The sequence below is a fragment of the Triticum aestivum genome, chromosome 7B, assembly GCF_018294505.1.
Source record: "Triticum aestivum cultivar Chinese Spring chromosome 7B, IWGSC CS RefSeq v2.1, whole genome shotgun sequence".
Taxonomy (NCBI): Eukaryota; Viridiplantae; Streptophyta; class Magnoliopsida; order Poales; family Poaceae; genus Triticum; species Triticum aestivum.
In genome coordinates this window covers 76,982,344-77,054,432 of record NC_057813.1, presented here as the reverse complement: position 1 = coordinate 77,054,432, position 72,089 = coordinate 76,982,344, and the positions used below count along the sequence as shown (strand labels likewise).

Here is a 72,089-nt window from a genome sequence, read left to right as displayed (position 1 = left end):
GCCATACAGAGCCTTATGAAGTTTGTAGACATAGTCTTTGTGATTGGGATCAACAAACCCAGGTGGTTGTGATACATATACTTCTTCTTGTAGAGGACCGTTAAGGAAAGCACTCTTCACATCCATTTGATGTAATGTAAAACCATTGAAAGCAGTATAAGCAAGTAAGATGCGAATAGATTCGAGACGGGCAACAGGAGCAAAGGTCTCACCAAAGTCCAAACCTTCAACTTGTGAGTACCCTTGTGCCACTAACCTTGCCTTGTTGCGGATGATTATACCATTCTCATCTTGCTTGTTATTGAAAACCCATTTTGTTCCAATGACATTGTGTTCCGTAGTTGGCCTCTCGACTAACGACCACACTTGGTTATGTTCAAAACTGTTCAACTCTTCTTGCGTAGCAATGAGCCAATCGTTGTCCATCAATGCTTCTTGTACCGTGAGAGGCTCAACACTAGACACAAACGAGAAGTGAGCACAAAAGTTTGTCAATTGTTTATGAGTGACTCTACCTTCCGATATGCCGGTGAGAATTTTATCAACATCAACATGACCGGCAACTCGAGGCATGATGGAGGTTAGGGTTTCACGAGGTTCAACTTCATGTCCATCATCCACGTCCTCAACATATGGATCATTAATGTGTGGTGGAAGATCTTCTTCTTCATATTGCATTTGTTGAGGTTCATTATCAATGATTGCACCTTCTTGTTCTTGCCCTTGATGATGAACTTGTTCTTAAATATTATCATGAAGAGGGACTTGAACATCTTCTTGTACTTGGACTACGGGCATTGGTTGAGTAGTAGGAGCTTGAGGAGGTATGGGTGTTGGAGTGGTTTGATGATGTGTGAAGCTTACATCTTCTTCCTCATCATCATGAGGTTCTTGTTCCATTGGAAGAAGTGCACCAACACCCATGGTCAAAATATCTTGAGAAGAATCTTCTTCACCTACATCACTTAGATCAACTTGCTCCCCATGGGAGCCATTAAATTCATCAAACACCACGTCACAAGTTTCTACAACACATCCAGTGGATTTGTTGTAGACTCTATATAGGCATGAGAGTTTGATCCATAGCCAACAAATATGCCCTCAATTGTTTTGGATTGAAATTTTCCTAACTGTTCTCTTTTGTTGAGGATAAAACATTTGCACCCAAATACACGAAAGTACTTGACATTCGGCTTGTTCCCAGTTAGGAGCTCATATGGAGTCTTCTTCAATATAGTGCGGAGGAAGAGCCAGTTTGATGCATGACATCCAGTGTTGATAGCCTCGGCCCAAAAACTATGTGGCGACTTGTATTCATCCAACATGGACCTTGCCATCTCCACAAGTGTACGGTCCTTCCTTTCGGCTACACCATTGTGTTGAGGAGTGTATGGACGAGAATATTGATGCTCAATCCCTTCATCACTAAGAAATTCTTCCAACGTGTAGTTCTTGAACTCAGAGCCATTATCACTCCTTGTTTCCAAGATGTCTTTATCAAACTTGTGTTGTGCTTGCTTGGCAAAATCAATGAAGGTGATCTTCGTCTCATCCTTGGATTTGAGGGAAAACACCCATGTATATCTTGAGTAATCATCAAGAATGACAAGCCCATACTTTTTCCCACCAAGACTATCCCATGAAGGAGGCCCAAAAAGATCCACATGAAGGAGCTCCAAAGGCCTTGAAGTAGACACGATATTCTTGGGTGGGTGCTTTGATTGATGTTGCTTCCCAGCTATGCATGCACTACACACACGATCTTTCTCAAAAGAGACATTGGTTATTCCAAGGATGTGATTACCCTTTAAGAGATCTTGAAGATTTCTCATGCCGACATGGGATAGCCGGTGATGCCATAGCCACCCCTTGTCGGCCTTGGCCATTAGACAAGTTGCATGGAATGTGCTCTCTTCGAGAAATCAACCTGTGTAAAGGTTGGCATCCAACTCTCCAACAAAGGCCACTTCGAGAGTATCTCTCTTAAAGACTTTCACATCCGTTAGTCCAAAGAGTGTACCATAACCAACAGAAGTCAATTGGCGAACAGAAAGCAAATGATATTTAAGAGATTTAACAAGCATGACATTTGCTAGAGACATGTCATTTGTGATAGCCACCTTGCCCAACCCAAGTACATGTCCTTTTGAACCTCCACCAAACATAATGCTCACAAATGGTTGAATAGCTTCCATGAAATCGTAGAGCAATTTGCTATCTCCGATCATATGATCGGTACATCCACTATCAATCACCCATTTTACTCCACCGGAGAAGGCAACCTACACAAAATTATGACTTGGTTAGAGGCACCCATTTTGCAATGGGACCTCTCAAGTTAGTCACAAGGGTCTTAGGGACCCAAATAGCATAGAATCGGAATGCATTTCAAGGACCAACAAATTTTGCATAAACTTCTCCATCCTTAGTCTTACGAAGTACATAGGATGGAGGCATGAACTCTTTTGGCTTGTTGAGAGTGGGCATGCCCCTTGTGGCCTTCCCACTAACAACCTTACCTTTCTCCTTGTGCCCTTCTCGTACAAATGTTTCTTTTAGAGGGGTGGTGCACTTTTGAGAGGACGACTTCTTCTTGCTTGTGCTTGGGTCAAACCCGAGCCCCTCTTTGGCAAACACCTCATTGTGTTGGCTCAACACCTCATTAAGGTTCTTTTGTCCTTGAGCACATGTCATGAGACCTTTCTCGATTTGAGCTTTGATAAAGCGATTCTCCTCAAGAATAGATGCTAGATCACTACTAGAGTTAGTAGTACAAGCATCAACATTGATAATAGGAGAAGAGTAGGCCTTGGCTAGAGTTTCAAGATAAGTAAGCTTGAGCGTCTCAAAACTCTTTGTAAGAAGGGTGAGCTCTTCTTCCTTAGTCTTGAGGGACACGGATAGGAGCTCACAATCCTTAGAGAGAGAAGCATGAGACTTCACAAGCTTACTTTTATCATTCATCAACTCTTCACAAGAGTCCTTAGCCTTTTTCAAGGAGGCAAGATCTTTAGCATGAACATCAATGTTTGCACCAATTTTCAAGCATAGTTCATCATTTCGTGCTTCCTCATATTGTACTTTTCGCTCAAGGATTTCATACTTTTCCCTTTCCTTGGTGAAGAGGGTTTAGAGTTCCTTAATGGTGATGGTGTGCTTACTCACCATCTCCATAAGCATACGAAACATAGTGAGCTTCTTTCCTTTGAGGGAGCACATGAACTTATTAAGTTTAGCAAGCATAGGATCATCTATATCATCATCCTCATAACTATCCTCCGCATCAAGATACTCATCACTAGGAGTAGAAGGAGTGAAAAGAGGAGGATTTGATCGTGGGGTTACCTTGACCTTGTCAGGAGAGCTTTGGTCCTCTCCATTCTACCACGACCTTTGCCATTAGGCACTTGTGAGCATTGCCCTCGTAGTCTTTCATGTAGTTGTAGGTGACCACATCACCACTCTTGTTCATTAGCCTCAAAGTGTTTTGAGAATCTTGAGCAACTCCGGCAACACCACTAACATCATCCGGATCGGATTCTTCATGAGCAACCATTGCTTTCCCATCTCTCTTCTTGAGCTTGGAGTTCAAAGGATTTGGCAACTTCTTCTTGGGAAAGGTCTTGGGAAACCTTGGTTTATCTTCTCTCTTCTCATAAGGGCACTCGTTGGAGAAGTGGTTGGTTTCTTCACAGTTGTAGCATTTCCTCACTTTCTTCTTCTGGAACCTTCCCTTGAATTTTCCCGCGCTAAACTTCTTGACAAAGAGAGCAATGTCTTCATATGACGGGCTCTCATCTGAGTCAATCTCATCACCATCCTCATCATCATCTTCTTCTTCTTCTTCACTTTGCTCTTCTTCACATACATGCTTGGCCTTCAATGCAAGATTGATCTTTGATGTTGAGGTACCATGCATGGCAAGATGTTTTGTGGCATTTGCCTTTGACTCTTCAAATAGTTGGAAAGTGGATATGATGTCATATGGAGTCATTTCCTTGAATCCATGGTGTTGTCTTATGTCCCACACCATTTGGTGATGATATGGAGCAAGAGCATGAAGCAACTTATCCACGAGAAATCGCTTAGTCAAGTTGAATCCATCTTGAGTCTTGTCACATTCACATGACTCAATGTCGGCAGTGAGAGTCATGAGACGCTCAAGTAGTTGCTTGGGAGATTCACCTTTCTCCATACAAAAGTTTTGCAATTGACCCTTGGCAATTTCATATTGAGCAAGCCGGAGAGTGGAAGTACCGGTCTTGGTCCTCACAATGCTATCCCATAATTCCTTGGCACTTGTGATATGTATGTATGGCCTCCTTTGCTTGTCAGTCATACCTCTTCTTATGCACATGGTTGTTGTGTCATTGAGATTCTTGTCATAAACCTCTCTTGGAGTAAGATTCTTTGGGTCAACAGCTTGGTAGCCATACTCCAAGATCTCCAACATCTCATCATTTCCATATCAAAGATGATCCTGCATAGCAACTCTCCACAAAGCAAAATTGGTAGTGTCATCAAGTAAAGGAGGTTTGCCTTAAGGGTTATACTTAGGTTTATCTATTTGAGGTCTTGCATAAAGCCAAGGAACACTAGAGTGTTCATTACTAGGAGGTTGTTGGCCAAGTGGGGGAGTAGGCACAGCTGGCCTTGAGGCCGCACTACCAGAAAGTGGTGCAAGCATCGTGGTTAGTGTGGCTATCCTCATTTGGACCAAGGCCTCAAGAGAGGCATCATGCTCCTCCTTTTGCTTAGCAAGAGCTTGTTCCAGATCCTCTGAAGTGAAGGACTTGGCTTCCGTGGAAGCCGCGCCCGTACTCTTCGGATCTGCAACAAGGGGAGTCCCATCGAAGTTCATCTTGCTCTAGGGCGGTTAAGCCACAAGAATAGAGCACGAGGCTCTGATACCAATTGAAAGGATCGAGATGGACCTAGAGGGGGGTGAATAGGTACAATTAGAAATTTTAATTGTTACTTAGCAATTTTAGGCAATAATGCGGAATATGAAGTTGAGCCTAACAATTGCAAGTGTGAAGCTATGAGCTAAGCAAGGTAAACAAGTAACTCAAGTAGGAGAGTAAGCAAGCACAATATGATATAAGTAAATACTAAGAGACAAGTAACCAAAAGTAGGGAGTTAGGGTTATGGATAACAGCAACTCTGAGAGATGAGGATGTATGCCGATGTTCACTTCCTTGGAGGGAAGCTACTTCACCGTTAGAGAGGTGGGTGTTACCACTAAGGCACACCAACACCACGAAGGCTCGCCCTATTCTCCCTTTGAGACAACACCACGAAAGCGTTTCTCAACCACTAGTGGTAGACCTTGGGGTGGTCTCCAGACCCTCACAAATTTTCCGGGGGTAATCACAAAGAATGATTCCTCTCCGAATGACTCCTACCGCCTAGGGGTCTCCAACCTCCAAGAGTAACAAGAACGATGGGGAAAAGCTCAAGACTTGCTCAAATCATGAATTCCTTTTGTGCAAAGAAGGGGAAAGAGTGGATCTATCACTTGGGTGGACAACTTCTCTCAAATGCTCTCAAATCCCTTAGGGAATTTGGTGTTGGAGTGTGAGAGAGAGGGTGAAGATGTGTTCTTGAGGATGCTTGAAGTGAATGGTCAACCCTCTCATGGGATAGGAAAGAGATATTTATAGTATGCCTCAATAAGTGGACGTTGGAGCCCAAAACAGCACAGCAGCATCAGACGTCCAATGCACAACAGATGACCGAAGGCTTGACAGACACCGGACGTCCGACAGGGACTGGATGTTCGATGTTTTGGCACGGTATAGTGGGTACCAGACGACCGGAGGATCCGGACGACCGATGTTTAGGCTCTATGGAGAAAGTACTGGATAACCGAAAGAATATCGGACGACCGAGGGCTCTGCAGACAATGGACGTCCGACAAGGACCAGACGAATGATGTATTAGCTTTGGATAGGATTTGCCAGACATCCGGTGCACACCGGACGACTAATGTTTTGGCTTTGTATAGAAGCGGTCGGACGTCCGGTGAGTACCGGTCGTCCGACAGAGATGAATATCAGACACTGACTTTGAAGTAGTTGTTTGAGAAAGTCTTTAGCAATAACCCAAGTTCCCCTCTTAATAGTGCGGGATCCTATACTCAAGAATAAACATAAAGATAGTCTTGTTCCTTCGTTCTTGATGAGGTTAAACATTTCCGAAGTCATAATCCACACACACAATTGATTCTGAGGGGACTTAAACCTGAGATATACTTGACAAACTTTGTTAGTCCCCTATGAGTGTATTGTCATCAACATCAAAAATAATATTTAGGGCATGATTGCACTTTCAAGAGGCCTGCTAGACAAACGGAGGGTACGAGTGCAATATCAGTAAGAGAGGGGATGTCTGTCTATCTATGCACATGCGTGTGAGAGACGGGTCGGGAGGTATGAAAGGATGACGAGGGGGGACGATATGGTTGTGGTAAGCAGACGTAACTACATAGGAAGATCAATCGTCGTGTGTCCGAGAAAGGGAGAGACATAACTAGTGAGGTAAGTCGATTGGTGCATGGAGAAAAAGAACTATAGTGGGCCTAGATATATGTAGGGAGATCGGTACGTATACATGCATGCATTTGTTAGAAGCAAATAAGGTCTGGAGAGACATACATGTGGAGAGGGGTGCAGCTAGGAGGTGGTGCGAGAGGCCTACTATGTCGAGGGGGAAGGAGTGTGCGAGTATGAAACCGATGAGAAGAGGGGTGGGAGTGTGCACCTGCGTAGAACCGTATTGGACAAAGGGGCATGGACGGTGAGAAGAGAAGAGGGGAAGTGTGTGTTTGTGGTAGGAACACTTGGCTACAAAGGTATATCAGCTGGTGTGTGCCAGAAAGAAGGAGCCGGGGGGCCTAACACACCGTTGGTGAACAACGTAAAGAGAAAATGTGCATGATGGAGGGGACGCTGTGGGAGGGCGAGAGGGGGGGGGGAGGGCGTGTGCATGCACGATAGAAAGTTAGCAATAGCTAGCTACAAAGAGAAGAGGATCGTGAAGGTGTAAAAGATGAACATAGATCATAATTCATTATAAAAAAGTGGATTCATATATTTGAAGAAGATATCATAGTGTTTTAAACTGACACATGCATGAATGAATATATATAATGTTGATACGCATGGTGTGGTTATTAACATGTTATACTACATATAATATATAGAACATTCATTATAATTTGGGATAATGTGTGGCTTTTGCAGCTCGGGGCTAAATACTTGTCATAATGTAGGGGGCATGACACTATACTTTGTGTGATAAACATGGTGTACGTATGGAACATGGTTTAGATTACGAATATCTAGTTAGTAGTACTATTATTTTGAATCAACATCAAGTGTATTCAAAAATTAGAATTCGAGTTCATATAGTACACTGATACATCTCTGTCGTATCTATAATTTTTGATAGTTCCATGCCAATATTCTTCAACTTTCATATACTTTTGGCAACTTTTAATACTATTTTTGGGACTAACATATTGATCCAGTGCCCAGTGCCAGTTCCTGTCTATTGCATGTTTTATGTTTTGCAGGAAACCCATATCAAAAGGAATCCAAATGGGATAAAAACGGACGGAGAATTACTTTGGAATATTTGGGATTTTCCAGAGGAAGAATCAACGCGAAACGGTGTCCGGGGTGGCCATGAGACAGGGGGGCGTGCCCTCCCCTTGGGCGCGCCTGGACTCTCGTGGGACACCCGTAAGGTAGTTGATACCCTTCTTTTTCCGCAAGAAAGCTAATTTTACGAGAAAAATCTGGGCGAAAGATTCACCCCAATCGGAGTTACGGATCTCCAGATATAAAGGAAACAGTGAAGGGGCAGAAAGAGAGAATGCAGAAACAGAGAGATAGATCCAATCTCGGAGGGGCTCTTGCCCCTCCCAAGCCATGGAAGCCAAGTACCAGAGGGGAAACCCTTCTCCCATCTAGGGAGGAGGTCAAGGAAGAAGAAGAAGAAGGGGGCCTCTCTCCCCCTTGCTTCCGGTGGCGCCGGAGCGCTGCCGGGGGCCATCATCATCACCGTGATCTTCACCAACACTGCCGTCATCTTCACCAACATCTCCATCAACTTCCCCCTTCTATATTCAGAGGTCCACTCTCCCGCAACCCGTTGTACCCTCTACTTGAACATGGTGCTTTATGCTTCATATTATTATCCAATGATGTGTTGCCATCCTATGATGTCTGAGTAGATTTTCATTGTCCTATTGGTGGTTGATGAATTGCTACGATTGATTTAATTTTCTTGTGGTTATGTTGCTGTCCTATTGTGCCCTCCGTGTCGCGCAAGCGTGAGGGATTCCCGATGTAGGGTGTTGCAATACGTTCATGATTCTTTTATGGTGGGTTGCTTGAGTGACAGAAGCATAAACCCGAGTAAGGGGATTGTTGCGTATGGGATAAAAGGGGACTTGATACTTTAATGCTATGGGTGGGTTTTACCTTAATGAATCTTTAGTAGTTGCGGACGCTTGCTAGAGTTCCAATCATAAGTGCATACGATCCAAGTAGAGAAAGTATGTTAGCTTATGCCTCTCCCACATAAAACTTGCTATCGGTTTAGTAACGTAGTCAATTGCTTAGGGACAATTTCACAACTCCTACCACCACTTTTCCACACTTGCTGTATTTACTTTATTGCATCTTTATTTAAACAGCCCCTACTTTTTATTTATGTGTTCTTTATTATCTTGCAAACCTATCCTATCATACCTACAAAGTACTTTTAGTTTCATACTTGTTCTAGGTAAAGCGAACGTCAAGCGTGCGTAGAGTTGTATCGGTGGTCGATAGAACTTGAAGGAATATTTATTCTACCTTTAGCTCCTCGTTGGGTTCGACACTCTTACTTATCGAAAACTGTTGCGATCCCCTACACTTATGGGTTATCAAGACCTTTTTCTGGCGCCGTTGCCGGGGAGTCATAGCGTGGGGTGAATATTCTCGTGTGTGCTTGTTTGCTTTATAACTAAGTAATTTTTATTTGCTGTTCTTAGTTGTTCTCTATCTTTAGTTATGGATATGGAACGCAAAATACCAAAAAAATTAGAGGTACTTGCTACTCATGTAGATGGGGTAACTCCTAAAACCCCCGATTCTCATTATGTGAAAGATATTATGTACTACTTTGATAATCCTGAGAAAACCCCATTCAACTTTATAATGGGAGACACGTTGGATCAACGTGAATACTTTAGGGATTATCGCTCGACACAAAAAGGGAAACTATTATGGGATCAATTTATTATGTTGCCTTGGTATGCCCGGGATCTATGCTTGAGATATGATATTACTTCTTGCTCTAGGATTAAGGCTCCACACCTTCCCTTTTCATGCAAATTTAATGATAATGAAACCTTAGCTTCTTATGCTAAGGGTATATATGATTACTATGATGTGGAACAAATAGAAGAATTTGTTGCTTTTAAGGCTGCTTATGAAATTGAATCTTTGTTTGAAAAGTATGGAGCTTTAGATGATGATGTTTAGAGGCCTGAAAATCTTGCTATACTTAGATATTGCTATGAAAATTATGAATACAATTACTTTATTAATGCTTTTATGAAGAAAGTCTCCGCTGTCCAAGAAGAGATTAATATTTTGCAGGAAGCTATGGAAGAAGAAATTGATGAAACTGTGAGCTCATTGGATGAAAAAGATGATGAGGAGAGCGAAGAACAAAAAGAGGAAGAGCGGATTAGCTACCCGTGCCCACCTTCTAATGAGAGTAACTCTTCAACTCATATATTATTTAATTCCCCTTCGTGCTTACCGAAGGATTATTGCTATGATGATTGTTATGATCCTTTGATTCTCTTGAATTACCCCTTTTTGATGATGCTTGCTATGCTTGTGGCCAAGATGCCAATATGAATTATGATTATGGAGATGAACTTGCTATGGTTCCTTATGTTAAACATGAAATTGTTGCTATTGCACCCACGCATGATAGTCCTATTATCTTTTTGAATTCTCCCTACTACACTATATCGGAGAAGTTTGTGCTTATTAAGGATTATATTGATAGGTTGCCTTTTACCATTGCACATGATGATTTTGATAGATATAATATGCATGTGATTGCTGCTCCTACTTGCAATTATTATGAGAGAGGAACTACATCTCCGCCTCTTTATGTTTCCAATATGATAAAATTGCAAGAAACTGTTTATACTATGCATTGGCCTTTACTTTGTGTGCATGAATTGTTCTTTTATGACATGTCGATGCATAGGAAGAGAGTTAGACTTTGTTGTTGCATGATATATGTTACTTTGTGCTCACTACTAAATTACAAATCATTGTTAATTAAAATTGGCTTTGATATACCTTGGGATCCGGGTGGATTCACTACTTGAGCACTAAATGCCTAGCTTAATGGCTTTAAAGAAAGCGCTGCCAGGGAGACAACCCGGAAGTTTTAGAGAGTCATTTATTTCTGTTGTGCGCTTTCATATAGTTTAAAAACAAAAAAAATAAAGAGGGGAACCTAAAAACTTTTCAAAAAGGAAAGTGAAAGTGAGAAAGACAAGCATTGTTGAAGTGGGAGAGCTCCTTGAACTTTGTTCATGCTCACGGAAAATTTGTGAATCTTGATTACAGAAACTTTTCATCAAAAATAATTATCCCCTTGTACAATTCCATTGTATTATAAAAATAATGTGCCAAGGTTTTCCTTTAGGATGTTTACAATGCTTGTTGGTTTGGACGGTGCAGGACTGAAACTTTGGCTGTAGTGCGCGATTTTACATTTTTATCTGGAATGTCAATTGGTTATGATTCCTTTTGAAATGTCTTTCTATACAACTTTTTTATTTTTCCTAATTTTTGTAGAATTGTTGGGGTACCATAAGTATGGTGGATGTTCAGATTGCTACAGACTGTTCTGTTTTTGACAGATTCTGTTTTTGATGCATAGTTTGCTTATTTTGATGAATCTATCAATTTGTATCACTGGATTAAGCCATGTAAAATCTATATTACAGTAGACACAATGCAAAAACAAAATATGAATTGGTTTGCAACAGTACTTAGAGTGGTGATTTGCTTTATTATACTAACGGATCTTACCGAGTTTTCTGTTGAAGTTTTGTGTGGATGTAGTGTCTAATCGAGGATGTCTCGATATGAGGAAAAGAAAGAGAGGCAAGAGCTCAAGCTTGGGGATGCCCGAGGCACCCAAGTAAATATTCACGGAGACTCAAGCATCTAAGCTTGGGGATGCCCCGGAAGGCATCCCCTCTTTCTTCAACAAGTATCGGTATGTTTTCGAATTCGTTTCGTTCATGCATTATGTGCAAGTCTTGGAGCGTCTTTTGCATTTAGTTCTCATTTTTCTTTTATGCACCATGCTGGTATGAGATAGTATTTGGTTGATTTATAGAATGCTCATTGCACTTCACTTAAATCTTTTGAGTATGGCTTTATAGAATGCTTCATGTGCTTCACTTATATCATTTGAAGTTTGGATTGCATGTTTCTCTTTACATAGGAAACCGCCATTTGTAGAATGCTCTTTTGCTTCACTTATATTTGTTAGAGAGTGGGCATATCTTTTGTAGAAATAATTAAACTCTCTTGCTTCACTTATATCTTTTAGAGAGATGACAGGAATTGGTTATTCACATGGTTAGTCATAAAATCCTACATAAACTTGTAGATCGATGAATATGATATGTTTGATTCTTTGCAATAGTTTTGTGATATAAAGGTGGTGATATTAGAGTCATGCTAGTTGAGTAATTGTGAAATTGAGAAATACTTGTGTTGAGGTTTGCAAGTCCCGTAGCATGCACGTATGGTGAACCGTTATGTAACGAAGTTGGAGGATGAGGTGCTCTTTGATTGCTTTCCTTATGAGTGGCAGTCGGGGACGAGCGATGGTCTTTTCCTACCAATCTATCCCCCTAGGGGCATGCGTAGTAGTACTTTGCTTCGAGGGCTAAGTAGACTTTTGCAATAAGTGTATGAGTTCTTTATGACTAATGTGAGTCCATGGATATACGCACACTCACCCTTCCACTTTGCTAGCCTCTATTGTGTCGCGCAACTTTCGCCGGTATCATGAACCCATTATTTACCTTCCTCAAAACAGCCACCATACCTACCTATTATGGCATTTACATATCTATTCCGAGATATATTGCCATGCAACTTCCATCATCATCATATACATGACTTGAGCATTCATTGTCATATTGCTTTGCATGATCGTAAGATAGCTAGCATGATGTTTTCATGGCTTGTCCATTTTTTTGATGTCATTGCTATGCTAGATCATTGGACATCCCGGTACACCGCCGGAAGCATTCATATAGAGTCATATCTTTGTTCGAGATATCGAGTTGTAATATTGAGTTGTAAGTAAATAAAAGTGTGATGATCATCATTATTAGAGCATTGCCCCAGTGAGGAAAGGATGATGGAGACTACGATTCCCCCAGATCGGGATGAGACTCTGGACTTTATGAAAAATAAAAGAGGCCAAAGAAGCCCAAATAAAAAAGATGCCAAAGAAGCCCACCAAAAAAAGAGAGAGAAAAAAGAAAAAGAAGAAAGAAGAAAAGGAAAATAAAAAATGAGAGAAAAGGAGAGAAGGGGCAATGTTACTATCCTTTTACCACACTTGTGCTTCAGAGTAGCACCATGTTCTTCATAGAGAGAGCCTCCTATGCTTTCACTTTCATATACTAGTGGGAATTTTCATTATAGAACTTGGCCTATATATTCCAATGATGGGCTTCCTCAAACGCCCGAGGTCTTCATGAGCAAGCAAGTTGGATGCACACCCACTTAGTTTCTAGTTTGAGCTTTCATACACTTATAGATCTTAGTGCATCCGTTGCATGGCAATCCCTACTCACTCACATTGATATCTATTGATGGGCATCTCCATAGCCCGTTGATACGCCTAGTTGATGTGAGACTATCTTCTCCTTTTTAGTCCTCACAACCACCACCATATACCACCATAGTGCTATGTCCATGGCTTGCGCTCATGTATTGCGTAAGAGTTGAAAAAGCTGAAGCGCGTGAAAAAGTATGAACCAATTGCTCGGCTCGTCATCGGGGTTGTGCATGATGGGAGCATTTTGTGTGACGAAGATGGAGCATAGCCAGACTATATGATTTTGTAGGTATGAGCTTTCTTTGGCTATGTTATTTGTTAAGACATAATTGCTTGGTTGGTATGCTTGAAGTATTATTGTTTTTATGTCAAATGATAGACTATTGCTTTGAATCACTCATATCTTAATATTCATGCCATGATTAGACACATGATCAAGATTATGCTTGGTAGCATTCCACATCAAAAATTATCTTTTTTTATCATTTACCTACTCGAGGACGAGGAGGAATTAAGCTTGGAGATGCTGATACGTCTTCGTCGTATCTATAATTTTGGATTGTTCCATGCCAATATTCTTCAACTTTCATATACTTTTGGCAACTTTTTATATTATTTTTGGGACTAACATATTGATCCAGTGCCCAGTGCCAGTTCTTGTATGTTGCATGTTTTATGTTTCGCAGGAAACCCATATCAAACGGAATCCAAATGGGATAAAAACGTACGGAGAATTATTTTGGAATATTTGGGATTTTCTGAAGGAAGAATCAACGCGAAACGGTGTCCGGGGTGGCCACGAGACAGGGAGGCGCGCCCTCCCCCCTGGGCACGCCCTGGACTCTCGTGGGCCACCCGTAAGGCGGTTGATGCCCTTATTTTGCCACAAGAAAGCTAATTTTATGAGAAAAATCTGGGCAAAAGATTCACCCCAATCGGAGTTACGGATCTCCAGATATAAAGGAAATGGTGAAGGGGCAGAAAGAGAGAACGCAGAAACAGAGAGATAGATCCAATCCCGGAGGGGCTCTCGCCCCTCCCAAGCCATGGGAGCCAAGGACCAGAGGGGAAACCCTTCTCCCATCTAGGGAGGAGGTCAAGGAAGAAGAAGAAGAAGAAGAAGGGGGCCTCTCTCCCCCTTGCTTCCGGTGGCGCCGGAGCGCTGCCGGGGGCCATCATCATCACCACGATCTTCACCAACACCGCCATCATCTTCACCAACATCTCCATCACCTTCCCCCTTCTATATTCAGTGGTCCACTCTCCCTCAACCCGCTGTACCCTCTACTTGAACATGGTGCTTTATGCTTCATATTATTATCCAATGATGTGTTGCCATCCTATGATGTCTGAGTAGATTTTCGTTGTCCTATTGGTGGTTGATGAATTGCTACGATTGATTTAATTTTCTTGTGGTTATGTTGCTGTCCTATTTTGCCCTCCGTGTCGCGCAAGCGTGAGGGATTCCCGCTATAGGGTGTTGCAATACGTTCATGATTCTTTTATGGTGGGTTGCTTGAGTGACAAAAGCATAAACCCGAGTAAGGGGATTGTTGTGTATGGGATAAAAGGGGATTTGATACTTTAATGCTATGGTTGGGTTTTACCTTAATGAATCTTTAGTAGTTGCGGACGCTTGCGAGAGTTCCAATCATAAGTGCATATGATCCAAGTAGAGAAAGTATGTTAGCTTATGCCTCTCCCACATAAAACTTGCTATCGGTTTATTGCATCTTTATTTAAACAACCCCTACTTTTATTTACGCGTTCTTTAGTATCTTGCAAACCTATCCTATCACACCTACAAAGTACTTTTAGTTTCATACTTGTTCTAGGTAAAGCAAACGTCAAGCGTGCGTAGAGTTGTATCAGTGGTCGATAGAACTTGAGGGAATATTTATTCTACCTTTAGCTCCTCGTTGGGTTCGACACTCTTACTTATCGAAAACTGTTGCAATCCCCTACACTTGTGGGTTATCATACACATAGTTCATATCTATCTCTATAGTAATCATGTGGTGTGTTGTTACGGTAATACACGAATGATGGTTTAAGTTGGCAATAATCATGATTGTAGATTCTTATTCAAATAGAGAAACGAATTCAAATTTAGTTCGAATTGCAGCGGTAGTATAGAGATTTGGAATGCACTAAAATGTTGGTATGAGTAGGTTACATGCATTATACATCTAGCGAAAAAATGCAATTGGACATAACATGGATTCATAGCTTTGAATAGCATATGTACAGTAAAACGGGACAAAACTCTCTCTTGTGTGGTGTGAATAGCTTTATTTTTTCGTTTTTCCCGTTGAGGGAAGTGCGAATTGATTTGGTACGTATATTACACGTTAGGCTTGTCACTAAAATTCAACCCGCGTCTAGTTATATCCCGAAAATCCAGATATCGTGCTCCCAAAACTCGCGCCTTCACAACCCGTGCCTTGCTATCCCGAAATTACAACGCGCACGAAAACTCCCTCTAGCTGCCAAATACCGACACGCGAAATCCTCCTTCTAACCTTGAGCCGAAAGGGCCGCTAGTTCAAATCGGTGGGGGTACTTTTGTAACACATCCTACATTTTGGACAAGCGCGTCCCTAAGTCATGGTCCCCCCTCCCATCGCCTCCTTTTCGCCATTTGAAATCCCAGGCCGCCATAACCTCTCTGCTCCAGCCGCGAAACCCCACCCTCCTCCGTCCGCCACCTCACCGCTTCCCAGCCGGAGCCTCTTCCCCGACGATGTCGTCCACAGCAACAGCTCAACGTCCCTCATCCACCTCCTCGGATGAGGATCCATCGTCGATCTTGTCATCCCACCAGTTCGGCCGCCCCGTCCTCCACGTCAAGGAGCTGCTCCGGTGATTGCTTCATCTATCGTGGCTGCTCCATCCCCACAGTGTTGCCTTAACCTGCTCCACTAGAATCGCAACATCCTCACCGACTTCTCGGACGAAGTCGAGGCCTACTCGGCGCCACCAAAGAGGTTGTACATTCATCGCATTACACCTTCTCCTAACTCGACCTCCCGGCGCCGACGGTGCTCCATCCCGCACCACCATGGCACGGCTACCTCAAAGCCGGCGGCGTGGGCGACATCTCCATGGCGGTTCTTCCCCAGTGCGAGGACCCTTCGGCGGCGGCGGCCATACCATCCGGATCTGCTACTGCTGCTTCGACTCTTGCTCGCTCGCTCGCCTCTCTGCTACCAGTGCGTTCAGTTCCGACAGTAACATTCAAATTCCATAGTAAATTTTAGTTTTGACAGTTAAGTCCAGAGTCAACAGTTTTTACCTCATCTATTGTAGTAAGGTGTTTTTTGGTGATGTAAATTTTACATCTATCACTTTTTGGTAATGTATTTTACATAATCTATTGGAGATGCTATTAGAATACCACTTGAGACTAATGATATATGTCTTGTACTGCTTCAACCTCGACGTCTTACGGCTCGCCGTAGCTGCTCCAACGATGGAACCATCCATCACAATAGAGCAGTGCCTTGGACGCCGCCTATAGACTCCTCAGATCTTCCTCCACACCTCTAACAGCCACCTCTGTCTCAACTTCTTCGGCAGCCAACCCAATGATGCCAAGGTCGACACGGCTACGGCAAAGAGGTTGTGGACTTGTCGCATCACTTATTACTCTACATTCATGTCCATCCATTAGAGCTATTTTGTATCAAAGGAAAAACTGAAGGAAAAATATAGCAATAGGAAATTTTCCTATGGCACTCTACTATTAAATTATTCATGCATTTTGTTGAAAGGAATGGAGCAAAACATCCACCTGGACCTACTTTTCAAAATCCTATGCATGAAAACAAGACCAAGTGCATTAGTGGCAGAATAACATTCTAACTGTACACGCTTGGCCATGTTTCTTTGCATTCCTCTGCTCTTCCAATTCTTGTGAACCAAACATCCAAGTTGATAGAAATCATGTGTTTACAAATGCTATGTTTCCCACGTGCATTTCTATCCTATTCCGGTGTTTTTCCTATCTCTGCATTTTCAAAATCCTGCAAGCCAAAGGAGCCCTTACAAAATTACTTCAGTTACAGGTAGGTGTCAAAGAAAACTTTGTGTGGTTTGTCCTGCTCCTGTCGCGACGCTGTCCACCTCACCTGAGCTGCTCCATTCATAGAAGCATCCACCAAACCAGACATCACGACTCCTGGCCGTCTTTCGCCGCCTCATATCTCCTTCCCTGCCACCAACACCCACCGCAACAGCATCACCATCATCGACTCAGCAGATGAACCCGAGGAGTACACGGGTCCACAAGAGAGGTCGCACTCTTTTGTTTCTGCTTCTATTATGCATTGCTTAATATTACCTGCTACTTTATCATCCAGTTCACCTCTTAGACTCCAAGTCAAGTCCAAATTAATGTTCAAACTTGAGTTTTAAAATTAGTTGTGGGGCACATATCGAGGCAACAATGAATAGTATCTATGTCTATTAACTGGCACATATCGAGGCAGCAATGAATAGTATATCTACATATGTTGTTCATCTTGGGTGGGAAAGAAATAGTAAAGCAATCATCATCTATCTTTTTATTAAATTAAAGCTATCATCAGCATGCTATCATTTTTTTGGATCCATCCACTGGTTGTTATCATCACTCTAGATTTATGCATGCTCTCATTACATAATCTCACTATATTTTTTCGTATGCATGTCAGATATTTTACACAGTCATGCTGAACATGTAGAGAAAAAGAGAAGAGTTTTGCGCGGCAATACAATGTCATGCAGACATCGCTCCGTGGTGGGTTCAATGGCAAACCCTCCCCCTTCCCAGATCATAATCCAGAGGAAGATATCTGTTCTGCGGTGGATTCAGATGCAGCTGGCCACTCCTATTTACCCCCAATGTGTTTGCTCTAACTTGGCATGATGATGTTAGTCATATCATGCATATGTTGCCTTGGAGTGGCTACTTTCGACATCATATATGTCATATGCTTAGTTTAGACATGTTCTATAATGACACCTGTTTAGTTCTATATCATATATGGGAATTATGCAGTCTCATCTCTTTTAGCCAGCCATAATATATGTGAAATATGCAATGCCATCCTGTTTAACTAGGCATCATATATTTGAATGATATCTTGCCCATCCTTTTCTTCATTACATTTCCATTTGTCGACAATGTTTGTACATTAAATTACTCTTCCTGTGAACCAGCCATTTGAGTGGGTGGTGGAAAAATCTGGAGTGAAAAGAAGGTCTTCAGAGCAGACAGTGCTACCTGTCGAAGCAGAACTCTTGCTGGGTCCCGATAGCTCCTCACAAATGGATTCAGAGACAGATGACCAGTCATATTCCCCCACCGAGGTGTATGCTCTAACTTGGCACGGTTATACTGCTCATATCATGCATATGGTGTCTTACATTGCATAGTTTAGACATCATATACACAATATTCAACACCATGTTCTTAGTTCAGACATCATATATGTGAATGCCCTTTGCTTAGCATATAAATCACATATGTGAATTAAATCATGCGATCCTGATTACTTAGATAACATGTATGTGAATTATGTTATGAGAACCTGTTTACTAAAGACATCATACAATTATATCATGTCATCCTGTTTAGTTAGTCATCATATCTTTGAATTATGTCATGCTATGCTATCCACCTTAGATAGACATCATATATGTGAAATTATGTCATGCTATCCTTTTTGGTTAAATAATATACATGTCAAATCTTTCATGCCCTCTTTTTTCCACACTATCTATTGCATCTATCTCTCATACAATGTCTGTACATTCAACTATGTTTCCTGTTTATCAGCCATTTCAATTGGAGCGGGTGATGGCAGTATCTAGCGGAGTAAAAACACTGTCTTCAAATAAAACAGTGCTACCTCTTGGTGGAGATAGCACCCCGGTTGTACATGCACAAGAACCAACACTACTAGGGAAAATGCTATACACAGAGGTATAGCAGTAGCATTGGTCAAAACTCGGCGCTAGCGCTACTTAGTAGTAGCGCTTGTTGCAAAACCACGCTACAACCATTATTTTAGCAGTAGCGCGTCTTCACAGAAAAGCGCTACTACTAAAATTCTCTCACTAGTGCCAGTAGGCTAGGAATAGTAGCAATGCTTCTCCCAGAAGCACGCTACTGCTAAAAACATTGTAGCAGCGCGTTTCTTCTGTACAGCGCTACTGCTATGTAAAAGAAAATAAATAGAAAAATAAGTAGAAAAGTAAATGAAAATGAAAGAAATAGAAAAAGGAGAAATGAAAAAAAGAAAATGTAAAGAAAACAAAAGAAAAAGAAAAAGAAAACAGAAAGGGTTAGCTGCAGCGCGTTTCTCTGGAACACGCTATAGCTATCTTAGCTATAGCGCGTTTCAGCAAAACGCGCTACTGCTAGTTTGACTCAAATCCCGGCGACCCTGGCTCAAAATTTCGCTAAGTCCTTTTCCCCCCTCTCTACTCCCCCCTGTCCCCCAACTGCTCCATCGCCGTCGTTGCCCTGCCGCGCACCTTCGACCACACCGCCACCGCCCGAGGCCGCCTTCGACCACACCGCCGCCGCCCGCCACCACCCGAGGCCGCCCCCTCGACCTCACAGCCGCCGCCCGAGGCCATCGTCGACCTCACTATCGCCTCCCTCGAGCTCACCGCCGCCCTCGACCTCACCGCCGCTGCCCAAGCCAGAGCCTGCCCTCGTCGCTGACCGTAAGGCTATGCCTCTCCTGTCCCTACCCTCCTATTTCTCTCTGCTAGGGAAATTATATTGATACTGTGTTGATGTTCATATGAACCCTAGATTTTTTTAGGGCAGTAGGCATTTTATAGCATTTAGGAAAAATGATTTGCAATTTTTTTAGGAAATTAGCTAGGGCAATTTTTATGAAAATTCCTAAACAGTAATTCCATTTAGCTTTAAACTAATAGAGGGTATATAAATAATAGTAGCATTTAGATTTAAATTAACAGAGGGTATAAACAAAAAACACTTAGCTATAAAAAAATATTTTGACTACGGACCTGAATTTGTTCCAAATTTCATTCAAATGAAATTTGAATTATTTGGACTATGGACCTGAATATTTTTGAAGAAATTGGGTGTGGGTACTAAGGTCTTGCTGTGGAAATTCTGGTGAGGTCAAAAGGGTTAGAGAAAATATAGCTCCTAGACTTTTAGCTTTAGACAAAAAACAAAAGTATTTAGCTATAAATAAAAAACAGTAGCTATGGCATTTAGCTATAAACAAAAAACATAATTGTTTTTCTTTTCAAAAACTTGGTCAAACAGAACAGTAGCTATATGTCATTGATGTTCATTTGCATATTCCATTATTGTTGATTATATCTTTTCATTGAAGTGGCCATGTTATATGCAAATTCCTCAATAGTGTTTGCTCATGTTATATCTTTTCATTGAAGTTGTTCGATTGTGCTCAAGTGGCTTTGTTGTTTCCAGGGAATGATGCTGAGTGGCCTATGTTTTGCCGGAATGTTGATTCATTTCTGTTCTGGCAAATTTTAGGTTCTCGATTTGTCCACTTTTTAGCAAAGGTCATGCCGAAATTTTCCATGAATTTCGGCATGACTTGTGCTACAAACTAGGACATATCGAGTGCCCGGGATTTGCCGCACCAGGAAGGAGTCAACATTCCTGCAAAACAATAGTCCTTTTTTATGTCATTATTCATTTTATTAGGTCTAGAATTAATTGACTAGATCCCCCCGAACGTGGGGAAGGCGACGATAATGAAGCCGAAGGAACCATTGTTCCACAGCCGGCCGATCCCCCCGAACGTCTTCAAGGTTTCCATGGCCAGTGTCGAACCGGGCCCTGAGAATTTGCCTCCTCCAACACTACTGGTGGATGACGAGGAGACACCACGGCGGCTTGGTGATTGTTGCAATGGGTGGGTCCTGTTGTGGCCAAAGAGTCTGCTTCGTCTGGAGGCGGCCGGGAGCACACCCACGAGCACGCAGCCTCAGCAAGGTATGAACATCAACACCCCACCTACCCAATTAGCGTCGGGTGTCGGGTTGGGTGATAGCGGACGGGGTAAGGAGGAGGCTCCATTAGTCGCTGATGACGTCGCCATGGATGAGGATGAGGATGACGATGGCGCTGAACAGTATATCTATATTGGCGCCTCCTCAGGGTTTGAGCGTCATGAGTCGGTGCCTGAATTACCGTATCAATGTATTATTGACGACCTTCCGGTAGTAAAGAAGTCTAGGAAGAGAGCGAGGAAAGGCAAAAAAAGCTGATTCTATGATCCAGCCGCCTCAGCAGCCTTGGCTTCAGGACCGTATAGATATCCCCGATGCGGATAAATGGCATATCCCCGGTCAACCAATCCTACCTGCAATAGCGCTACGGGCCAGATTCGGCGATCTAAGGAGACTTCATGACGATGTGCTGCGGGTAGAGAAATGCCTCATCGCCTCGAAAGATCCAGGATACCCACTCTACGTGGTTAACGTTCTGCGGCAAATGTCGTACGTCGACAGCTTCCCTACGGATAAGTTCTTCCTCCGATTCGATTACATATTCGACATGTTTCACGTGAAGAAGCTGGATTTTATGTTTGTCCGCCTTTATGCCTTGCACATGAACTACATCATTGGGGTTGAGCAGATACGTCATATCTGTGTCGCTGACCCGTACTACATGCACGAGAGCTTCTTGGGAGTCTATGCAGAGCAGCGTGAATACGCGAGGGATTACATCGTCAGTTTCATGCTCGCCAATAAGGACAAGGAGGCGATTCTCGTGCCTTATCATCCCGTGTAAGTCATCCGCACTGTTATCCTTCCTTCGATTTCAATAATTCATTTGCACGGTGGAGGCTAATTAATTTGAGGTGTACTTATTTTGCGCAGTGGCGGGCGCGCCGTCCTCATCATCCTCTACTCCCGATTCTCCCACGCTCTTTACTTGGACTCGTCGAAGAACATTCACAAAAAGGATTACACCCACATCAAAGATGTTCTCGACAGTGCTATGTTTTTCTACCAAGCAAGGGGTGGAGAGGTTAGGGACAGGAAGAGAAGGGGCGGCAGGGCCGCCTTCAGCCATAAGACCGACTTCTGCTGCATCCAGCAACCGAACGATTCTCTTAATGTTGGATTCTATGTCCTACACCACATGCTGGAGTACAGACGGGATCACCAGAACCTTCACATGTCACCTAGATCTGGCGATGCCCATATTCTGCAATGGGCAAAGGACATAGGAGATATCGAGGATCATCGACTTCGAGCTGAGTTCTATAACATCCAGCGCGAACTTGCCCAAATCATCATGAAAGAGGTCGTCGGAAAAACAGGGATGTTCTACGGAGAAGGACAAATGTCGCGGGAAGACGTCCGAACATGGATAGCCTCTCAGCGTCTCGACATGAAGCCTTTCACTAAGCTCGGGGACTATCTCCCTGACCTCGATGGATGGCACGGCACGTTGGAGTGATTGTCGATATATGACAATGTGTCTATTTAGTCCATACTTTCTGTATGACAAAACTTTGAGTTATGCGCAGTGAAACTTTATTTGTGATGTAATTAAACCGTCCTCCTCCTTGACTAGCGAAGATCACTCTAGTTAGGGCATTTTGGGTACGATGAACTTTGTTATTTATGCTTATGATATGTTGTTTCTATTTTTGTCAAGTCTGTCTCTTTCTGTTGATCAACTATATATGTTGCATATCATCGACTCATGTGACGATGCAGGTGCATAGATCATCGATGGCGAAGAAGTGCTACGCCAGGAGTATATATACGATGAGTGGCCGAAGTGTCAGGCCTAGGTGTTGCCGGTTTCCGGTTTCCGAGCGACAGGCAGTAGTTAGTTTAGGTTCACGCTAATGCGAGAGAGGGATACGAACTCATGTACTCAAAGTGATAGCTCTTCTCGCATATACCATTGTTTAGATGGATGAAGATGTATTTGCAAGTAATCAAGGACTTGTATCGCTATTTTCGAGATGATGACGAGAGACCACTTTGTGTTGGATGATGATTATGATGAGACTATTTGTATGTATATGCTATGATTACATTCGTGGTCTCGCAGGCATTCGTATGTGTATCATGATGACATTTATGTGCTAAAGATTCTTCTATAAAGCCTGTTCAAATACAAAACAAATATGCCCAAAAAAAAAACCTGTTAAATTAGCAGTAGCGAGTGTATAGAAGTTAGCAGCAGCGCCGCTATAGTAGTAGTGCGTTGCTGCAAAGGGCGCTAGAGCTACTAGCACTAGTGTGCTCCCAGTAACCGCGTTGCTGCTACACTTGTGTAGCAGTAGCGCCGGTGACCACGCGCTACTACTATATGTTAGCTATAGTGCCTTATTAGTAGCGCCCCCTCCCGCGCTACTGATACACCTAAAACCCGCGCTGCTGCTAGCCTTTTCCCTAGTAGTGCAGCCCTACCACACATAACCCAGACTCTCGCAGATTGTACCCCTACTGCGATGGACAGAGAACCAGCTTCACCCAATCTAATACCAACCCCAGCAGATAGTAACCCAGTTCCTGTTGACACAGCACCATCTCCATCACAAAGCTTCCAAACAAGAGCAGTTAGTAAGGCAGCCCCGGTGCCTAAAGCGCCAGTACTACCACGGCGAACCCCAACTCCACCAGTTAGTACACCTATTCATGTGGAGGAAGCACAACCAGCCATTAGTAGTTTAGCATCTATCACATTTGATGTTGTTAAATCCTATGTGTGTATATTTCCACCATGGAAATATTATACTGAAGATGAAGGAAAATGCCAGTTGCAGGTGTTTGTCCAGGAGTTATGTGTAAGTAATGTTATTCATGACAATTACTTTGCTTTGTCCCATACATTCTACCTCCATGATGGTTATAATACAACAATTTTCCCATTTTTCTCTATAGAGAAGGACCAATTCGGAAACTCAGGATGAGGTAACCTGTGCTAGTACCTCTGGTATCTTCAAAAATGCTTGGTGGCAGTATCGGAATTACCTGAAGAAAACGTACTTCAGTGGTAAAGAAACTCATCAAATTACCTTATGTTCTCCTAAGACACATTTACTGGACGATGGCTTGGAACGCCTTGTTATGTACTGGTCCCGAACCAAGAATGTGGTAAGGTCTATGAGCTCATTGTTTATTTTTAAGTACTATATGTCTGTGTCTTACTGTACTCTATTCATGTAGAACAAGTGCTTAAACCTGAAGAACAATTGTTCTCATTTAAGATTCCATTGCTATTGTGCATACTGCTTTGCTCTTGTATCATTGCATTTACTCATACAAACTTATTTTTAGATTGAAGGATCCAATTGAAACTCCAATGGCACAACAGGTATGTTTACGCATGTTTCTTTAATAGCTTTGCTCTTATAAATGGCTCTATTGATTTCAATTTCAATTGTGTATACAATTGACTTCTCATATCATGCACATTACTAGCATCACAACAGAGCCAATAGTGTTGTTGTACATGTAGACCTGTGGTACCCATCTGAAATCTTGTTGTGTCGTGTATTTTCCCACGCTTTGTATTCTTTTGGTGCTGCTTTGTCTTGAACTGATATGATTTGAACCGTGTGTCTATTTTTATTTGGCAAGACAATGCAGTGATCATAGGACATAGATATATGTTTGTTTGATGCTTTTATTATGTACTACTTGGTAATAGAAGACTTGGTAGTTTAATCTTGTCCACCTTACTAATGAACTGGTTCACTGAAATGAGTTTCATATACTAGTACATGCTAAACCTGTTATGTGTCTGCTTGTTTCTTCTTTTAGAATGCTGACAGAATGTTGGGGAAGAGTGCCGTATTAAGCAATGGTAAAGGAAGTAATGCAGATAAGGTTCGGGATAGTGAGACATCCTTGTTGGTCTCCAATAAAGCTGATAAAACAGCTAAGGAAAACTACCTTGAAGACAGTGGGACAACCCCAAAGTCCTGTCTTGGTTTAGTGTTCGAGTTACTAGCCACTACCGCTGGCACAAGCTGTTCAAACTCACTATCTGAATTAGTTTGGTTTCTTGAGTCTCAACTACAAGCTAAAAACATCGATCAGCTGTGCTGCGACAAGAAGCCGAAGGACTACCGAAGTCCCTGGAGCATTCAGATGCATACTTTCTGGTGCAACAGCAAGCGTTCGAGGATTTTAGTGCCAAATAGGACAAAGCTAATTAGCTTGCTAAGCTTATTTCAAGGATGGTGGCTACCCAGGATAACGTTTCTTGAGCTCTTCTGAAGTTGTTTCAGTTATGGACTTGTTTTGTTGTCGCATTTATTTTCACTGCTGGCCAATTTAGACGGCCAGTGTATGTAATATGCTGCTTCGTTCCCTATATTTGCACTGGTGGCGAACTTTGATACCCAGTGGATGTAATATGTGTAATAGCCGTAATAGAGTAGCATTAGTTGCTTGCTTATTTATTTCCTTATTGTCTTGTTTAGTTGTTTTCTTGTAGTCACTGCAGTTCTTTTTCCGCGTTTTTCTAGTGGCCACAGTAACCTATTTTTATAATAGGCCACAATAACCATGACAACACACGGACTATTGTAACCATGGTCCTGCTACCTTTTGTAGTGACCATGGCCCTCCACGGGTTGTATGATCCATGGGCCTTCTATGGGCCGTCTAATCTATGGGCCTTCTACGGGTCGTATAATCATTTCGCCAAACATGGGTCGTACTATTTGTGGATCAATAACGGTCCGCAAAATGGGCCGTAAATGGGCTAGAGTGGAAATCCTATGTTTTATGGCTGAACATAACAGGCCGTTAATAGGCCGTATTTGATGACACTATGAAAACAGCCCAACGGGTTAACGGTCCACAAACAGGCCGACTGTAACCACGGGCCGAATTTGGCCCACAAGCGGAACATGCCAGTAACGGGTCGTAAGTAATCGAATTCTGGAAATGATCCCAAGAATAAATGGGCCCTTAGAAGGCCGAAAGTTAACACGGGCTGGAAACGGCCGACGAAATAATGGGCCATTAATGGGTATAAAGTGATACACTGTTCATAATGGGCTAGTTTCATCTCAGGCCCTTAATGGGCCCAGAGTTACAAAGGGCCTCCTATAGGCCGAAAGACGTCATGGGCCATACATGGGCCAGAAGTTACAATGGGTTGGAATCATATTGGACGGCCCAGATGGCGCTACTAGGCAAATTCCGGTAGGCCGTAACGGGCCATGAGTTAGTGGGTTGTAAATGGGCTATATGCGAACATGTTGTTACATGCTTTCCATGGGCCGGGCCACTACCTTTTGACCAAGTCAAATGGGCCGGCCTTTTCACTTGAATGGGCCTCTGTTGGGCCGTGCCACGTGTCGACGTATCATAGGCGCCTTCGGTCCAATGAATGGATGCCATCTGTCCCAATGGTGAGCCGACACGTGGTCCCTCTGGCCATTGAGAATTTTACATGTGTAAAATCCCATTGGTCCGGGCTGTTAACGGGTTATCGGATCCAAAACGAAATCCGATAGCTTAACGGCAACCTGTTACGGTGGATTGCCATGTGTCGGTCACCCTTGATGAAAGCACTTCTATGACGCGTGATTTATCATCATGGAAGTGGACACTTCCGTGATGATAATTTTGGTAATGTCATGGAACACTTCTACGACAGCACAGGTATGACTATCTTGATTCTATCATAAAATCGTCATGGATGTACATGCATGTCAAAAAACGTGACCTACTGTCACATGTCATCACGAAAGTGTATTTTTTTGTAGTGCACCCGCCAGCCATCTTTATGCAACAAAGTCACATGTCTATTCATGGAACTGGTCTCATTTACGTGGACATGTAAGGTTGGTCCGAGCCACTTCATCCTATAATACCGCCGAATCAAGAAAAGACCAAGGAAGGAAGCAATCTGAATATCAATGCCCACAAACTCCTTCGTGTTCTACTCATGATATCATCTATGCATAGACCTAGCTCATGATGGCACTGATGGGGAACATTGATGGGAAACAAAAAAATTCCTACGCTCACCAAGATCCAATCTAGGAGATGACCATCTACGAGAGGAGAGATTGGATCTACATACCCTTGTAGATCGCTAAGAGAAAGCATTAAGAAATGCGGTTGATGTAGTCGAACGTCTTCGTGATCCAATCACGATCCATCCCGCGAACTCCCGATCTAGTGCCGAACGGATGGCACCTCCGCATTCAACACACGTATGGCTTGATGACGCCTTCATCTCCTCGATATAACGAGCAATGGTGAAGTAGTAGCTCGAGTCCTCCAACAGCACGACGGCGTGGTGGCAGTGGTGGTGGAGAAATCTCAGCAGAGCTTCGCTAAGCACTACGGAGAAGAAGATGGCTATGAGGGAGAGGAGGAGGAGAGCCGTGGCACGAATAGATCCATATGGGTGCGGCTGCCCTCTCTCCACCTATCTATATATAGGGGAAGGGAGGAGGAGGGGTGCCCCTAGATCCAATCTAGGGATCGGCGGCCAATGAGGGGAAACCTAGATGGGTTTTGCCCCCCACCCCTTAGAGACTTGGCCCCCAAGGCAAAGGGGTGGGCTGCCCTAGGGAGGCGCCCCACCTCCTCCGGAAATGTGGGAAGAGGGCTTGGCAGTGCACAGCCCCTTACTGGGCTGGTGTGCTCCCTCCACTTGGCCCATGAGCCCCCCAACGTTTGTCGGGGCCCCTAGAAACCCCTTTCGGTCATGCTGGTCATCACCGGGTGCCCTCGGAACACTTTCATACTCCAATACCCTTCGTCCAATATATCAATCTTCACCTCCGGGCCATTGCGGAGTTCCTCGTCACGTCTGGGATCTCATCCGGGAATCCGAACAACCTTCGATAACCACCCTAATGACTCAACTATACTTATATCGTCACCAAACATTAAGTGTGTAGAACCTGCGGGTTCGAGAACTATGCAGACATGACCGAGACATTTGTACGGTCAATAACCAATAGTGGGACCTAGATGCCCATATCGGCTCCTACATATTCTACGAAGATCTTTACGGTCGAACCTCGATGTCAAGGATTCAGCTAATCATGTATGCAGTTCCCTTTGTCTATCGGTATGTTACTTGCCCGAGATTCGATCATCGGTATCTCCATACCTAGTTCAATCTCGTTACCGGCAAGTCTCTTTACTCATTCTGTAATACAAGATCCTGTGACTAACTCCTTAGTCACATTGCTTGCAAGCTTCTTGTGATGTTGTATTACCGAGAGAGCCCAGAGATACCTCTTCATCATACAGAGTGACAAATCCCAGTCTTGATCCATGCCAACTCAACAGACACCCTGGGAGATACCTGTAGAGCACCTTTATAGTCACCCAGTTACGTTGCGACAGTTGGTACACACAATGTACTCCTCCGGTGTCAGTGAGTTGCATGATCTCATGGTCATAGGAACAAATACTTGACATGCAGAAAACGATAGCAATAAACTTGACACGATCATATGCTACGTTTATAGTTTGGGTCTTGTCCATCACATCATTCTCCTAATGATGTGATGTCGTTATCAAATGACAACTCATGTCTATGGCTATGAAACAATAGACATCTTTGATCAACGAGCTAGTCTAGTAGAGGATCACTAGGGACACGTTGTTGTCTATGTATCCACACATGTATCTGAGTTTCCGATCAATACAATTCTAGCATGGATAATAAACAATTATATTGAACAGGGAAATATGATAGTAACTAATTTATTATTGCCACCTCTAGGGCATATTTCCAACAATATGCACACCAATTCTAAGGGGATCTCTCCCACATAGCTCCACGCTCTTTCGGTCTAATTGGCCTACATGTTTAGGCTCCTAACTAGACATGCTCTAATCCCGATCCGATTGATTTGGTAGAATTAGACTCCTAATTAAACGGGATCTAATCCTGGTCTAATTGATCTAATTAGACATTCTCTCGATAGTTTTCTTAGTGCTCTTCTTCCTGGACGTCGGATTACTGCTTCGGAATGCGTGGATACCTTGGAGGTGTTGTATTCTGATACGTCTCCAACGTATCTATAATTTTTGATTGTTCCATGCTATTATATTACCTGTTTTGGATGTTTATGGGCTTTACTATACACTTTTATATTATTTTTGGGACTAACCTATTAACCGGAGGCCCAACCCAATTTGTTGTTTTTTTGCCTATTGCAGTGTTTCGAAGAAAAGGAATATCAAACGGAGTCCAAACGGAATGAAACCTTCGGAAGAGTAATTTTTGGAACGGAAGCAATCCAGGAGACTTGGAGTAGACACCAGGGAAGCTTCGAGATGGCCATGAGGGTCAGGGGGGCGCCCTACCCCCCTGGGCGCGCCCCCACCCTTGTGGGCCCCTCATGGCTCCCCTGACCGATTTCTTTCACCTACATATATCCATATACCATAAAAACATCGAGGAGCACAATAGATCGAGAGTTCCGCCAGCGCAAGCCTCTGTAGCCACCAAAAACCAATCGGGACGTTGTTCCAGCACCCTACCGGAGGGGGGATCCCTCACCGGTGGCCATCTTCATCATCTCGACGCTCTCCATGATGAGGAGGGAGTAGTTCACCCTCGGGGTTGAGGGTATGTACTAGTAGCTATGTGTTTGATCTCTCTCTCTCTCTCTCTCTCTCTCTCTCTCTCCCGTGTTCTTGAGGTGGTACGATCTTGATGTATCGTGAGCTTTGCTATTATAGTTGGATCTTATGATGTTTCTCCCCCTCTACTCTCTTGTAATGGATTGAGTTTTCCCTTTGAAGTTATCTTATCGGATTGAGCCTTTAAGTATTTGAGAACACTTGATGTATGTCTTGCATGTGCTTATCTGTGGTGACAATGGGATATTCATGTGATCTACTTGATGTACGTTTTGGTGATCAACTTGCGGGTTTAGTGACCTTGTGAACTTATGCATAGGGGTTGGCACACGTTTCCGTCTTGACTCTTCGGTAGAAACTTTGGGGCACTCTTTGAAGTACTTTGTGTTGGTTGAATAGATGAATCTGAGATTGTGTGATGCCTATCGTATAATCATGCCCACGGATACTTGAGGTGACATTGGAGTATCTAGGTGACATTAGGGTTTTGGTTGTTTTGTGTCTTAAGGTGTTATTCTAGTATGAACTCTATGATAGATTGAACGGAAAGAATAGCTTCATGTTATTTTTTACTATGGACTCTTGAATAGATCGATCAGAAAGGATAACTTTGAGGTGGTTTCGTACCCTATCATAATCTCTTTGTTTGTTCTTTGTTATTAGTGACTTTGGAGTGACACTTTGTTGCATGTTGAGGGATAGTTATATGATCCAGTTATGTTATTATTGTTGAGAGAACTTGCACTAGTGAAAGTATGAACCTTAGGCCTTGTTTCCTAGCATTGCAATACCGTTTGTGCTCACTTTTATCATTAGTTACCTTGCTGTTTTTATATTTTCAGATTACAAAAACCTATATCTACCATCCATATTGCACTTGTATCACCATCTCTTCGCTGAACTAGTGCACCTATACAATTTACCATTGTATTGGGTGTGTTGGGGACACAAGAGACTCTTTGTTATTTGGTTGCAGGGTTGTTTGAGAGAGACCATCTTCATCCTACGCCTCCCACGGATTGATAAACCTTAGGTCATCCACTTGAGGGAAATTTGCTACTGTCCTACAAACCTCTGCACTTGGAGGCCCAACAACGTTTACAAGAAGAAGGTTGCGTAGTAGACATCAAGCTCTTTTCTGGCGCCATTGCCGGGGAGGTGAGTGCTTGAAGGTATATCTTTAGATCTTGCAATCGAATCTTTTTGTTTCTTGTTTTATCACTTTAGTCTATAAAAGAAAATTACTACAAAAATGGAATTGAGTTTGCCTCATACGCTACAAAAATGTTTGGTACTAGATCTTTGTATGATGAGCATGATTGCAATGTTGTCAGCATGAATTTCTTGAATATCCATGATGCTAATGATATGCAAAGCCACAAGCTTGGGAAGCTATGTTTGATGAATATGATATTTTTTGTCCCCCAAGTTTTGATGAGAAAATTTATTATGATGAAAGCAAGCCTCCTATTTATGATGATTATTGTGATGATACGTATGCCATAAAGAATAAACTTGCTTATGTGGAGAGTAGTAAAATTTCTATGCAAGTAGATCATAAAAAGAATGCTTTATGTGCTGGTTATATTATTGAATTCATTCATGATGCTACTGAAAATCATTATGAGGGAGGAATATATGCTTGTAGGAGTTGCAATGATATCAAGTTTCCTCTCTATGTGCTTAAAGTTTTAAAGTTATGCTTGTTTTGCCTTCCTATGCTAGTTGATTATTGTTCTCATAAGTTGTTTGCTCACAAAATACATATGCATAGGAAGTTGGTTAGGCTTAAATGTGCTAGTCATTCTTCATGATGCTCTCTTTATGTTTCAATTCTTATCTTTTATGTGAGCATCATTGTCATCATCATGCCTAGCTAGAAAGGCATTAAAGAAAATCGCTTGTTGGGAGACAACCCAATATTTACCCTTACTGTTTTTATGTGTCCACATGATTATGCTACTGTAGTAATCATGTTTTATAGCTTTTGTTTCAATAAAGTGCCAAGTAAGACCCCAGTTTTATAGCAAGGACGGTAGCTCTGCCTCTATCGTGTGCAGGGCAAAAATGTTTTTATATTAAACTTTTATATCTATGCGAGATTATAAAATTCTATAGTATTTTAATGAGCATAAATTTCTATTAGTTAGCCATCATAGTTAACCACATAAAATATAGAAAAATAAATAAATAAACAATAATTATAGTGGTTTTTTTATATCAATGACATGAAGAAAAAATTCTATGAATTAGTTATACACCCCAGTTGCAATATTCTTTGAATTAATTATAGACGCTCATTACAAAAATATTCTAAATAATAAGTATAGATGCCAATTGTAATGTATATATGGATGGCAATCTTTTTCTTCTGCCAAATTTATGGTGTATGACATGAAGAAAATTTCTATGAATTAATATTTTAAATTTTGCACTACATAGTGTATCCATATATTTGCACGTGTGTGTCATAGTTAATCACACAAAAGTAAAATTAATAATACCTTACGTTTTTTGATTATTTTTATTATAATATTGCTATTTTAAAGACAAGTAGAAAGCATGCACATGTTGTAAACTTATTAAAAACCAAACTTGCAATACACTTTATCAAACTCTAGAAGTTTCTATAAATGGGATTGCTTAGAAATATTACTAGGAACCACTATTAAGATAGTTGTTAGAGTGTGCAGTTCACAAATCTCTACCATTATATTGAATGATATTAAACTATATGTGAACACGCACATACATGCAAATATATATATATATATATATATATATATATATATATATATATATATATATATATATATATATACTATATAATTAGTGCAGTTTAAAAAAATTCAAAGTGTTTTTCTTTTCGTTATACAATTTAAATTTTCTTTGATATACATTACAACGATATAATAAATCACTATAATTATTATTCAGAATATTTTTACAATTTTTTATTTGGTCAATTACGATAAGTAAATAATATAAACTTATACTCATTAAAATATATTATATTACAAGTTTAAATAAATATAAAAGTTTAATATAAAAATATATTTGATTTCGGCACCATTGGAGCGGCAAGGAGCAGAGTATTGCAGAAGCCACGGTCAATGTTTCACCGTCCGGGCTTGTTCAATATGATCATGCGACAAGTGCAAATGTATAGCGGTCGCGCAAGCACAAGTCCAAAATAATAATCTGAAGATTCTCTCGAGTAAAATAGATGAGACAATATGGGTGATGGGAGAAATAGACAATTTAAGTGAACGCCTCGAGTGGTTGTATATTATACTAGTTGACCCGTTGCGCCAAATGGCGCAAAGACCCGCTAAAACCATGTTGTCAATGAAAATAGTTTCATTTTGCAAGGACATATTCAACACTGGTAGTAGAAAGCCTATGTGTTAAATAATACTATATTAAAAATATGTTTATCATGCTAAGAAATCTGAGTTTGAAAAAAAACATATTTGTATAACGTGTATAGACCAGTTAAGGAAGCAATTTTTCAGTTGAAAATATGGTTATCACGCTCAAAAATCTAAGTTTGAAAAAAACATATTTGTATAAAATGTATAAACCATACAACCATTATAATTTGGAAATGATAATCTTCTGAAGTCCTGCATAGTGCCTTTGCATAATGAGAGTATAGTACTACACATGCTATGCTGCAGAAGAAGAAAAATGGTAACGACGACACTTATTTTGGGAGTAGCTAACAATTATTAGAATCAGACAACTACAATAACAGGAAGCACAGGGGACATGTCAATATAATTAATAAATTTGATCTCCACTGGTTGAGAAATAAACAATGCAGTTGCAAACAAATCCAACCATCATTTGTTTCAACATAAAAACCAATAATATCAAGCTCTTGATCCACAACAGGGCCTCGGTCTATCAAGCCATACTAAAAGCAAAAACAGGTAACACACTGTTCTCATCTCTTCAATGGTGCAATATGTATATACTGACATAGAGCTACACCTACAGTAGAAACGAAATCAGGCTAAAACAGAAGCAGACCCATTTGAGAATTCTCGGACCCTGATAAGAGTCATGTGGAAGTAGCTTGACTACAATTTAACCAAAACAAGGAAAGCAAGAATGTTCTGTGACTGTACGTTTGCCTGTAGTCGATACGCCTGCAATCACTCAAGCTGACGAGATCATATGCTTGCAATCATTTGAGCAGTCAAATAGCCAAAAAAATTGTCACACCATCAAAATAGCTCTATAAAAAGGAAGAAACATGACAAAATGTTATGAACAAAATGGAAAATCAAAATTTCTAAACAACATTAGCTACTGACAAAAGAATTTGCAAAACTTAAAAGACAACTCTTGCAGCCTACATTACTTATCGCAATTAAAATATAGGATTTCTCAACTGGATAATCAGGATTGTGCTAATGTTTACTAATCCTAGAAATCATCAATTCAAGTCCTCTGTTTCACCAAGAACATCAAAATCCCCTTCAATAAGGAACTGCTTGATAAGGATGACACAAATTATGGCTTATATTTAAAAAATGGTGTTGAAGCCTACATTGCATGGTGAGGCAACAATTAAATGCTGAATTCGGTCAAGGTAAGGAATCCTGCATTATCATATTAAGATGGAAAACCCTTCTAAGTAAACTGTCAAATAAGGATTTCAAGTGGACCAACATATTTTTTAGGAAGTGAATCATAGCAGAACGTCAACTATAAATTGTCAAAAAGATGATTGTCTAGTAGTTTTTTCTGTGGTTGATTTGAGGCAAAAAATAGAGGCGATGCCAGCTGCACTTCCGCATCTGTAACTTTCGACCCTTGTTCATGTTTTGATTAATTTAGATTGGCTATCTTCTTGCTGCTTCAAGCACAAGTCCTTTTCTTTTTCTTGAGAGGAAAACTATAAATGAATCCGCCAACTTTAAGTGAAAAACTAAAAATGAATCAGCCATGGCCTTTTGGCAAAAAACTTAAAATGAATCAATGATGCAAGTTGTTTAAATAGCCTTCAGCCTACAAACTACAATGTATGGATTATCAATGCTAATCACTACATGTTTCAGGTATCAAATAAATATAAAAATAATTAGTAATGTGCGTACAACATGATCTATGAACACGAAAGAAAATCTATTTTATGCAGTGTTGTAGAAGTGCTTAGGAAAGGAGGCTAAAGTTTTGAAGTAATAGCAAGAAAAATAAAGGAAGCAATAATCCTTGTAAAATAACATCAGACAAATTGTGTTGATAGGTTGAGCCCACTTCCTTCTGCCTCGATATCTCTCCCCACACCAATAGAGCTGGAAGGATTTCGTACACCTTGATAAATGAAGTGTTATTAGTAACAATGTAAGGTTGGCTAAATTTTAAGAGTAGGGCAGTGCAAGATTGCTTGGGATAAGTGTATAGATAAGTTTCAAACATATGAATACAATGGTTAACAATGATCACACCACATGCCTGCAGAAACACAGACAAATTTAGCATCGTTGTCTTTGGCTCACCTAGGTGTTCAAGGAATTCCAGGCTTGTTCCTACAAAATTTCATAACATAGATTATACAACAATCCATACTTCTGACATACAAGACATGATCATTTTTGCCTGCACTGTATCTTAGTGTCATTACTTATACAATAGAAATCAAATTAAGCGGAGGCTAGCAAAAATTAGCAGAAGGTAATGAACAAAAAAGATGTGACTATAAAACAAACTGGTCATAACAGAAAAGAGTTAAACCACTACTTAGCTAGAATTTGTCTGATTACTAATGAAGTATCAAGGGTACTAAAAAAATTTAAGAATAGATCCAAGTAAAGAGAAATAGTGCATTCTCCACTCATGGCGAGTCATAACGGATACTGACACACGCCACAAACTTTGTTGCTTATGACTCGGTACTTCGTAAATGGCGATCCACAGCAAAGATGAATTGGTTAATGCAGAAGCACTGTTACTGAAACACCTAAAGCTCGACTCGACTACATTTGAACAATAGCATTGATGCCTTGTCGGTTATCTGTATACTTTTGAAATTATATCAATTTTTATAAATTGTTATCAGAGTACTTGTCATCAATGAGGAAAATACTCGATGGTTAGTACCTATCTGCACATGACATTCATGCAAACAAAGAATGCAGATTAGAGCCTTGATCACCACATTCGGTTCAAGCTAGCTGCAAATTCATATATAATTATAGACTGCCATATGTGTAACATCCATGGATATATAGTTGAGCCTGCAACCTAAACACTGGGTTCACAGCAGAGTAGTAATTAAGGGCCACAATAAATAGCAAAAGCATATCAGAGATGCATCAAGTACTGATGCATGTAATATCTATAGTCCAGGGATATAAAAAGTAGCTGCTTTAGACCCATGCGTGCTAGTTAGGTTGACAAAGTTAATTTCTCTTTTGGTACCAAACACCTATCCTTGCCTAGCGAAGGCCAATAGTTTGTTCACTTTGGAACCAAATACGCACTAAATGATCACGCATAAACTGGTTGAGTTATGGATGTGCCAAATAATTACTACAACACATTAGCTCTGAAATTATTTCACAGGGAGTGAACAAAAAAAAGAATCTATTCAGAAGGAAAAAAGAATCATAGCCCATTCATACATGACTGTATATATAGATTCCTAGCCAAAATTTACAGCCTATACTAATACTGTAATACACGACTGGATATCAAGATCATCAGGATAAATAGTTTCCTTATAGAATCGCGCGGCAACGCCTTCCGCCGCTTATCAGCCCGCCCAGTGCGTTGCCACCTCTCCATTGACCCCGACCAAGCTGTGGCACCTAGCGCGACTCGTCGATTTGCCCGGTGGCAGCGCTGAATGCACCAGCATCCCCAGGATCTCTGATGTCCAAGACGGCAACCATGCTTTCGGCCTACTCCTCGCCAGTCATGCCTTCCCCTGGTGGTGCGAGCAGGATGGTAAGTTGTTCTCTCACCATGGTTTGGCCTCCTACCGTGATGGATCTCTGTGCTCGAGCTGAGTCCTGATAGCTACTGGCCCTCCCTCTTGTCCCTCCTCACATGCGCACACAACACACGCGAGGTGGATGCGAGGTGGATTCAATTCACTGGGACACACAGGAAGCAGAGGAAAAGCAGAGTAGTATAGGTTCAGAGAGAGAGAGACAAGTTTTCTATTTAGGCAACGGATGACTTTCTTTTTGTTTTGTTTTTTCCGCTGTAACAGATACAACAATTGAGCTGAGCAACGAATGCCCACTCTTATTTATACACGATTTTAATCACTGCTAGGGACCGACTTGGCTGCAGCATATGCAGTCAATACACTAATCCTAGACTAGCCAAACCTGAATTGTCCACGAACACACACAGGCTGCAAGTCTAAAATGCACACAATCACATGACAGTGTTCACATTGCACTAACAACTGTTTAACTACTGTCAGGTTTAAGCCAACAAGGCCACTATGCCAAGATCAGTTGTAGCCACTTAAGCTCAGCAGTAATGTCCTTTTCTTTGGGCGAGGCAAAATTTGTGCTCGATTTTAGAAAATAGAACATTCTTGATAGTGATAACATGAGATCTGGTCACGTAATGTGGTTCTTCTAATCAAAGAAGCCATGACTTGTGAGGATTAGTTATGCTTTATTGATGTTTCTAGATGTGGGCATAATTATGATCATAAGTTTGTAACTTTAACCTTGTCAGTACGTAACATCTGTAGCATATGAATAGCAAATCTCAAAGTTCTAGAGGTACATATCTCTTTTGTTATATTTGCGCGACACCAGTTTGGACTTTCAATTCTTTCCACCTGCTATGTTTACTTTTTATATCATCTATCAATTACTAGAATTGTCATCTCCTCTAGCTAACTTTTGTGGGTATAGTTTATACAAGTTTTAAAATGTGCGGTAGGAATAGTTTTTGCCATCTTGTGACCCACAATTGGCAACTAATGTCAAAACCATCACTATTACTTTTTAACCAAGTCAAATTATCATTTTGTCTTAATGATAGAGCAGAGAGTTGAAGCTATCTAAGTATACCCAAGGGATGTGAAATTTACATCAAATGGTTCAAGAGCTGGCACCTCCTCCCCCACGCATGCTCATTGCAGCATGGGAAGGCCATGTGCGACAGCTTTGCTGCTGGGGAGATCAGTGACGAGGGTGGCTGGGAAAAACAAAATCATGGTGTGGAACTGAATTTATTCTAGGTATGTTTTTTTCCGCTTCTCAAGTCCATCTCAATCCCCGTCCATATTTCCTTACTTTTTCTCTTGATTCTATATAGGTTAGGTCAATGAGGGTTTATAACTTGGTACAAAGTTTCGCGACGACTCGGCTTCTTGGGATGCAGAAGGGAAAGTTAAGTTGATATTACTTAATTAATGAAAAACATGTCAAGAGGAACATGTGTTCTTATATAGGTACTATTTGGGAGATGGTCAGGTACTGTAACTTGTACAGTTTATATATTTGGGTGATGGTTCTATCATGCATAGTTAAAACTTGCCTATTGACAAACCATCACCTGCTGCAAATGACGCATGGGTGTTGCAGATCATGCACCATGGGTATTTGCTTCTAATATGATGATTCAATCATTCTACTTTTGGTCCAATGGCAAGGATACACTGACTCTGATTCTTTTTTGAGTTTCTGTGGACATTGCTTGATCTTGATTACGATGAGAGATCAATTGTTAAGGCTATACCGAACCATGTATTTATTACTGAGCAGTACTATAGTCTCTTAGTTATGCTTTTAAAAGTAAATTTCATGTCTACCAATTATTAGAGATTTTAGAAAACCTTAGGCAGAAGCTTTCTTGCCAAAGAAAGGCCCTTCAGAAGCTACTACATGTATATGCTCACATCTTGCTTACTTTATTTTTGTAACTTCTTGCGGTTTATTTACATGTAAGCTTTGTTGTCTATTTAGTTAGTTATTTGTCTTCTGGATTGTACAAATGACTTTAGCTGATATGATGTACACATCTTCACATGGATTGTTCCAAGACACCTGAAAACCATTAGTCAATCTAGACATCAGAAAACAAAGATGAAGCATTTATATATACCCTTTATTTTGTTGAACATAAGGATAATCATGGATGGTTTTCTTTCCTTGTGGAAATTATTATGATGATCATCCATCAAAGGTGCACACATGCATGATTTTCTTCTTATAAAGCATGTTCATAGTAGTCAGGTGATGTTGTTTAAGTTAAAGTGAGAGGTATTGCGTCAATTTATTTTTTGACCTTTTCATTTAAGGTAGCCATAAGCTACAAATGGATATGTAACATTGTATGCACAAACTTCTATGAAACAACTTTTGTCAGACTATTTTATGCTTTTGAATACTTTATAATCCAATTATGTTTACCTTTTGTCTCCTTGCATTTATACTTTTATAAAAATTCCTATATTTTTTCGCCCAAATAGATGGGCGCAGCAACGCGCGCCAATAATGATCTAGTAATTACTACAACACATTAGCTCTGAAATTATTTCACAGGGAGTGAACAAAAAAAAGAATCTATTCAGAAGGAAAAAAGAATCATAGCCCATTCATACATGACTGTATATATAGATTCCTAGCCAAAATTTACAGCCAATACTAATACTGTAATACACGACTGGATATCAAGATCATCAAGATAAATAGTTTCCTTATAGAATCCGTATGGTTGTGCAGCTAATTAAACATCTAGATAAATATAAAGGATATACCTTCTTTTCATCTAACAATCTCCCGTAATCAACCACACTTGTAATATCTTGAAAGGAGTTTGTGGCTGTAATTGGGAGGGTCTTGTGAAATGTTTAATCTAGTTATCCTTGCCTTCCTCTGTAGATAACCAGGTGCAGTATTAATCAAAAAAATATTCACAAGAAATGAAAAGAGGGTGCAACATTGCAAATAAAAAATAGACCGGACAGAAAATTGAAAGCTTGTAGACACAAACACAAATAGTTGGTACCCAGATCTTCAGATCGGAAATGACTTAGATTTATTTTTTTCCTTAGATTGTAAGGATCTCAAAACAGGTATCTAGTGTGACAACTCATGGTTCAAAATTGATTTTACTTGTCAATGAATACAATCTTTGGTGCTAGGACAAAGTGCATTGGTTTTGGTCGACTGGTGAGGTCAGGCAGCTTGTTTGAATCAACTTGTTTGAGGAAGCATCCAGCCACATGCATACACAACACGAAAAGCATATCTGAGTGCACTTTTCCTGAGAGCAAACTTACAGCGGAACCAACTAGATTACACATCCACATTTCTACTTTGAATCAAGGCTTAAACAGATGACCTTAAGTCTGTTACACACACACACACACATAATATCCAGTTCATTACATAGTAAGGAAATTCTAGCCAGTTCAACAAAAGTGGCAAACAAGCACACCGGAATAAGAAACACTATAACTAAGAGGGCGAATGCTAACTAACTCCTGCATACCACCAATTCAATTGTCACACACAGCAGAAATTCTAACTTATGAGGATGACAAAAACATAGTTAGTACTGCTCACAAAAAGGTCCAAGTGCAAGTACTCACATGCCATTGGAAGGCAGACTGCGTGCACGATGACACATGACCTGCTCTATTTTCTTCATGCTTTTTGCTTCATTCCCATACAATGCCTGAAACCAGCAAGCACCAGGATGGTGATTAGAACTCTAAATTTACACACAGATTAAGGAGAAACACACACAAAGCTTCAATACAAACTTCAGTTAGGGTCCTCTCCGAGGAAAAGGTAGCCCCTCCTCACCGTCATCCTTCTAGAAAGTGCATAAACTGGGACTTATAGTTAAGAAATTGCCACGCATCAGTAAGCACGCACACATCACACACGATGCAAGTAAGCCAGAACCGCGAGAGCAGAGATGATATGTCAGTATGGAGAGGAGGGAGAGGCCTACCTGGCTGGTGTCACTCTTCCGGGGCACGGACCGATGAAAGAAGACGGCAGCGCAAAATCATTCTTGGGGTCGCGCACCGGAGGTGGGGCTCGATTGGCTGGCCATGGACGTCCTCATCCCATCTCCATGGCCTGTCTCCTCTCAGGTCGCTCTCTGCCTGGCGGTTACCGTCGCCGCCGGAGAACCTCGCATCTGTGCCCGCACGCCTCGTATCCATCGAGATGGGTGAGATGCGGGAGGAGGGGTGCGATCGACGAGGGAGGATGGAGGAGGAAGCGAGCCTGGAGGCGGCTTGGGGACTGGAGCGCTGCAGCTTCGACCATGCCCCTTGCCCCTATTGCCGGCCTCTCCCCAACCCCGTGGGGCATGCGCCGACTGGATCTCGGGCCTCGCTGCTCCCCCACGTCCGTAGGATATCGTCTTCACCTCGCATCGATCGGTCCACCGTTGGGGCGCCCGGATTTTCTCTTCCTCATCCAGATCCTGTTCTGCTGCTTCGCACCATGGAGGGGCGTGCCTCCTGAAGAGGCCATGGCGGCAGCGGGACACGGTATGGCAGGTGGAGGAAGCCGGCGCGTTGGGGGAGGAAGGGAGGGAGAGGGGAGGCGCCTGCATCAGTTTGGTAGCGCTGGAAAGGGTAGGGTTTGCGCGGGGTGGTGACCAATGGGTGTGGCTCTCGCACGATCTCCCGCAAACGGCGCGACGTGCACGCGGCGTGCAGGGACAGGATGCGCACGCACCATGAAACGGTTGACCCAGCCAACCAGCACATCGCATGAGCCCACACGACATTGACCAATGCGAGGTTACCATGCGGTGAAAACGAGCAACGCAACCATTCGACGTTCCAGATCACGTAGAAGACTTTTTTTACCACCATCCAACAGCCAACGAAGCACGAAATCGAGGGAGCCTCGTGTGAGCGAGTTGGCTAGCCTCTTTAATGGTTTAAATTGCCCTTGGTTACCATAGGATTGATTTTTTACATTGATAATATGGTTTACACATCGGTAAAATTCATTTATATAAGCAGAAAGAGTATAAACACAGCCATGTTCTTATGTTCAATGTTTTTTTTATTTCTTGATAATATATTTGTAAGTTCTATACTAATGAAAAAGCTTGTGAAATAAAAACTATTGGTTTGCCAATCTCAAATTTTGATGGAAATTTCTGTTCATTATACTTAAGAAACGGAAGTTCAATCGTAGTTCAGGGTCTAGTAAATATGTATTAAAATTTTCAATTCATAACATTATCCTCTGCTTGATCCGTGGGAGCACATTCTTCTCTTTTTGTGCAAACTTACGATCAAAATGCAATAATTTCTTATGCCTTTAAATATTTTCCCAACTAAAGCATTTAAGCTCAAATGATCAACTCAATATGCAGATTGCAATTGCTTTGAGGACTTAGTTGAGCCACTACGAGATACGGTCCACATGACTAAGAGGTAACTTTCCAGCACCTTCTCAATTCTGATCGCCTTAATCATACTCAAGATGAGGATCTAGAACATATTGGTGCAGCTCAACAAGAAGCAAACGTTATTTTTTCGCGAATGCGCATTGTTGTGTACCTTTCCATTGATAGGTTGGAAAAGAAATTACAGTGAGCAGCCCCAGGGGACGTGCGCTAGAAGGCATCCCGCAGGGTGCAAGTGAGCAGGAGGAGGAGGTTGCTCAGCCTCGGTACAATTCAGTCACATTGCGGGGATAACAATTCCTAGGCCTTTGGCTCTGGCACGGGCCCATAGGCGAGCCTCGTCTCGGATAGTGCACGCTAGATCGTTGGTAGATGGCTGAATGTTATCAAAGACCGCATCGTTGCGATGCTTCCACAGGAACCAGGCGACGAGGGTGATGAGGGAGTTTGCCCCTTTGCGAAGGCTGGCCGGGGTGGCGTTGTTGGTGGCCGACCACCAGGCGTAGAAGCTCGCCGAGGCGTTTGGCGGTGAAGCTGGCAGTCTGCACCATGAGAGGATTTCATGCCAAGTGATTCTGGAGAAGGCGCATTGGACTAGGAGGTGGTCAATGGTCCCAGACTCTTGGCAGCAGAATTTGCAGTAAGGATCCTGTGGGAGTCCATGGCGAGCACGCCGCAATTCAATTTCACCGGGTCCATGTCGGAGACAGCGGGGCAGTTGCCGGTGCATCAGCAGTCCATGGAGGCAAGCCAGAGGAAGAACTTGGCGTTAGCGGGGGCCCAACAACACAAGATTAGGCGCCAAAGGGGGAACCCGTCGATCCGGTGAATGGGGCCTTGTAGGCCGAGCCGGCAGTGTAGATGCCATTGCTGGTCCACTTCTGGGTGATCTTATCGGGGTCGGTGGTCAGCTGCACGCGTTGGATCCGCCGCCAAAGCTCGACGTATTCAACAGTGGGGGCAGGACCCATTGTGCCGTGGATATCGTGGATCCAGAGGTTGTGATGGATAGCATCCGAGACAAGACGCATACGCCGCCTTCTCTGCGGGACTAGGGGGATCAGTGTTGGGCGATCTCAGCAACAGACGATCCCCCGATCCAGTGATCACACCAGAAACGGCATGTCATGTCGTCACCAATGGTCTGGAGCATGGAAGCCTGAAAGAATTGTTGGAACTCCTCATCGTGGGGAAGCTGTAAGTGACGCCACGAGCGATCCAGGTCGCTGGCCTGCAGCCACAGCCATCGGGCACCAAGGGCGATGCTAGTGCGGTGGATGTCACGCACAGCGAGGCCACCAAGCTCGAGCTGTCGTGATAGCTTGGGCTAATTCACGAGGCAGCAGCCAGTCTTGACGTCCTTGCGTCCGTGCCAGAGGAAGTCCCGAATAATCGTGGTGATCTTCTTGAGGATGGAGGGATTCAATCCTATGGCGAGGAGGATATGCACCGGCATGGCCGTGAGCACGTGGTGCACCAAGGCCAACCGGCCATCGCGCAAGAGGAGGGAGGCCTTCCAAGTGGCGAGCTTCCTAGCGAGCCGCTCAACCAAAGGTAGGAGTGCAGTCGCATGACACTTGCGGATGGAGAGCGGCAGCCCGAGGTAGGGGATGGGGAAACTAGAGACGGTGCAGGAGAGCTCAATGGTAATTGCGCCAGCAGCCTCGGCGCCACACTAGATAATGACGGCGGAGCACTAGGAGAAATTAGTGCGCAGGCCGGATGCATCCCCGAACACATGCAACAACTCATGGATACTGGCTAGCTCAGGGGGTGGCAAAAGATGACAACATCGTCGACGAAGAGAGAGAGAGAGAGAGAGATGCTCGAGGCGGCGTATCGAGTGGTCAGCCGCTGCAACATGCCCGCGGACACAGCGTGCTGCAGCAACGAGTTTAGTGAGTCCATGACGATGACGAAGAGCATGGGAGAAATTGGGTCGCCTTGACGTAGCCCACAAGCGTGATCCATGGGTGGGCCTGGGTTACTGTTGATGAGGACACGTGTGGAGGCCATGGACGTGAGGATGGAGATACACTCGCGCCAACGCCGGCCAAAACCAAGATGGGCCAAGGTCTCCAGCAAGTAAGACCAAGCGACGGTGTCGAACACCTTCGCGATGTCAAGCTTGAGGAGGACACGCGAAGCCTTGATCCTATGGAGTAACCGCGCTGTCTGCTGGACTAGGAGGAAGTTGTCATGCACACATCTACTAGCGATGAACACGCTCTGGTTGGTGGAGACAATTTCCCACATCCGTGGAGTGAGCCGCAAGGTGAGGACCTTGGAAAATAGCTTTGCAATGATGTGGATCAAACTAATGGGCCGGTAGTCGGAGAACACGACCGCGTCAGGTTTCTCGGGAAGAAGGGTGAGGAGGGCTCCATTCAGCTTGTGGAAACCATGTCCATTAATGTTGTAGAGCTTGTCGAAGGCCGCATAGATATCCGCTTCGATGATGGGCCAGCATGCACAGAGAAACTCAGAGGTAAAGCCATCGGGTCCTGGTGCCTTGCCGGAGGGCAGCAGCTTAATTGCCGCCCGGCTCTCATGCTCGGTGAAAGGCACCTCCAGCTCGGGCAGGTCAAAATGCCTGGGGTCAATGATGTCTAGCCGAAGGGAGTGGGCATGCGTTGGCGCAGATCCAAGGATGGCGGAGAAGTGCTCGAAAGCTGATTGAGACATGGCGTCGTCGTCAGTGACAATATCATCACGGACCCGTAGACTGAGAAGCAAACGTTATCCATGCTATGTATAGTATTTTGCAAACATTTTCACCTCCCAAGTGCTGGAAAGATGGGAGCTACATTAGGGGAGTAAAGTAGGACGTGGAGTATGTGATCACGAGCACATAGGCACTCGGTATCTTCCCCGCTCGTTTCAGCTTTACGATTCTATCTAATCAATGCGTCTGGCGCGATGCGGGCCCAGCAGGAGCAGAAAAAATGCAATATGCATATCGATACTGGCCTGTCTACTTGGCCATATCCTTGACGGACGTTTGTACTCGGTGAACAGTGAGGGGGGCCGAAATCACTATTTTGACCCTTTCAGCAAACTTTGTCACAAAGTGAACTCGACATGAAAGTATTTCACGATCTAACCCTTTTAGAAACGCCATAGCACGTGGCGTTTCTGCCCAACATACCAACGCCGAGGTAGCTAGCGCTTCTATCCAACAAAGAAACACCGAGGTAGCTCGCGTTTCGGACCAGAGGAGAAACCCCAGAGGCCTTGGCGTTTCTTCACTAGCACCCAACCCACTCATTGCCTCGTCAGGATCTTCCTCCTCAGCTGCCAGAGACGCCGGGCCAAAAATGCCAAGGCTAGCGGCATTTCCGGCCTTCTTAGAAACGCCAAGGTAAGGAACTACTCGATAACCAGGGCCGCAACGCCAAGACTTATGGCGTTTGTTTCTTGGTCAGAAACGCCAACGCCTATGGCGTTTCTTACATGGTCCAAAACGCGAGCTACCTCGACGTTTCTTTGTTGGACAGAAGTGCTAGCTACCTCGGCGTTGCTATGTTGGGAAGAAACGCCGTGGGTTATGGCGTTGCTAAAAAGGGTCAGATCGTGAAATACTTTCATGTCGAGTTCATTTTGTGACAAAGTTTGTTGAAAGAGTCAGAATAGTGAAAAAGTCCCGCGAGGGGCAGAGCCGTGGCTCGAGATGTCGCTGGCATCCAGATCCGTGGGTCGGAATTTCTGCTTTCCGGTCGGCGGCAGCGGGTGAAGTAAATGCTGGCAGGTGCATCTATTTCCTACCTCCCATTCTTGGATCTTGGATTTTGGAGAGCGGTGAAGTGGTGGAGACAGGTCCTGCGACGACTACCCCAATCCGCCTGGTATGCAGTTCTTGATGCAGCCGATAAACAGGTACGGATCTGCTCGATCTTGTTCCTTGGTCACCGCGTCCCAGTCAATGGATCTAACAGTATCCTCACAAAATTTGAGAGAAGCAAAACTCTGCTGGAGGAGGTAAACGAGAACAACATCCCCATGAGTCCTCTTCGGTACCCAGTTTTCACGACCGTGGGGCGGACCGCGTCGCCGGCGTTGAGGTAGCTACTGGGAGAGACAGAGGGTTGAGACCATGGCGAGAAGAAGGGGAAAAGGAGCTCGAGAGAGGATAAGAGCAGAGCGGACAAGAGAGAAACAAGAGGCTTAGAATGATTTCAATTCAAACTTGGTCATCTACAGCGTCATCCCTTGCTTATAACTCGCAAGACCCACACACGCACACTGACCCCGACCCAAGGCCCATGACATACAGCACGGCCCAATTGGGCTCGTTCAAGTCTTCCCGCCTACACGAGGATTCCTGTGCTTCTTCTTGCGCCAGCCATCTCTTCCTGAACCTAGTGCCATTGCCTCCGCACTTACAGTACCCGCCCCTGAAGAACCAGCGTGTCCCCATGCTGGTGCATCTGGAAACATTTTCTTTAGCACATCATAGTCCTCCCAGGTGGCTGAATTGGCCGGTATCGTTGCCCACTTAATCAACACTTGCAACTGCGAGGCGTTGCCCTTTTTCACCAGCCTGCGATCAAAAATTTCTTCAGGCAACACACCAGGAGCAGAGAGATCGATCGGGACAGGCAGCGAAGTAAACACAAGCGTATGATCAGGCACATGGCCCTTCAACTATGATACATGGAAAACTGGGTGGATCTGACTGCCTCTTGGCAATTCCAACCGATATGCAGCTACTCCAATCTTCTCTATAATTTTATAAGGCCCGAAATACTTCAGTGCCAGTTTGCGACAAGGACGATTCACCACTGAGGACTGAGCGTAAGGTTGTAATCTCAAGTACACCATTTCACCAGTGGAAAACTCCCTATCCGAGCGTTTCTTGTCAGCATAGTGCTTGTACTTGCATTGAGCCCGAGCCAAATGTTCCTTGAGTGTTGCTATGTGTTGAGTGTGAGTTGCCAGCCACGTAGTAACATCAGGATTGAGAGAAGTTGGGTGTCCACTCAACTGTCCCATATTAGGATCATGGCCATACAGAGCCTTGTAAGGTGTACACCCCAGGGAAGAATGGTATGCAGTATTGTACCAAAACTCTGCCTGAGGAAGCCAGATTGCCCATCTTGCAGGAAACTCATGTACTGCACATCTCAAATACATCTCCAGACATTGATTTACCCGTTCTGTTTGCCCATCTATCTGAGGGTGATATGCTATGCTCATTTGCAGCTCAGTTCCCCATGTTCTGAAAAGCTCCTTCCAAAATGCACTAGTGAATATTTTGTCTCTGTCAGACACAATATTCAGCGGCAGACCATGCAGTTTAACTATATTGTTCAGAAATGCTTTTGCAACAGAGGCATCCGTAAACGGGTGCTTCAAAGGAATAAAGTGCCCCACTTTGGTGAAACGATCCACCACCACTAGAATAGCCGAAAACCCATCAGATTTGGGAAGGCCCTCCACAAAATCCATACTTATAGACTGCCAGGGACTATCAGGCACTGGTAATGGTTGCAGCAGTGCTGGAACTTTGCATAACTCATGCTTTGCTTGCTGACAAATGCCACACTGTTTAACGAAATTTTCCACATCAGCTTTCATTGTTGGCCAACTGAACAGCTGTTTAACTCTATGATAGGTGGGCAAAATTCCAGAGTGACCCCCCACAGGAGAGGAATGAAAAGCCTGAATGAGCTTAGTTTGTAGCCCAGAATTAGCTCCCACCCATATCTTATGATCCTGTTTCAACAACCCTTCCTGCAGAGTAAATCCTGGACAAGCCTTGGAATCTACAACCAGCTTCTGCAACATTAAGGTGGCCACTGGATCAACAGCATATGAGTTTAGAACCTCTTGTACCCATATAGGTTTGCTTGTTTATACACTATGAAAGCACAAGTGCTCCCTAGGTGGTTTTGGTAATTAATGTCAACATATCTCTTGTTGGACTAACACTTTTATCTAGTATATTTCAGATAAGTTCAACATTGAAGTGGCATGGACTAAAGGATGTGGGAACTCCTTCAAGATGCTAAGGACAAAGGATTGGCTCAAGCTTCAAGCTCAAGACTCTTCATTTTACATTTCAGTGATCCAAGATCACATTGAGTCTATAGGAAAAGCCAATACTATCAAGAAGGGATGAGGTGTTGCTTAATGAGCCTCTTGCTTCATGTGCTTAGTGATATGCTCCAAATACCCTCAACCACTTTCTAACATCCACATATGTCCTAAACCTAAAGTCAAACTCGTCCCTATTGATTCTTTCTATCCGGCGCCATCGAGTTTGGATGTCTTAGCCACTGCCACAAACCCTAGGCAAATCGGTCTCACCGATAGGGATCTCGGTCTCACCAAGATGGGATTGTAATCTCTCTGTGTATGTCCATTATCAAAATCGGTCTCACCGAGTTTGAGCAATCGGTACTACCGAGATTACAATGCAAACTCTCTGGTTAACTTATTATCAAAATCGGTCCCACCGAGTTTGATAATCGGTCCAACCGAGTTTGCCTGACCAACTCTCTGGTTAGCTAATTACCAAAATCGGTCCTACCGAGTTTGTGTAATCGGTCTCACCGAGATTACGTTATGCCCTAACCCTAACCATATCGGTCCTACCGAGTTGCATTTCGGTCCCACCGAAAATCCTAACGGTCACTAGTTTGCTAAATCGGTCCGACCGAGTTTACTGATTCGGTCCCACCGAGTTTGGTAAATTGTGTGTAACGGTTAGATTTTGTGTGGAGGCTATATATACCCCTCCACCTCCTCTTCATTCGGGGAGAGAGCCATCAGACTAAACCTACACTTCCAACTTACCATTTCTGAGAGAGAACTACCTACTCATGTGTTGAGGCCAAGATATTCCATTCCTACCATATGAATCTTGATCTCTAGCCTTCCCCAAGTTGCTTTCCACTCAAATCTTCTTTCCACCAGATCCAAATCCTATGAGAGAGAGTTGAGTGTTGGGGAGACTATCATTTGAAGCACAAGAGCAAGGAGTTCATCATCAACGCACCATTTGTTACTTCTTGGAGAGTGGTGTCTCCTAGATTGGCTAGGTGTCACTTGGGAGCCTCCGACAAGATTGTGGAGTTGAACCAAGGAGTTTGTAAGGGCAAGGAGATCGCCTACTTCGTGAAGATCTACCGCTAGTGAGGCAAGTCCTTCGTGGGCGACGGCCATGGTGGGATAGACAAGGTTGCTTCTTCGTGGACCCTTCGTGGGTGGAGCCCTCCGTGGACTCGCGCAACCGTTACCCTTCGTGGGTTGAAGTCTCCATCAACGTGGATGTACGATAGCACCACCTATCGGAACCACGCCAAAAACATCCGTGTCTCCAATTGCGTTTGAATCCTCCAAACCCTTCCCTTTACATTCTTGCAAGTTGCATGCTTTACTTTCCGCTGCTCATATACTCTTTGCATGCTTGCTTGCTATATGTTGTGAATGTTAAACTTGTGCCTAAACTCCACTTAAACTTTAAAGAATCTTAAAAACTGCAACTTTGGTACTTAGTGTCTAATCACCCCCCCTCTAGACACCTCTTCTCAAGGTCCTACAAGTGGTATCAGAGCATTGGTCTCCATTGCCTTGGTTTAATCACCATTGGAGGAAGATGGATGAGTCTACTTTGGGGAGTCTTAGACATAGAGTGCCTATTCTTGATGGAGAGTATTTTCATGAGTGGAAAAATGAGATGCTTGTAATTTTCAATCAATATCATTTGAACAAGTACATTGCTAGTCCTTGTGCACCTTGTGTTGATCCTATGCATCCTACCCTTGATGAGTCTATTGACATGATTAGGAATGTTAGAACTGTTAATCTTATCACTAGAGGCTTGCCTAGAAACTTGATTATAAACTGCCTACTCTTGAGTGTGCCTACACTATATGGAAATTTCTTGAGGAACGATTTCCTGATTATTCTTTGAAAAATCTTGATGAAATTCTCCATAAGTCTATTGCTTTGAGTAAGATGAATACTAGTGATCCTATGTTTGGTGATCGTCTATTTGAGCTTACAAACCTTATGCGTGCCAAAGGAAATGTTGGTATTATTAGTGATATTATTTCCGAAGCTATAAAAATTCATAGACAAGATCATTGTCAAACTCACTCTAACGAATCACCCTCTCTAGGATTTGATCCACCACATGACGATGTTGAACATGGATACTATGATGAGGATGATGATAGTGACTTCGATCTTGATGATGCAATGAGACATTTTGGTCTTATGGCAAATCTTAGGGGATATATGTCAGGAGGAAAGGAATGGGTTCTTGATAGTGGATGTACTGATCACATGACCGGAGATAAAGACATGTTTCATGAGCTTGCTGATAATGATAGTCCTCGAAAGTATGTCACTTTCGGTGACAACTCAAAGGGTAAGGTGGTTGGCCTCGGTAAGGTGGCCATCTCACATGATAGCTCCATACAAAATGTCATGCTCGTTGAATCTCTTGGATACACATTACTTTCAGTATCTAGACTTGCTGATTTCGGTTTCAATGTTCTATTTACTGAAGTAGATTGCCAAGTGTTTCGTCGAGACAATCATAAAATGGTCTTTACCGGTATACGTAGAGGTGATCTATACATTGTTGATTTCACTAAAAAGGATCAACCTAAAACTTGCTTCATTGCTAAATCCTCAAAAGGTTGGTTATGGCATAGATGACTAGGTCATGTTGGCATGAGAAACCTTGACAAGCTTATTAAAGGAAATCATATCCTTGGAGTTAATGATGTCATATTTGATAAGGATAGACTTTGCAGCGCTTGTCAAGCAGGTAAACAGGTTGCAGGAAGGCATCCCGTGAAGAACATCATGACCACAAGGAGGCCACTTGAGCTACTTCACATGGATCTCTTTGGTCCCAACTCTTACAAGAGTCTCGGTGGAAATTCTTTTGGTCTAGTTATAGTTGATGATTTTTCAAGATTTACGTGGGTGTTCTTTCTCGATGATAAATCGCAGGTCCAAAAGATCTTCAAAAACTTCGCTAGGAAGGCCCAAAATCAATTTGAAGTGAAGATCAAGAAGGTTCGCAGCGACAACGGAACGGAGTTCAAGAACGCAAATGTGGACACCTTTCTTGACGAAGAAGGGATTTCACACGAGTTCTCGGCTACGTACACACCTCAACAAAATGGAGTTGTTGAGAGGAAGAACCGGACGCTCATCGAAATGGCGAGAACGATGCTTGATGAGTACAAGACGCCGAAGCACTTTTGGGCAGAAGCGGTTGAGACAGCTTGTCATGCAACAAATCGCTTGTATCTTCACAAGCTACTCGGCAAGACGGCATACGAGCTCCTCACCGGTAACAAACCCCAAGTTGGATACTTTCGAGTATTCGGCTCAAAGTGCTACATTCTTGATAAGCATCGTCGTTCTAAATTTGCTCCTAAGTCTCATGAAGGTTTCCTACTAGGTTATGGCTCAAACTCTCACACTTACCGTGTCTACAACAATTTCACCCGAAAGGTTGAAGAGACGGTAGATGTGAAGTTTGATGAATCTAACGGCTCGCAAGTAGAGCAATTGCCAATTGATGTAGGAGACAAAGATCCTTCGGAAGCAATCCAAGACTTGTCTATTGGCAAGGTCCGTCCAACGGAGGTGAAGGAGAGTACCTCGTCCGTCCAAGTGGAAGCTTCTACTTCACGACAAGGTGAACCAAGAGTTGATACGGAAGCATCCACAAGTGGGACACACCAAGATGAAGAAAACGAGGAAGTGCATCAAGATGAACGTCAACAACCTCCTTCTCCACCACGACAAGAGAACGACAACGCCAACAATGAAGAAGGCCAAGAAGAAGAAAGATGAAGAAGATGTTCAACCAAGATCCAAGCAAAAGCTTTCACGAGTTCGAGCAAGAATTGCTAAAGACCATCCCGTCGAGCAAATCTACAATGATATTCAAACCGGGAGAATCACTCGCTCTAAAACTCGTTTAGCTAACTTTTGTGAAAACTATTCTTTCATCTCTAGCATTGAACCTATGAAGGTCGAAGAAGCATTGGAAGATCCGGATTGGATAAATGCTATGCATGAAGAGCTACACAACTTTGAGAGGAACCAAGTTTGGACATTGGTTGAGAAGCCCGACAACAACCACAACATCATCGGTACCAAATGGGTGTTTCGCAACAAGCAAGATGAAGATGGACAAGTAGTTCGCAACAAAGCACGTCTCGTCGCCCAAGGCTACACACAAGTCGAAGGTATGGACTATGGTGAGACTTACGCCCCCGTTGCTAGACTTGAGTCCATTCGCATCTTACTTGCCTATGCTAATCACCATGATATCACCTTGTACCAAATGGACATTAAAAGTGCTTTTCTAAATGGTGAAATAGAGGAGGAAGTTTATGTTAAACAACCTCCCGGCTTTGTCAATCCTAAGAAACCCAATCATGTTTACAAACTTCACAAAGCTCTTTATGGTCTTAAACAAGCTCCTAGAGCATGGTATAAATGCTTGACCAAGTTCCTTATTGAAAAAGGCTTTGAAATTGGGAAAATTGATTCTACTCTTTTTACTAAAAGGGTTAATGGTGAACTATTTGTGTGCCAAATTTATGTTGATGATATTATATTTGGTTCAACTAACCCTCATTTTAGTGAAAAGTTTGGGAAGCTAATGTCGGAGAAGTTTGAGATGTCTATGATGAGTGAACTCAAATTCTTTCTTGGGTTGCAAATCAAGCAAACTAAGGAAGGTACTTTTGTCTCTCAAACGAAGTACACCAAGGACTTATTCAAGAAGTTCAATATGCAAGAATGCAAAGGTATGTCTACACCCATGCCTACTAGTGGACATCTTGATTTGACCAAAGATGGTGAACCGGTTGATCAAAAGGTTTATCGCTCTATGATTGGTTCATTGTTATATCTATGTGCTTCACGTCCCGATATTATGCTAAGTGTGTGCATGTGTGCACGATATCAAGCTGCTCCTAAAGAATGTCATCTTAAGGCCGTGAAAAGGATAGTGAGATACTTAATCCATACACCAAATTTTGGCATTTGGTATCCTAAGAGGGCCTCTTTCGATCTTGTTGGCTATTCCGACTCGGACTATGCCGGAGACAAGGTTGATAGAAAGTCCACTTCGGGTACTTGTCAATTTCTTGGTAGATCTCTTGTGTCTTGGTCCTCCAAGAAACAAAACTCGGTATCCTTATCCACCGCCGAAGCTGAATATATTGCCGCTGGTTCATGTTGTGCTCAATTACTTTGGATGACCCAAACTCTTAAAGATTATGGGATATATGTGAGACATGTTCCATTGCTTTGTGACAATGAAAGTGCTATCAAAATTGGTCATAATCCTGTGCAACATTCTCGAACTAAGCATATTGAAGTTCGTCATCATTTCATTCGAGATCATGTTGCTAAGGGTGACATTGATCTTAAGCATGTTCGCACCGAAAAGCAATTAGCGGATATATTCACTAAACCTCTTGATGAGAAAGTGTTTTGCAGGTTAAGAGGAGAATTGAACATCATTGATGCTTCAAACTTGGAGTAGAAACTCCATTGGATACATGCAAGACATGAGCTTATGACTAATCCTTGATATTTCTCTTATGATGAAAATCTTATGTCTTGGATATATTTGTATCTTGCATGTTATCTAACCCATGTAGGTACTTGGTTGAATCAAATTCCATGAGATTGTAACCTACTCATATCTTGAGCAATCTCTACATCACCAAGTCTCTACACAAGGTGGTTGAAGACAAGGAAGCACGAAACCATTCAAACATATCCTTTGACAAATTCTATGTTGAGCTTCATGATTGTCATTTTTGGATACACAAGTGCTCTTCCTTGCAAGAACTAACCCATGTAGGTAGATGGACTCAAATTCCAAGTGGTGCTCCAAATTCTTGATGAGCTACATCAACCTTGAGCAACCCACGCAAGTTCAACTACATGGACAACACCACCAACCAAGGTATGTTATTCCATCTTAGAGAAGCTTTACTCCGAGTCATGAGTTAAAGCAACTCGACAAGATGTGAATACATCAAGATGCTTAAACGAAAAATGGCAACCCCATTTTGAGCTTAAACGATGAGTATGACCTATGATCAAGTGATCTCACTTGACTCCTAAGTCAATATACTCTAACATAGGTGACTTTGTCGCCGACCATCTCTAGATGAAGTTCTCTTGTGTTTCTTTCTGTGTTTTTGCATTTGTCTCATGCATATGTGTTTCCCCTTTCAAAAAAAACTTCATCTAGATTTCTTTCTGTTTGCTCTGCATTTTCTGCATCCAATTCTTTGCATATCATTTCAGTTAATTCCTTGCAAATCTTTGTGAGATCTTTCTAGTCTAGTGAGCTGAGGTGACAAGTGTTTTCTCTGCGATGAACTCGGTTACACCGACTTGTTACTTTTGGTCCAACCGAAAACTCTCGGTACCACCGAAGCATACCACTCGGTGCCTTTTCACAACAGGAAAAACAGTTTGCCGCTTATTCTGAGTTTCTTCTGTTCCAGCTCCACTCAATGAATCTTGTCCTCTACAAGCATCACATTTTTATCATTGCTTTATCGTGTGACTCAAGGATCAAACCCATTCACGACAAATTCTAGAGGGAGAGAGAGATTACATCTTTATCAAGCCCTTCTTGGAAATTGATGTCAAAGGGGGAGAGAGAGATTACATCAAAGCTTATCATTTAGAGAGAGAGATCACATCTCATAGGGGAAGAGAGATCCTTCAAGGGGAGAGAGAGAGATCTCCAGGGGGAGAGAATACTAGTAGAAAGTATTTTCCAAGGATCCCAGATGCTTGGTGTTCAAGAGGAGAGATGCCACATGTCTTCTTGAGGGGAGAGACATGTTCATATGATCTGTTGTGCTCATTTTGCATTAGCATACATTAGCTCTAAACTTTAGCTCTGATCTTCATTCATATCTTTCAGCTCTGTTTTCTTTCAGCTCTGTTTTCTGTTCCTTATCTTCTCCCAGTATCCCATGTTAGATTCAGGGGGAGCAAGACATCTAAGGGAAAGAAATCATTTAAATTCATTGCATATCTTTACTCTTGGGGACATGTCTAATCAAATGTGGTACTCAGTACTCACTCTCTACATGTCATCCCAGTCTTGGTATTCTTGTGGTTTCTTTGTTTGCTCTGGCTAGTAGATGTATTTGTGTTATCTAACCTTGTTTACACAGGTTCATTCCATCCTAAGCCTACTCAAGACTACACGGTAAGTATATGCATCACAATCATGTGTATGAGGAATTCTTGCTGATGTACATACTGTTTGCAAGAAGGACTCATGGACATGAAGGTATTCTCTTTAATACTTTTTGCTCTGATGCATATAGCCAAGATACATGTAACACATTGCCTGCTCTATCATGGTTATGCTATCACATGCTTCTATATTTCATATTCACATGATTGCATACATGTAGGGGGAGCCTATGCTTGTTACATGTCTTTCCAAAGCTTTACTTGCTATTCTTTATATCTTTATCTAAAGCTTTGATGTATGTTGTCATCAATTACCAAAAAGGGGGAGATTGAAAGCACAAGTGCTCCCTAGGTGGTTTTGGTAATTAATGTCAACATATCTCTTGTTGGACTAACACTTTTATCTAGTATATTTCAGATAAGTTCAACAATGGAGTGGCATGGACTAAAGGATGTGGGAACTCCTTCAAGATGCTAAGGACAAAGGATTGGCTCAAGCTTCAAGCTCAAGACTCTTCATTTTACATTTTAGTGATCCAAGATCACATTGAGTCTATAGGAAAAGCCAATACTATCAAGGAGGGATGAGGTGTTGCTTAATGAGCCTCTTGCTTCAAGTGCTTAGTGATATGCTCCAAATACCCTCAACTACTTTCCCACTTCCACATATGTCCTAAACCTAAAGTCAAACTCGGCCCCACTGATTCTTTCTATCCGGCGCCACCGAGTTTTGATGTCTTAGCCACTGCCACAAACCCTAGGCAAATCGGTCTCACCGATAGGGATCTCGGTCTCACCGAGATGGGATTGTAATCTCTCTGTGTATGTCCATTATCAAAATCGGTCTCACCGAGTTTGAGCAATCGGTACTACCGAGATTACAATGCAAACTCTCTGGTTAACTTATTATCAAAATCGGTCCCACCGAGTTTGATAATCGGTCCAACCGAGTTTGCCTGACCAACTCTCTGGTTAGCTAATTACCAAAATCGGTCCTACCGAGTTTGTGTAATCGGTCTCACCGAGATTACGTTATGCCCTAACCCTAACCGAATCGGTCCTACCGAGTTGCATTCCGGTCCCACCGAAAATCCTAACGGTCACTAGTTTGCTAAATCGGTCCGACCGAGTTTAACGATTCGGTCCCACCGAGTTTGGTAAATTGTGTGTAACGGTTAGATTTTGTGTGGAGGCTATATATACCCCTCCACCTCCTCTTCATTCGTGGAGAGAGCCATCAGACTGAACCTACACTTCCAGCATCCTATTTCTGAGAGAGAACTACCTACTCATGTGTTGAGGCCAAGATATTCCATTCCTACCATATGAATCTTGATCTCTAGCCTTCCCCAAGTTGCTTTCCACTCAAATCCTCTTTCCACCAGATCCAAATCCTATGAGAGAGAGTTGAGTGTTGGGGAGACTATCATTTGAAGCACAAGAGCAAGGAGTTCATCATCAACGCACCATTTGTTACTTCTTGGAGAGTGGTGTCTCCTAGATTGGCTAGGTGTCACTTGGGAGCCTCCGACAAGATTGTGGAGTTGAACCAAGGAGTTTGTAAGGGCAAGGAGATCGCCTACTTCGTGAAGATCTACCGCTAGTGAGGCAAGTCCTTCGTGGGCGACGGCCATGGTGGGATAGACAAGGTTGCTTCTTCGTGGACCCTTCGTGGGTGGAGCCCTCCGTGGACTCGCGCAACCGTTACCCTTCGTGGGTTGAAGTCTCCATCAACGTGGATGTACGATAGCACCACCTATCGGAACCACGCCAAAAACATCCGTGTCTCCAATTGCGTTTGAATCCTCCAAACCCTTCCCTTTACATTCTTGCAAGTTGCATGCTTTACTTTCCGCTGCTCATATACTCTTTGCATGCTTGCTTGCTATATGTTGTGAATGTTAAACTTGTGCCTAAACTCCACTCAAACTTTAAAGAACTTAAAAACTGCAACTTTGGTACTTAGTGTCTAATCACCCCCCTCTAGACACCTCTTCTCAAGGTCCTACAAGTGGTATCAGAGCATTGGTCTCCATTGCCTTGGTTTAATCACCATTGGAGGAAGATGGATGAGTCTACTTTGGGGAGTCTTAGACATAGAGTGCCTATTCTTGATGGAGAGTATTTTCATGAGTGGAAAAATGAGATGCTTGTAATTTTCAATCAATATCATTTGAACAAGTACATTGCTAGTCCTTGTGCACCTTGTGTTGATCCTATGCATCCTACCCTTGATGAGTCTATTGACATGATTAGGAATGTTAGAACTGTTAATCTTATCACTAGAGGCTTGCCTAGAAACTTGATTATAAAACTGCCTACTCTTGAGTGTGCCTACACTATATGGAAATTTCTTGAGGAACGATTTCCTGATTATTCTTTGAAAAATCTTGATGAAATTCTCCATAAGTCTATTGCTTTGAGTAAGATGAATACTAGTGATCCTATGTTCGGTGATCGTCTATTTGAGCTTACAAACCTTATGCGTGCCAAAGGAAATGTTGGTATTATTAGTGATATTATTTCTGAAGCTATAAAAATTCATAAGCAAGATCATTTTCAAACTCACTCTAACGAATCACCCTCTCTAGGATTTGATCCACCACATGACGATGTTGAACATGGATACTATGATGAGGATGATGATAGTGACTTCGATCTTGATGATGCAATGAGACATTTTGGTCTTATGGCAAATCTTCGGGGATATATGTCAGGAGGAAAGGAATGGGTTCTTGATAGTGGATGTACCGATCACATGACCGGAGATAAAGACATGTTTCGTGAGCTTGCTGATAATGATAGTCCTCGAAAGTATGTCACTTTCGGTGACAACTCAAAGGGTAAGGTGGTTGGCCTCGGTAAGGTGGCCATCTCACATGATAGCTCCATACAAAATGTCATGCTCGTTGAATCTCTTGGTACAACTTACTTTCAGTATCTAGACTTGCTGATTTCGGTTTCAATGTCTTATTTACTGAAGTAGATTGCCAAGTGTTTCGTCGAGACAATCATAAAATGGTCTTTACCGGTATACGTAGAGGTGATCTATACATTTTTGATTTCACTAAAAAGGCTCAACCTAAAACTTGCTTCATTGCTAAATCCTCAAAAGGTTGGTTATGGCATAGACGACTAGGTCACGTTGGCATGAGAAACCTTGACAAGCTTATTAAAGGAAATCATATCCTTGGAGTTAATGATGTCATATTTGATAAGGATAGACTTTGCAGTGCTTGTCAGGCAGGTAAACAGGTTGGAGGAAGGCATCCCGTGAAGAACATCATGACCACAAAGAGGCCACTTGAGCTACTTCACATGGATCTCTTTGGTCCCAACTCTTACAAGAGTCTCGGTGGAAATTCTTTTGGTCTAGTTATAGTTGATGATTTTTCCAGATTTACGTGGGTGTTCTTTGTCGATGATAAATCGCAGGTCCAAAAGATCTTCAAAAACTTCGCTAGGAAGGCCCAAAACCAATTTGAAGTGAAGATCAAGAAGGTTCGCAGCGACAACGGAACGGAGTTCAAGAACGCAAATGTGGACACCTTTCTTGACGAAGAAGGGATTTCACACGAGTTCTCGGCTACGTACACACCTCAACAAAATGGAGTTGTTGAGAGGAAGAACCGGACGCTCATCGAAATGGCGAGAACGATGCTTGATGAGTACAAGACGCCGAAGCACTTTTGGGCAGAAGCGGTTGAGACAGCTTGTCATGCAACAAATCGCTTGTATCTTCACAAGCTACTCGGCAAGACGGCATACGAGCTCCTCACCGGTAACAAACCCCAAGTTGGATACTTTCGAGTATTCGGCTCAAAGTGCTACATTCTTGATAAGCATCGTCGTTCTAAATTTGCTCCTAAGTCTCATGAAGGTTTCCTACTAGGTTATGGCTCAAACTCTCACACTTACCGTGTCTACAACAATTTCACCCGAAAGGTTGAAGAGACGGTAGATGTGAAGTTTGATGAATCTAACGGCTCGCAAGTAGAGAAATTGCCAATTGATGTAGGAGACAAAGATCCTTCGGAAGCAATCCAAGACTTGTCTATTGGGAAGGTCCATCCAATGGAGGTGAAGGAGAGTACCTCGTCCGTCCAAGTGGAAGCTTCTACTTCACGACAAGGTGAACCAAGAGTTGATACGGAAGCATCCACAAGTGGGACACACCAAGATGAAGAAAACGAGGAAGTGCATCAAGATGAACGTCAACAACCTCCTTCTCCACCACGACAAGAGAACGACAACGCCAACAATGAAGAAGGCCAAGAAGAAGAAGAAGATGAAGAAGAAGTTCAACGAAGAACCAAGCAAAAGCTTTCACGAGTTCGAGCAAGAATTGCTAAAGACCATCCCGTCGAGAAAATCTACAATGATATTCAAACTGGGAAAATCGCTCGCTCTAAAACTCATTTAGCTAACTTTTGTGAAAACTATTCTTTCATCTCTAGCATTGAACCTATGAAGGTCGAAGAAGCATTGGAAGATCCGGATTGGATAAATGCTATGCATGAAGAGCTACACAACTTTGAGAGGAACCAAGTTTGGACATTGGTTGAGAAGCCCGACAACAACCACAACATCATCGGTACCAAATGGGTGTTTCGCAACAAGCAAGATGAAGATGGACAAGTAGTTCGCAACAAAGCACGTCTCGTCGCCCAAGGCTACACACAAGTCGAAGGTATGGACTATGGTGAGACTTACGCCCCTGTTGCTAGACTTGAGTCCATTCGCATCTTACTTGCCTATGCTAATCACCATGATATCACCTTGTACCAAATGGACATTAAAAGTGCTTTTCTAAATGGTGAAATAGAGGAGGAAGTTTATGTTAAACAACCTCCCGGCTTTGTCAATCCTAAGAAACCCAATCATGTTTACAAACTTCACAAAGCTCTTTATGGTCTTAAACAAGCTCCTAGAGCATGGTATAAATGCTTGACCAAGTTCCTTATTGAAAAAGGCTTTGAAATTGGGAAAATTGATTCTACTCTTTTTACTAAAAGGGTTAATGGTGAACTCTTTGTGTGCCAAATTTATGTTGATGATATTATATTTGGTTCAACTAACCCTCATTTTAGTGAAAAGTTTGGGAAGCTAATGTCGGAGAAGTTTGAGATGTCTATGATGAGTGAACTCAAATTCTTTCTTGGGTTGCAAATCAAGCAAACTAAGGAAGGTACTTTTGTCTCTCAAACGAAGTACACTAAGGACTTATTCAAGAAGTTCAATATGCAAGAATGCAAAGGTATGTCTACACCCATGCCTAGTAGTGGACATCTTGATTTGACCAAAGATGGTGAATCGGTCGATCAAAAGGTTTATCGCTCTATGATTGGTTCATTGTTATATCTATGTGCTTCACGTCCGATATTATGCTAAGTGTGTGCATGTGTGCAAGATATCAAGCTGCTCCTAAGAAAGTCATCTTAAGGTCGTGAAAAGGATAGTGAGATACTTAATCCATACACCAAATTTTGGCATTTGGTATCCTAAGAGGGCCTCTTTCGATCTTGTTGGCTATTCCGACTCGGACTATGCCGGAGACAAGGTTGATAGAAAGTACACTTCGGGTACTTGTCAATTTCTTGGTAGATCTCTTGTGTCTTGGTCCTCCAAGAAACAAAACTCGGTATCCTCATCCACCGCCGAAGCTGAATATATTGCCGCTGGTTCATGTTGTGCTCAATTACTTTGGATGACCCAAACTCTTAAAGATTATGGGATATATGTGAGACATGTTCCATTGCTTTGTGATAATGAAAGTGCTATCAAAATTGGTCATAATCCTGTGCAACATTCTCGAACTAAGCATATTGAAGTTCGTCATCATTTCATTCGAGATCATGTTGCTAAGGGTGACATTGATCTTAAGCATGTTCGCACCGAAAAGCAATTAGCGGATATATTCACTAAACCTCTTGATGAGAAAGTGTTTTGCAGGTTAAGAGGAGAATTGAACATCATTGATGCTTCAAACTTGGAGTAGAAACTCCATTGGATACATGCAAGACATGAGCTTATGACTAATCCTTGATATTTCTCTTATGATGAAAATCTTATGTCTTGGATATATTTGTATCTTGCATGTTATCTAACCCATGTAGGTACTTGGTTGAATCAAATTCCATGAGGTTGAAACCTACTCATATCTTGAGCAATCTCTACATCACCAAGTCTCTACACAGGGTGGTTGAAGACAAGCAAGCACAAAACTATTCAAACATATCCTTTGACAAATTATATGTTGATTTTCATGACTGTCATTTTGGATATACAAGTGCTCTTCCTTGCAAGAACTAACCCATGTAGGTAGATGGACTCAAATTCCAAGTGGTGCTCCAAATTCTTGATGAACTACATCAACCTTGAGCAACCCACGCAAGTTCAACTACATGGACAACAACACCAACCAGGTATGTATTCCATCTTAGAGAAGCTTTACTCCGAGTCATGAGTTAAAGCAACTCGACAAGATGTGAATACATCAAGATGCTTAAACGAAAAATGGCAACCCCATTTTGAGCTTAAACCATGAGTATGACCTATGATCAAGTGATCTCACTTGACTCCTAAGTCAATATACTCTAACATAGGTGACTTCGTCGCCGACCATCTCTAGATGAAGTTCCCTTGTGTTTTCTTTTGTGTTTCTGCATTTGTCTCATGCATATGTGTTTCCCCTTTCAAAAAAAACTTCATCTAGATTTCTTTCTGTTTTCTCTGCATTTTCTACATCCAATTCCTTGCATATCAGTTAGTAAATTCTTTGCAAACCTTTGTGAGATCTTTCTAGTCTAGTGAGCTGAGGTGACAAGTGTTTTCTCTGCGATGAACTGGGTTACACCGACTTGTTACTTTTGGTCCAACCGAAAACTCTCGGTACCACCGAAGCATACCACTCGGTGCCACCGATTTCACAACAGGAAAAACAGTTTGCCACTTATTCTGAGTTTCTTCTGTTCCAGCTCCACTCAATGAATCTTGTCCTCTACAAGCATCACATTTTTATTATTGCTTTATGGTGTGACTCAAGGATCAAACCCATTCACGACTAATTCCAGAGGGAGAGATAGATTACATCTTTACCAAGCCCTTCTTGGAAATTGATGTCAAAGGGGGAGAGAGAGATTACATCAAAGCTTATCATTTAGAGAGAGAGATCACATCTCATAGGGGAAGAGAGATCCTTCAAGGGGAGAGAGAAATCTCCAGGGGGAGAGAATACTAGTAGAAAGTATTTTCCAAGGATCCCAGATGCTTGGTGTTCAAGAGGAGAGATGCCACATGTCTTCTTGAGGGGAGAGACATGTTCATATGATCTGTTGTGCTCATTTTGCATTAGCATACATTAGCTCTAAACTTTAGCTCTGATCTTCATTCATATCTTTCAGCTCTGTTTTCTTTCAGCTCTGATTTTCTGTTCCTTATCTTCTCCCAGTATCCCATGTTAGATTCACGGGGAGCAAGACATCTAAGGGAAAGAAATCATTTAAATTCATTGCATATCTTTACTCTTGGGGACATGTCTAATCAAATGTGGTACTCAATACTCACTCTCTACATGTCATCCCAGTCTTGGTATTCTTGTGGTGTCTTTTGTTTGCTCTGGCTAGTAGATGTATCTGTGTTATCTAGCCTTGTTTACACAGGTTCATTCCATCCTAAGCCTACTCAATACTACAAGGTAAGTATATGCATCACAATCATGTGTATGAGGAATTCTTGCTGATGTACATACTGTTTGCAAGAAGGACTCATGGACATGCAGGTATTCTCTTTAATACTTTTTGCTCTGATGCATATAGCCAAGATACATGTAACACATTGCCTGCTCTATCATGGTTATGCTATCACATGCTTCTATATTTCATATTCACATGATTGCATACATGTAGGGGGAGCCTATGATTGTTACATGTCTTTCCAAAGCTTTACTTGCTATTCTTTACATCCTTATCTAAAGCTTTGATGTATGTTGCTATCAATTACCAAAAAGGGGCAGATTGAAAGCACAAGTGCTCCCTAGGTGGTTTTGGTAATTAATGTCAATATATCTCTTGTTGGACTAACACTTTTATCTAGTATATTTCAGATAAGTTCAACATTGAAGTGGCATGGACTAAAGGATGTGGGAACTCCTTCAAGATGCTAAGGATAAAGGATTGGCTCAAGCTTCAAGCTCAAGACTCTTCATTTTACATTTCAGTGATCCAAGATCACATTGAGTCTATAGGAAAAGCCAATACTATCAAGAAGGGACGAGGTGTTGCTTAATGAGCCTCTTGCTTCATGTGCTTAGTGATATGCTCCAAAAACCCTCAACCACTTTCTCACATCCACATATGTCCTAAAAATAAAATCAAACTCGGCCCTACTAATTCTTTCTATCTGGCGCCACCGAGTTTGGATGTCTTAGCCACTGCCACAAACCCTAGGCAAATCGGTCTCACTGATAGGGATCTCGGTCTCACCGAGATGGGATTGTAATCTCTCTGTGTATGTCCATTATCAAAATCGGTCTCACTGAGTTTGAGCAATCGGTACTACCGAGATTACAATGCAAACTCTCTGGTTAACTTATTATCAAAATCGGTCCCACCGAGTTTGATAATCGGTCCAACCGAGTTTGCCTGACCAACTCTCTGGTTAGCTAATTACCAAAATCGGCCCTACCGAGTTTGTGTAATCGGTCTCACCGAGATTACGTTATGCCCTAACCCTAACCGAATCGGTCCCACCGAGTTGCATTCTGGTCCCACCGAAAATCACTAACGGTCACTAGGTTTACTAAATCGGTCCGACCGAGTTTAACTATTCGGTCCCACCGAGTTTGGTAAATTGTGTGTAACGGTTAGATTTTGTGTGGAGGCTATATATACCCCTCCACCTCCTCTTCATTCGTGGAGAGAGCCATCAGACTAAACCTACACTTCCAACTTACCATTTCTGAGAGAGAACTACCTACTCATGTGTTGAGGCCAAGATATTCCATTCCTACCATATGAATCTTGATCTCTAGCCTTCCCCAAGTTGCTTTCCACTCAAACCCTCTTTCCACCAGATCCAAACCCTATGAGAGAGAGTTGAGTGTTGGGGAGACTATCATTTGAAGCACAAGAGCAAGGAGTTCATCATCAATGCACCATTTGTTACTTCTTGGAGAGTGGTGTCTCCTAGATTGGCTAGGTGTCACTTGGGAGCCTCCGACAAGATTGTGGAGTTGAACCAAGGAGTTTGTAAGGGCAAGGAGATCGCCTACTTCGTGAAGATCTACCGCTAGTGAGGCAAGTCCTTCGTGGGCGACGGCCATGGTGGGATAGACAAGGTTGCTTCTTCGTGGACCCTTCGTGGGTGGAGCCCTCCGTGGACTCGCGCAGTCGTTACCCTTCGTGGGTTGAAGTCTCCATCAACGTGGATGTACGATAGCACCACCTATCGGAACCACGCCAAAAACATCTGTGTCTCCAATTGCGTTTGAATCCTCCAATCCCTTCCCTTTACATTCTTGCAAGTTGCATGCTTTACTTTCCGCTGCTCATATTCTCTTTGCATGCTTGCTTGCTATATGTTGTGAATGTTAAACTTGTGCCTAAACTCCACTCAAACTTTAAAGAATCTTAAAAACTGCAACTTTGGCTCTTAGTGTCTAATCACCCCCCTCTAGACACCTCTTCTCAAGGTCCTACACACTATGAGTAGCAAACAGATGTGCCACTCTGGACAGGGCATCAGCAGCAGTGTTTTCCACCCCTTTCCTATACTGAATAGAAAGTTGCAGCCCCAGAAGTTTAGTCATGGCCTTCCTCTGAAGATCAGATGTTAGGTTTTGATCTCCCAAATGGCATAAACTTTGATGGTCTGTTTTTATAACAAATGGTGCTCTTACCAAATAAGATCTCCACCTGTCAATTGCCATCATAATTGCTAAAAATTCCTTCTCATAGATGGATTTCTTATGACTGTTCACCCCCAAAGCCTTGTTGTAATATGCCACAGGGTGCCCTTCCTGAGACAGCACTGCTCCTACCCCTGTGTTACATGCATCAGTTTCCACAGTAAATGTCTTCTCAAAATTGGGTAGAGCCAACACTGGAGTGGCACTCATAGCTTGCTTGAGGTGCTGAAAAGCTTGCTGAGCTGTCTCAGACCATGCAAAGGCTTGCTTCTTCAGAAGGGCTGTCAAAGGCTTGGCCATAAGCCCATAGTTCCTGACAAACTTCCTGTAATAGCCAGTGAGCCCCAAAAATCCTCTGAGTTCAGTTACATTTGTAGGAACAGGCCACTGTAACATTACTTCAGTCTTTGCAGGATCTGTAGCTACACCTTTGTCAGAGATTATGTGACCCAAATATTCCAGTGACTGCTGGGCAAAAGCACACTTGCTTTCCTTAACAAACAACTGTTGCTCCTTGAGTATATCAAACACTGATTGAAGATGCTCTAGATGTTCTTCCAATGTAAAACTGAACACCAGGATATCATCCATAAATACCAGCACAAATTTCATGTTTGCTCCAGCAAAAATGAAGTTCATGACACACTGGAAGGTACCAGGAGCTGTGGCAAGTCCAAATGGCATAACTCTGAACTGAAATTGCCCATGGTGTGTTTTAAATGCAGTTTTAAATTCATCTTCTTCCTTTATTCTGATCTGATGATAACCAGCTCTTAGGTCTGACTTGGAAAACCACTTATCACCTCCTAACTCATCCAAAATTTCATCAATGACTCGCATAGGAAATTTGTTTTTAATTGTTACCTCATTCAGTCTCCTGTAATCCACACAAAATCTCCAAGTGCCATCTTTTTTCTTGACCAACAGGACAGGAGCAGCAAAAGGACTCATGCTGGGTGTGATCAGACCATTGTCCAACATCTCCTTCACCTGTCTTTCAATATCATCTTTCTGTAGAGGAGAGTATCTGTATGGTCTGCAATTTACAGGCACAATGTTTGGTAGTAAGTTAATGGTATGATCAATTGTTCTGTGAGGTGGTAAACTGGCGGGTTCTTGGAACACTTCTTTGTTTCTATCCAATATTTGCTGAACCTCAGTTGGAATTTCAGTTGCAGGTGCCATTACTATTCTATTCAGTAAAGCAGTGGCCCACACCTCATTTCCTCTTTCCCACTTCCGTAGTTGATCAGCAGACACCTCTGTAATTTCTTCTTGTTTGACAGGCAGTACACCTTGTAACCTCACTGTCTGTCCTTCATATTGAAATTGAATCCATTTGTCAGCCCAGTGGCATTGCATGACACCCCACTGTTCCAGCCAATCCATACCTAGGATGATGTCATGACCACCCAAAGGAAGTACCTGCATAGCATTAGTAAAGCTATGCCCCTGCATCCACCAAGTCACTTTAGGTACCACTTCAGTACACTGAATAGTATGTCCATTAGCAACTCTGACTAGCATTGGTTGTTGAAGTTTCTCAGTGGGAACTGAAATTTTGCTCAGTAAAGCTTGATCCACAAACATATGTGTGCTACCTGAGTCCACTAAGATCTGCACCACTTTAGTACCCACTAAAGCTCTCAATTGAATTGTCTTGGGATGAGCGGCACCTGACAAAGCTGTAGCTGATATGGTTGCACACTCCTGCTGATCCCCTTGTACCAAAGCATCAAGCACATCATCTGATATAATTTCATGAGGATCTACAAGTTCAGCTGCCTTAAGTTGAGCTCCCGTAGCCGGAGCCTGATTACACATATGACCTGGGGCAAACTTCTCCCCACACTTATAACACAGCCCATTGGCTCTGCGATATTCCTTAAGCTGTTTGGCTTTCCAAAGTTCTCCAGTCGCCAGACCTGGTTTGCTTTCATTCTTAGCATATGTTGTTTTACTGAAACTTGATTTGGGGTGTTTCTGTTGCAGTAATAAACCCTCCTGAACAGAGGCATATAGGGCTGCTAATTGGACACTGGATGGAATTTGCAACTCCACAGATGATCTGAGCTCCTCCTTGAGACCCATGACAAACCTGGTCACAAGGAATGTATCACTGATAGTTGGCTCATATAACTTGACTGCGTACACCAACTGTAAGAACTGTTGCTTGTACTCCTCCACCGTTGCCGTCTGTTTGAGCATCATTGGGTCCTTCATCTTCTGAGGTACACATTCACATCAAACTCTAGCAGAATCGCTGCACAGAATTGGTCCCACGTGTGCAGAGCACCTGTATGCTTAAATGCTTGGTACCAGTGAGCGGCGTTATCTGACAGATACAGCGAGGCCGGCGTAACTTTGAAACTGTCAGGTATATTGTACAGCCTGAAGAATGCCTCACACTTATCCAGCCAAATCTGCACATCAGATCCATCGAACCTAGGGAAATCCATCTTAGGCATCCAGGTTCGCTTCGCCGCATGTTCCTCTTCGACAGGCAGCGCAGGTGGAGGGAAACTAACGGGTTTGATCGGTACCTGAATAGGGCGCGGCGGAACACGATTTGTGCCGCTTGGACCTGCCCCCAGAATGTCGTCGGACACCTCAGAAGCCGTCGGTGACGAGCTCTCTCCCATAGTGTGCTGCCTCCCCGACTGAACTGCATGGAATTGCGTCTGTTGCACTTGCCCCAGCGTGTCGCAGGATAGGTCCACCTTGACCTGAACCTGGTCCAGCCGCGCGGACTGCTCGGAAATCTTCGCGTCCAGGGCGTCGAGTTGCGCACAGATGCCCTCCATCGCCTCCCACTTGCTCTGAGCCGCCCGCAGGTCGGCGAACTCCTTGAGCATCCGCTCCTGGAACGCCTCCATCTCGTCAGCGATGAAGCGCGTCTGCTGGTTGGGCTTGAAGGTCGTCGTCGTCGCGAATTTCCTTGAATCAACCCACCTCAGGTCAGGATTTATGCAGATCGAACCCTAAGGTGATCCGCTACCGTCGCCTTGGATTTGCTGGGTACGAGACGAGAAAAAAAAATTCGCAACGCGGCGGCGGCGAGGATCGATGGCTCTTGATACCAGACTGTCACGACCGTGGGGCGGACCGCGTCACCGGCGTTGAGGTAGCTACTGGGAGAGACAGAGGGTTGAGACCAAGGCGAGAAGAAGGGGAAAAGGAGCTCGAGAGAGGATAAGAGCAGAGCGGACAAGAGAGAAACAAGAGGCTTAGAATGATTTCAATTCAAACTTGGTCATCTACAGCGTCATCCCTTGCTTATAACTCGCAAGACCCACACACGCACACCGACCCCGGCCCAAGGCCCACGACATACAACACGGCCCAATTGGGCTCGTTCAAGTCTTCCCGCCTACACCAGAGTTCCTGTGCTTCTTCTTGCGCCAGCCATCTCTTCCTGAACCTAGTGCCATTGCCTCCGCACTTACAGTGAGCCGCCGCCGCCGGCCGTGGAGGTGTCAACCAAGACGGCCTCGAGTGTAGACGCTCAGATTTGTGCTGCTGAAGCTGCTACAAAGGCGTTTAGTGGAGACAAACCTCAGGGTTCAGAGAACTCCATAGAGCAAATTGATCCGAAAACTCCCGTCTGGACTAAAAGGTACTTTACTGTTGGACTGAACTAACTTTTGTTTTGGTTATCTCATTAAATTCAGAACTCATGGTACTAGTATTTAGAATGAATTTGAGTAGATTGTGAAGCTTACGGTTGGTAATATACATGCCTGAATTTAACTTGTGTAAAGGCATTGTAGCCTTGGTTCAAATTTCCCTGGGCACTGCATAGTCATTGGTGGTTTGGGAATGTTGCAAGCATTGCATGCCTAGTAAGAACAGTTGGCTCTGAATTGCTATGGTTGCATGGTAGAATATTGTATGATCAACACAAAACTTGAGAAAAATACAATTAAGTGTTGACAGTAGTTGGCCTCATTTTTTGTATGTCTGCAATTCATAGAATAGTACTACACTAGGAAAACAAATCCTATGTTTTGTCATGACAAAGAAATGCGCAAATTGATGGGGTTATAGTGGAGTCGTCGAATCTGTAGATTTTAATTTATAAGGGGACTGACGACATGTACTTATACTGTCCTTGGTCTGCAGAGTGAGAGTTGGGGCTGCTGCACTAGGCAGAGCACCATGTCCTGATAAGATTTCTGCCCTGGGAAAATAATCAGGCAGTTTGCTGAGCAGCCTGGGGACATTGTCATTGTACCAAAAATAGGAACAAGCTTTGACACCCTTGGAGAGGCATATGATTTTTACAATTTGTATTTGTGGGAGAAAAGATTCGGCATCAGATATGAAAAAAGCAGGCTAAATGTAATATCGGACAAAATGCATGCAAGAGATAGTATGTGGCTGTGCGGTGCGCCATTTTTTGACGAACTATCCTGATTGTTTTTTATGACTTCCTCTATTGTGTTGTGCTGAACTAACGTAGGTTTATGTTATTATTTGGAGGGGTACTGGTCCATGATCAAAAGGTTGAAAGCTTTGAGTGAGTGTTTGCCGAGTTCATTAGGATGAGTGGGTGTTTGCCGAGTTCATTAGGATGATAGGTATTACTGCACCAAAAACAATTCTCACAGGTTAGTATGGTTATGTACTAAATTTTTTAGCAGCACATAAACGTAACTTCATACCACTTTACCTTGCAATTTGAGTAGGACGTGACAGTCTTGCCTACGCCGGCTGCAATGTTTATCATCCTTCTGATGCTGTTCGCATCAAACACACTTATACGAGGCAGACCATCATGCTGTTTCTTGAACATCCCTAGGTTGATATTGTCCAAGAAGAATATCTGTCGAAAAAAATATAATTTCATGCAAAGAAATAAACATATATCAAAACTGGTAAGGGAATGCTTGTGTTCCAACAGCATGCAGACGGTGTATGCCCATCTTGTTCATCCAAGTGTATTATTTATGCACTAACCTTGCTCACTGTCCATGCACTGAATTTTAGGTTCAGTTTCTGCATCATCAGGAGCTGAAGCATACCCCCAAAACCAATTTCTGTAACCAACCACTTTTTGAATTCATCAAACGTCTCGAAGACTTAAAAAAAAAAGCTTGACGGAGATTCGAGATGTTGGTGCAGGAGGCACAACTGTTTCATTGCAGATGGGAGCTTCGTTATCTGAGGATGATCTTCATGGGTTCAGATCGATAGCTAGGTTAGCAGTTCCATCTCCATCGAAGCTGCCAGAGTCAGACATGATGACTGGGAATACAACTGTTAATTGTATACAAGTGATTCGAGCATGTAATTAGTTCGGTGCCGCTTCAGATCAATGTAACTTTATTGCATTGTTGTAGACATAATACAATACTGCATTCAGATATATAGTAGATCGAGCTGCACAAAGAATGATGGGGGTTGAGGCGTGTTTACACACAGATTGCAAAACAGAGCCTATCACTAATCTGGCAAGTGGTCATAATTGGTATGGCGGGCAGATACTCGGCTCACTACCAGCATAAACATTATGCCCGAGCACAACTGCGGAGAAAAATAAGAATCATAGTTCTGCTTAGGCGCATTCTAAAGTGCAGATCTAGATAACCAATAAACTGAAGATGTGTTTTTTTAGGGGGTAAAAGCCTGTCTTTATTCAGCGAAGACCACCGAAGGTGGGACGGAAGTTACATCATGCGGCTGCCTAAACCACACATGACGCCCTGGTGCTAATGAAAGTGAGAATTTAGCTAAACTATGTGCCTCCCTATTAGAGGTACGCCCTTCAAAAGAAAAAAAAAACAAGAAAAAGCTACATCACGAGCTTTGATCTCCCTCGCAATGGCTCCTGATCTGCCCTGATTGTCCTGTGTAATTTTCATCAACAACCTGTTTTGAATCACAGGCCACAACGAATTGATTTATTTGAAGATCCTCTGCAAGGCAAAGTGCCTCTCGACATGCGATGGTTTCCATAATCATTGGGTCATGAACTCCATCAATAAGCAAGCTTGAGCTGCCCATGTAGTGTCCGTTGTTATCCCTGCAGATTGCAGCCGTCGAACCTCTCCTTCCCGGTCTGACACCCGCGTCAACATTTTTTTTTGAGGGGGTAAAGCCACTTTATTCAAACTCCACAGATAGTGGGATACAAATTTGGTCATGCGGCTGACCAAGCCACACATGACGCCCCTGAGCTAAAGACAAAGTATACTTAGCTAACTTATGAGCTTCGAAATTACATCAACGATTTTAAAAAATAAAAGTACAAGAGAGTGGTGATGATCTAGAGATAATTTCTTTGATGATAGTTCCGTAGGGGCCTTTGCTTCCTTTGGCGATGTCTCCAATCACCTGCTTGCAATCAGATGACAACACAAAGCGTTGGATGTTGAGATCTTTTGCCAATGCGATGCCCTCGCGACATGCCAACGCCTCGAGTGTGGGTGGATCCCAAATTCCTGGGATGACCAGTGCTGAGCTACCCAAGAACAAGCCCTGGCTATCCCTGCACACAGCAACTGCTGCTCCTCCTCTACGATAGCGTACTCCTGCATCAACATGGATTTTGGCATAGGTTGCTGGAGGTGCCCGAGGCCTTTGAATCAAAGTACCTGTCCTCGCCGAAGCAGCCGGTGCAGGATTTGGTGTACGGATAGCTTCCAGGTCTGCAATAAACCGAGTGATGAACATGTATATCACATGTGGTGTTTGAAAAATAGCCTCATGAATGGCCTTCCGTCGAGATGTCCATATTGCCCATAGGGTCACCGCCAGTAGGACAAATTTCTCATGTGATAATGTATCAAGTAGGCTGAAGAGCCAGCTCTTAGCACTTGTTTCTGAGGAGGCCACCATGCTGCAACTCAGTTCTTCGTCGACCAATGTCCAAGTGCATCTTGAAATAGTGCATTCCAGGAGGGAGTGCCGCCATGAATCCTGAGTCCCACAGAAGCCGCGGGTACTTGTTGTCGACATTTTACGGTGTGCTCTGACATCCTCAGTAGGTAATGATTGCTTTGACAACCTCCACAAGAACATGCGCACTTTGGACGGGACAACCGTCTTCCACAGAGTTTTCCATGAGCCCTCATCAGCACTAGT

At 42.8% G+C, this 72,089-nt stretch overlaps 1 long non-coding RNA gene across 2 annotated transcripts; it reads right to left on the bottom strand.

Moving 5' to 3' along the window:
- Window positions 1-33,342: 33,342 nt before the first annotated feature.
- LOC123162337 (uncharacterized) lies at window positions 33,343-41,111 on the bottom strand. 2 transcript variants are annotated; one of them, XR_006481237.1, is made up of 5 exons: window positions 40,451-41,111; window positions 40,083-40,168; window positions 39,246-39,363; window positions 35,014-35,043; window positions 33,343-34,828 (listed from the first exon to the last, which is right to left on the bottom strand). It is a non-coding gene; the product is annotated as an uncharacterized lncRNA (long non-coding RNA). The 2 variants fall into 2 exon arrangements; XR_006481236.1 differs by having other exon boundaries at window positions 33,343-39,363.
- Window positions 41,112-72,089: the final 30,978 nt, after the last annotated feature.